This window comes from Myotis yumanensis, unplaced genomic scaffold, assembly GCF_028538775.1.
Source record: "Myotis yumanensis isolate MYYU_CA2020_CCGP unplaced genomic scaffold, mMyoYum1.0.hap1 SCAF_1, whole genome shotgun sequence".
Taxonomy (NCBI): Eukaryota; Metazoa; Chordata; class Mammalia; order Chiroptera; family Vespertilionidae; genus Myotis; species Myotis yumanensis.
Window position 1 is genome coordinate 55,801,735 of NW_027223752.1, and position 72,089 is coordinate 55,873,823.

General features: G+C 43.6%; 1 protein-coding gene across 1 annotated transcript; it reads right to left on the bottom strand.

Annotated features, from left to right (window-relative positions):
* Nucleotides 1-51,228: 51,228 nt before the first annotated feature.
* Nucleotides 51,229-52,206, bottom strand: FOXB1 (forkhead box B1). Its single transcript, XM_070404320.1, has one exon. It carries the CDS (start codon nt 52,204-52,206, stop codon nt 51,229-51,231), a length of 978 nt encoding a protein of 325 aa, XP_070260421.1.
* Between the last annotated feature and the right edge of the window lie 19,883 nt (nt 52,207-72,089).

Sequence of the window (72,089 nt, forward strand, 5' to 3'; positions counted from 1 at the left end):
TCCCTTTTTCTCAAAATTGTATCCTCTCTAAGTCTAACAATGTTGACATTAAGATGCTAGGAGGGGAGACGCTGGAACCAGGCCCCTCTCTAGAGTTAAATGTTATCTGCTTAGGCTAATATTGCAATTGCCACCCACTGACATAATTTGTTTCACAGTCACAGCTTGGCAGCATGAATCAAATGTTGACATTCTAATTTCATGCACACATGGGCGTTTGGCGGAGCAGGCCCGCAGCCTGCGGACCACTCTCTGCACCTGCGTAAATGGAAATCAGGCCACCGGCCTCTCCCAGCCCGCTAGCCACTTGCTCTTCTCTGTGAGAGAACTACTGAGCCCGGCATCCTCCCCTCAGTGTGTGTTAGCTTTTGTCTCCCACTTTGCAGAGTGTCCCAAATGCTCTTTTACTGCTTGTTGGTAATGTGGTTTTATTTTTTCCCCTTTTATTTTATTTTTTAATTTTTCCCCTTTTAATTGAAATTTTGAGAATTTTCTTTAAGATCTCAATTAGCAGGTAATTTTCCTCATTGCTTGCTAAATCAATCACAAATGTCTCTGAGGAGGCACCAAAGAGCGTAAGTAGTAGTGGGAAGAAACACACTGAGGGCCAGAAAGAAGTATTATGCTGGTTTCTCTCTGTTATGGCTGGACTATGGTCCCCCAAATTCCTATGTTGAAGCCCTAACCCCCAGTATGACTGTATGTGAAATAAGGCCTTTAAAGAGGTCATTACGGTTAAGTGAGGTCGTATGGGTGGGGCCCTAATCCAATAGGACTGGCGTTTCCATTTTGAGGGTGGAGAAAGGAGGCAACCATCTGCAGGCCAAGAAGCAAGGCCTCAGGAGAAACCAAACCTGCCAACCCCTTGATTTTGTACCTCTAGCCTCTAGAACAGTGAGAAAAGAAATGCCTGTCATTTAAGCCTCACAGTCTACGATATTTAATGACAGCTCAAGCAAACTAATACAATCTCCCAGTTAAGGGCCAAACTTCCTGTGAGTGCTCTGCTGTTTACTAGGTGGCTTCTAGCCACCTGAGCCCCTGGCTTTTCCACTAGACACTGTCAGGGTGAAGAGGGCTTTAGGGTTACAGCCATCAGGGACTTGAATGAAACCAGCAGAGCATTGCAGAGCAGCTCCTGTTTGACCTTCACTGGGGAAGGATTAATGGCCAGCCCTTCATGTTAGGAGAGGATGCTCTGACCACCTTCAGCTGGACATGGGGGAGCATTGTTTCTCAGTTACAGTGACAGCTTGGCCTAAGCCAATCCCATGCTCACACTTGGTTCTTCTAGGTCAGGAATTAGCAGGGAGTGGGCAGGGGTCAGGGATAGAGGGGTGTTACTGTGTTGGCTGAGGCACAGAGGAGAGAAACTGATTTGTAAAGGATGCACCCCCATCTCAGTCTGTGGCCCAATTGTCTTGCCTTTATCCAGCTTTTATTTTATTGCTTTTCTCAGGACCCATTTTTTCCTACTAATGCAGTGGTTCTCAACCTTTTGGCCCTTTAAATGCAGTTCCTCATGTTGTGACCCAACCATAAAATTATTTTCGTTGCTACTTCATAACTGTAATGTTGCTACTGTTATGAATCATAATGTAAATATCTGATATGCAGGATGGTCTTAGGCGACCCCTGGGATGTTTCCAAAATGAGCCAAAGCCCATCCATGCTCAGTGGGAAATTCTTCCCAGAAATTATTTGTCAATTAATCATGTGGTTATCAAAGACTTTTATCATCCTACTTGCTAGCCATGAGTTGTGTGTGAAAGCACAGAAATCCTCTGAAGATTTTTGTGCCCCTGAAAGAGCTGATGCTCTGGAATCTGAGACCCATGGAAATGTTGAAAACTATAATACTTTTCCCCAAAGAGCAAATCATGTAATCTAGAGAAGGTTTGGGACCCATCGTTTACCTTCCTTGGGCTTCAGTGTCTTCACTTGTAGAACAAGACTGAATATCTCTCCTTGAACTTCAGAGGGCTGGGGCAGGTGGGAGAGAACGTATGTGACAACATAACTGTTCTGTAGTCGCTTGTATATTGGTATAAAGGTAAATGTTATTTACTAAACTGAACTCAGTTTATAGAGGAATAGAGCGATTGTTAACCTCCAGTGGTCGGCAAACTCATTAGTCAACAGAGCCAAATATCAACAGTACAATGATTGAAATTTCTTTTGAGAGCCAAATTTTTTAAACTTAAACTACATAGGTAGGTGCATTTGTTATTAACTTAATTAGGGTGCTCCTAAGGCTTAGGAAGAGCCACACTCAAGGAGCCAAAGAGCCGCATGTGGCTCGAGAGCCGCAGTTTGCCGACCACTGCCCTAGCCCATGGAAATAAAACTTAATGGCTACTAATTAACTGTGTGACCCTGGAGGAGCATGTAATCTTTCTGGGTCAAGGCCACCTTCTCTTTTTAATATGGGGATTGGAGTCTGCATTCTAAAGTTTCTGACATTATATAATTATAGGACAATGAAGTAGCTAAACAAATACTACTCCCAAGAAACCCCCAAAGTAGAAGTAATTGACCGAATTGCTAAGAAAGCATTTTCCCTCATGTTTCTGACATAACAAGGTGTGATATTGCCTTCCTGTTACCAAGACATTTGTGAGTCAGTAAAAACATTCCAGATAATCTATGCATGTGGCAATAACTGAAGTGTTCTGAAAGAATTTGTCATTGATGGATTCTCCCCTCACTACCAACCCAAACTTCTTGTTCCTCAGGCTCAGTTCTTTACAACTATATTCAATATTTCCTGTTGGCATGATGCTGCCCTAGTCATCTTCGTAGAGTATGCCTGTGTGCTCTTTGGAGAATGTCCTATAAGGGCTTATCAGGCTGAACCCAGGAGTCAAGCTGTGATTTAAGGCAACAAGCTTTGTGTTTTCCCTTTCTGATTTAGAATTGTTGACCCCTAAACCCAACAAAGTACCTGACCTCATCAGACCAGGGCCTTCCCATCCCCCTTACACACCATCACTCAAGCCTTCCTGCAGCTTCAATGCCTCCTCTCCTCCCTACAGTTCCGAGGAGGACCAGGTTCAAGACTCCAACTCCTTCTTAAACACTTGTCCTATAGTGTTCAAGAAGTCACTTCTTCTTTTCCATTCAGTCCAACATTCCTTTCTGTAATTTAGCTGCCTCACATGCTTACACGTTTGCTTGAGTGCTGCCCTGACTTGTCTATGAGTCATCTGGATTGTTTCTGTCAGCTGGCATGGGAGGTATCCAACATAAACCCCATGCCTTCCATGTTGTCCATGCTTCCCATGACGTGTGGCTAAGTGCACAGTGATGCTCAATGAGTGTTTATAAAATTATATTGAGAAAATATAAAAATAGTTTTTTAAATTTGTAGCCTAGCTGAATTTCAACAGTGTTTTCTCATTACAGTAGCTGTGGAAGAAGCATGGTGACCAGCAGAAACCTGGAATTTAGAATCAGATAGATCTGTGTCCAAATCCCAGCTCTAATCATTTACTTTGTCAATCACCAAACATTTATTGAGTAACTACTATGTGGGAGAGTTGGGGTCAGATGGTAGGTAATAGATAAATAGGATATAGTCCTTGCACATAGTAATACCGGGTTTACTGTATTACTTAATTTATCTGAGCTTCAATTTCTTAAACTGAAAATGAGAATGGAAACTATTCCACTGGATTATTGTAGTTATTTCAATAATTAGTTTTCTCTTATTTATTAAGGACTTAAGTTGAAAAATTGATTCCTTCATGGTTCTATTTTTTTTTCTTTTTTAAAATGACTCTTTTGTGGGTCCATTTTGTTATAAAATTAGCCATGAATTTGAATCCATTTGTATTTTGAACTTTAGATCACAGGTGGTCACATTAAACTAACAACAAAACAAATCCAAGCATTGATTCTGAGACTGACGCTGCTAATCTCACTTGTCAATTATTAGATTATCTTTGCACCTCATGTTTTATCTTTTTGCATGAGTGCTTTGGGGGCCCAGCCTCAAATATAAATGATTCCTCCTTGATAGGGCTTAAGTTCACACTCAGGTGGGTGATCTGCAGGAAAACAGGTGCTTCCAGAAGAAGCTGAGAGGAAGACAGCGTCTAACCTGGGGTCGAATATAGCCTAGTAGGTGGTGTGATCGGTGAAGCCACAGTTAGCTGTCAGAAAATCCACCTTATCTCTGAATGCTTTGACCCCAACATGTATTTCTCCCTTGAGAGAGATGTGTTGGGCTGTATTAAAAAAGAACCTGGGAGAGAGAGAGAGAGAAAGAGAGAGAGAGAGAGAGAGAGAGAGAGAGACAGAGAGAGATCCTGGCTCCACCTGCCCTTGAAGTACTGTTTCCCATCCATCCACAGCAGGCACCATGGGACCAATTGCTCTGCTATGGAGCCTTCTGCTCATGTCACCAAGTGGCATAGCCAACTTTCTCTGAGATGCTGGTTTGGTGAAGAGACATTTACTTGCCTAAAAAGCCAACCATATTATTGAGTTTTACCCTAAAGATTTGCTGAGGGTGATCTTTGAACTTTGATCCATGGTGTATGCAGTAAGAAGTCAAACTTGTACAAATTGGGCAAAAGGCCTGTCTTGTACTAGTAGAGTGTTTACTAGTAAAAGTGATGCAGTGATTTGGTTCCCCCTTGTGTAAGATGAAGAGGTTGGAGGATTCTTTAACACTAATCCTCAATGACCCTGAGAGTATAACATGAATGAACATTGCTCCAAAGTAGCTAAGGAAGTGGAGAAATTGTTGAATGTCGGAAGATTGTTTTCCTCATATCTATGTGACATGATGTGTAGTGTTGGTTATAATGCCACTGAGACATTTGAAGAAATATAAAAATTCAGGTCCTTACTCATTACTAGGATTCTCTGCCAGGTACCTTACCCTTGGTGTACCAGTCTCACTCTTTCAAAGGGAGATCCAAGGGCTCACCTTTCTATGGCATGTAATCAAATCTCAATAAATATGTGCCAAGTTAAAAGTGAAGGTTAAATACAATAATACATGTAGACTATTTTGTGGTCTATAAATGCTACCTAATTTTTTCATTATCAGCAAACTTCTCATTCTTTTTTTTTTTTCTACGTGGTTCAGCCATCACTTCCTCAGGGAAGCCTTCCTGGATTGTTAATCCTATCAAATATCTACAGTTATGCATGCTGAAGGCACCATATATTTATTGGTTGTAGAATAGGGGTGGGGAACATCCAGCCCTCAGGCCAGATAAGGCCTGTGAAATCATTTGGTCTGGCCCTGCCAAGACATGAGGGGTGAGTTAGTTAAATGTTAGACCAAATATAGCAGGCTAATTTTTAAGTTGATAATTTTGTGTGGCCCTAGAATGATGTTACAAATATCCAAATGGCCCTTGGCAGAAAAAAAGGTTCCCTACCCCTATTGTAGAATGTAACAGCATTGTACTTCTCCTGTTCGGTTTGTTAGATTATTTGATTACTGTCTCTCATCCAACTAGGCTCTAAACTCCACCAGAGAAGGCCACTGTCTCATTCTGCTCACTCCTGTATCCCTAGTGGGCAGCACAGTGCCTGCCACTTTGTGGTCACACAACACATGCTATATTTATTAAAGGAAGTAGGAGAAAGATGAAAGAAGAATAAAAATATAAATATTTTCAATACCCTGAACTATAGTGGCAAGATACCGCCTAGCAGAATTCAGATGGCTTGCCTGGATGACTCAATGAAAGCAATATGTGACCAACATGAAGTTTCTCTATATGCAAAGGAATCTGAGGATACAAAATTGCCTGTTCTTTTTAAAATATATTTTATTGATTTTAGAGAGGAAGGAAGAGGGAGAAATAGAAATATCAATGATGAAAGAGGATCACTGATTGGCTGCCTCCTGCATGCCCCCTACAGGGGATCAAGCCCACAAACCAGGCATGTGCCCTTACCTGGAATCGAACCTGGGACCCTTCAGTGGGCAGGCGGACGCTCTATCCATTGAGCCAGACCAGCTAGGGCAAATTGCCTATTCTTATTTGGGTTGAATTTCTAGCCCTGGATTCTTCCAAAATAGTTTCAGGCTTTTCCCAACCATATTTGTTCTTACAAGTAAGAACAGTATCAAAGCCAAGATTATCGAAAGGAAGCACACACAGTAGGTTTCCACCCTGGGCACCTGGACAATGACCTTAAACAGCTGGGTACTGATTTGGGCTTCAGTGTTTCTTGGCAGCTCAGGCAAAAGGGGAAGCACAGATCAGTAGACATACAGGGTATCCCCAAAAATGTATACACACTTTGAATAATTATTCATTCCCATGGGTTACATCTGAAAAGAAGAAACATTGGACTTAATAATTATTCAAAGTGTATATACATTTTGGGGGGGGGCACCCTATCTAGTTTCTTGGCACCAAACTCCAGCAGAAGTTTCTGAGAGAGTGGCTCACAGTTTCTTCTCTCTAAGGAAGATCTGTCCAGCAGGTGTTAGGATGCCATTACATTCAAGCAAAACTTGTCCCCACTTTGAATTTTGTTTATAGGCAGTCACTTCTCTAGAGAATACTAAACGAATGCCATCCCGAGACGATGGGGCGCCTTGGCTGGGGTTAAATGCCTTGAGCCTCCTTGACTTCTCCGAGCTCCCAAAGCCCTCAGAACTGCCCCCAGTCTTCTGTCTCCCTCCAGGCCTTCCTTCCACCACACTGTGAATACTTGCCTGCTGGTGACATTTGAATATTTCCTGTGACAACAGCATGTAAAATCAGTATTTTATTAAGCAAAAGCAAGTGTGTTTTTCCTCTTTGCTCTGTTATTTATTCATCCACCATCTGGCTAGACCTGAAGAGGAGATCTAGAAGGAAGTGTTCTTCTTCTTTTCACTAATGAGAGTCTGGCAGAGGAGTAGACTACACCGGGGGCTGAATGACAGATGGATCAGGTGGAAGGAAACCAGCCCTCCCTGATGTGGCCGCTGAGCCACCCAAAGGCAACCTGCAGAGTTACCAGGCAGGTACAAAGGTCTACAGTTGGATGATGGGGCTGCCTGCCTCTCTGCCGACTGGTTTGTGGGAAGGTGGTGTTGCATATACCCTTCTTGCCAGAGTGCACAAAGGGGTCTTCTCAGGCTCCCAGGCTGCCAATGGGACTCCATGGGCATCAGGAGTGAAGAAAAGGCAAGAACAAGCCATGACATTAGGCAAGGGGATGGGAGGATTCCAAATTAAATCCAGTTCAATTCCCTTTCCTCTTTTAAAATAATTTTTATCTCAATTGGGTCAAATGCACAGTAAGTAGATTATGAAATGTTATAAATTACTAGGTCAACCGAAACCAAAAGGCTTAATGCCACATTTAAACAACTCGGTGTTGATTTTTAATTCTGTTTCTATTCCGTTAGGAATCTTCTGTGCCTGCAAGTAGGAAAGGGGGAGAGAACAATCTGAGCAGATGTTGCAAGGAGGGAAATGTAATGAGCCTCTTCAGTTCTAGGAAGAAAACAGATCTTTGGTCCTGATAACATTCTTTTAACTTCTCTTGTCCAAGGTCATGTCCAATGCCCACCATGGAAGATTCTAACTAAGTACCATTTCTTACACCCTGGAAAAGGTTCTTTTTACTTAAGGTTATTTGGTCCCCCTTAACTTACCATGTTGAAATGTATTTTTGGAAATGAAGCCTCAGATCATAAGAAAAGTTGTCAAAGGCCTGTAGTCACAGAGCATGTGGCTAATTACGAGGGACTCATCTGTAGAATCCTGCCCGCCTGTTCTTTAAAATCAACTGCTCTCTATGGAACTTGTAGCAGCAAACTGAAAAACACATGTCCTGGGAAAATCCCACCAAGGTGTTCCAGACTCCTCGTGTAAGTCCCTGGCATGTTTTCCAATTTGGGGCTGTCTCCTGCCATTAAGGCTGAAATGTATCTTTAAGACAGAAGATTATGCCCTGGCCGGTGTGGCTCAGTTGGTTGGACATCATCCTGTGCACCAAAAGGTCGCTGGTTAGATCCCCTGTCAGGGCACAGGCCAGGGTTGCAGGCTCATTCCCCAAGACGGGTTGTTCAGGAGGTAGCTGATGGATTCTTTTCTCTCACATTGATGTTTCTCTCTCCCTTTAAAGTCAATTTTTAAAAAACATATTTTTGTAGAAAGACAATATGTTATCATGGCAAAATTTCTCAACTAGAGGCAACTTTGCTGCCTCCCAGGGAACATTCAGCAATATCTGGAGGCATGTTTGGTTATCACAACTAGGAAGAGAGTGCCATGGATACTGCTAAACATTCTACAATGCACAACAAAGAACTGTCCAGCTCAAAGAGAATCTTCCAGTTTGTGGGAACATAAGAACCTCGGTAATCATAAAGAGGCCTTCTCACCCCTAAAAATAGTTCATTGATGTTTTCAGTACCAATTCTCTCTCTTCCCTGAAGGTTCTAGAGCTCCATGGGGACTTCAGGTAGTAAATGCAAATTTTAAATGATTGATTTAAAAAAAGAGAGAGTCTTCCAAAGCATTTGTCTTGCTTTTGTCTTTAATCTTGATATGCCCTGTAGGTTACTCTTATCATAAAGACAGTATGAATGACTGTCTCAGCGCCTTTCCTCATTAATGCTGCTAGAAATTGATGAGTAGCGATCTGAAACTGTGGATTTTTTGGCAAGAATTATAGCCCCTATTTATTTTGGAGGACCCGTGCAGCTTTCTGAGTAAATATATGTAGAAAATCCCCCCAAAATAAACACTACAAGTAATTGCCTGATGTATGAGGTTGACATTTTGGCTTTGTGATTTGCTTTGATATGTAAAAATCTAATTTTCTCCATGGAATGATGCCACTGCAAAATTGTAAGTAAATTAGAATTAGTGGTTTACTTAGAATGTGAGTAATAGCTCCTGTTATGATGTATCAATATTTATTTACAGTTTCTTAAATTGACCCAAATCCACTTGGCAAATGTTAAATACATGGGGTAAATATGGCAGCAGAGAGATGGAGGCTCGAGTTCCCTTCTGAGCTCGTGTGACGAAAGCCTCTTTGAGAATGTATTTGATGATTCAAGTTTTGAGATCTTATGTATACTTTTTTTTTGATTGATAGAAAATAAGTTCATCAGGTCTATAATAAATTCAAAGTTTATCTAATTCTAAAGTTCTTACTGCTTTGCCATCTGATCAGTGAGACTTAGCTGACAAGAGCCCTAAGGAGTACTTCTTTGAACACTGATTGCTATCTCTGGGTATGTTCAATCAGTACATAAGGAACTAGAATATCACAGCAAACAGTGAGAACATTGAAAAAAAATCTACCTCTTAGATGTACATTTGTAATAATAATAAAATAAAGAATCAAATTAGACATAACAACATCTCCAAATAAATAGTTAACAAAAAGTTTCTCATTAATTGTCACCCCAACACAGAAAACAAGGGCCTTTGCATGTTTAGGTTAGTCTGCCTTAAGCTCTTGTTAACATTCCAAAATTAATTTGAAACCTCTAACAGAAGCTGATGTTTTTTGTTTTTTTTAAAATTCACTTTGAGCTCTTATAAAATGGTAATTACAAAGGCCAAATGTCCAGGAATTATATACAATCATTTTCATGGGCTAACTTACAAGTAGAATAAATTATCTTGGATATCAGTGTTTCCTTCCGTTAAATTTATTTTAAAGGTAGTATGTGAATAAGTGTATGAGAATGCTCATCACAGCACTGATTATATGATAAACAAAATATTAGAAATAATTAAATGTTCAAAATTATGAATTAAATACATTCTATCATATCCATATGATAGAATAGTATGCCACCACTAAAAATAATGCTGTAAAACAATACTGATATAAAACAATGATGATGAAAAAACTGACTGGTTACCAATAGCATGCATAATATTGTATCATTTTATATATATATATATATATATATATATATGTAAAATAATAAAAGGGTAATATGCTAATTAGACTGAACATCATTCCGGACCTCATTCCAGATGTCCTTCTGGAAGAAACTGGGGCCAGAGGGAAGCACAGGTCCCAGGTGCCAGAGGGAAGCCGGTGCAGGCAGCCGGAGGAAGGAAGGCCTACTCTTGCATGAATTTTGTGCATTGGGCCTCTAGTGTGTGTGTGTGTGTGTGTGTGTGTGTGTGTGTGTGTGTGTATATATATATATATATATATATATATATATATCCTATCTAATAAAGAGGGAATATGCTAATTGACTGCCCCGCCCTCAAAGATGGCAGCACCCACAGCCAATAAGGAGGGAATATGCTAATTGACTGTCACACCCTCAAAGATGGTGGTGCCCACAGTCACAAGATGGCTGGCAGGGGAGAGCAGTTGTGGGTGATCAGGCCAGCAGGGGAGAGAAATTAGGGGCAACCAGGCCAGCAGGGGAGGGTAGTTGGGGGTGACCAGGCCAGTAGGGGAGGGCAGTTGGGGGCAACTGGGCCGGCAGGAGAGGGCGGTTGGGGGCAATTGGGCTGATAGGGGAAGGCAGTTGGGGGCAATCGGGCTGACAGGGGAGTGGTTAGGGGGTGATCAGGCTGGCAGGCAGAAGTAGTTAGGGGCAATCAGGCAGGCAGGCAGGTGAGCCATTGGGAACCAGTAGTCCCAGATTGTGAGAGGGTGCAGGCTGGGATGAGGGAAAGGCCCCCCCCCCCCAGTGCACAACTTTTGTGCACCGGGCCTCTAATATATAGTCGGCAGTCTCTAAGATGGCCCCCGGTGATCCTCCCATGCTGTGTAGTCATGATCTTATATAACTCCTCCATCCCCACATTGGATAGGGCTGATCAGAGTAACCAATAGGACATGAAGAATTGATGAAGTGTCAAAGTATGCACAGCATTTCAGCTTCTGAATTGCTTCTTGGATCATTCTCTCTGGGGAAGCCAACTGCCATGGCATTGAAAGCACTCTTGATCTATATAAGAGGTCCATGTCACAGAGAATGGAGGCCTCCCACCAACAACCAGCACCAAGCCAGGAGTGTGAGTGCATCATCTTGGAAGCAGATCCTCTGGTTCCAGTCAAGCCTTCAGATGACTGCATCTCAACTGCAACCTCATGAGAAAACCCAAAGGCCCTCATCAAACCCCAAGAAATCGCCCTGGTATCTCTGAAAGAGAAACCAATGTTTCTCTGTTAAACAAAACAGGCAAAGGACCAGCTGGAATTGCTTGGGTTGAGAAGATGGCCATGAGACATGAGGGACCACATGAAGGCTTGCCTGATAAAAATCCTTTCCCCATTTGAGGAATCAAATCTCTAATAAGCCCCAGCAAAAAGGTGCAACATTCATCCTCTAGAAAGGGGACTAGTAAGCCCTTCAGCATCTGTTGCCACATTGGTGTAGACCAGTGGTCGGCAAACTCATTAGTCAACAGAGCCAAATATCAATAGTACAACGACTGAAATTTCTTTTGAGAGCCAAATTTTTTAAACTTAAACTATACAGGTAGGTACATTGTTATTAACTTAATTAGGGTACTCCTAAGGCTTAGGAAGAGCCACACTCAAGGGGCCAAAGAGCTGCATGTGGCTCGCGAGCCGCAGTTTGCTGACCACAGGTGTAGACTCATTTATCGAAAGATTCAGAAAATGTACAGGGAGGTTTCCTGGGAGCCATGGTTTCTGAGGTGCATTCTGAGAGGATTGAGGCAATACTTTATTGTTTGTTGCAACCAAACTTCCCACAGAACTGGGACTGAGAGAGTGTACAGTGTGATTGAAGACTCCCACTGAAGTAACACCAAGATGAAGAACACATTGAAAATGCTGCACATAATAGCGTGACACACAAGCCACCTCCTTTGTGGACTTGACTGATGCAGGATGTAGTCTGAGTTAAAACCATTCATTGAAGAGGAATAGCATCATGGGTAACCTCTTTGGTGTGCCTTAGTCTATTTTACTTTTTAAGCTGCACATGCCCAATTTCTAATTCTGAAGAAGGGTTTCCATGATATAAGCAAAATCCTCAGTTTCTGTGTCATTTTTGTGACACCCTTGACTTTTAAAGTGGAACCAAATTTCATTTGGAAAATGAACCACCCAAGCATGTCTCTGGGAACAAACTGAGCTCTGGGCCCATGGTCTGTTACTCTTACTTCCAGATTTCAGTGCCCTGAGAAGGTTAGTGGCCTGGGCATCTGGGGCTCATGGGGAGTTGGAGTGAGGAGGATGAAGATGGGATGTCTAAGGGAGGAAGAGTAGGCTGTCACACAGTTCACACTGTATCAGTGAGACAGGAGACCCTGATATATAAATTCAAGCTGCCATATTTGGGGGACAGTGGGGATGGGGAGAAATGTGTTGATAACTAAGTGGAAGGGGCCCTGAATACTGGCCACTTTGTTATTTACTGGTCAGAAAGGAATTGTAGTTAGAGGCTGGTAAGTCCTAAATAAGTCTCCCAGTGGCATTCTCTCTAACCTGCCATGGTCTTTACCAGCCTCTGGCTCTAATACAAGGGGCCAGTCAGGGTAGCCACACTTCAAGTGCTCAGTAGCCACACTTCATGTGTCAAATGGCCACCCTATTGGACAGCACAGCTATGGACAGTAAAAGTATGAGAACCAACTAGAGTGCCTAGGATTTTGTTAGGAACTTTCAAAGCCATGACCTCAATTATTTCTCAAAACAGTCCTGTGTGTTGTTATCTACATTTTACACAAAGAAACAGGCTCCTTGAGATTCAGCCATTTGTCCAAAGTCAGACAGTTAATCAGTGGGTGTGGAGAGTGGCCACAGACTTTGGACAGGTTCAAGCCTTGGACCGATGAGAGGGCACGGTCCTCTTGTGGCAAAGCCACATACAAGTCCCAGCTTGGAGGGCAAAGCACTCCCAGCACAATTATAGCCAAAGGCTATGGTTGTAAGCTTGACCTTATAGTCTGACCCTGTAGACCTAGGTAGCTGAGGGATGTGGGTTGCAGGAGGTGCAGCAAGTGCTGCCCAAACAAAGCTTGATAGAGTTCAGAGAATTGCAACAACAGGAAAGAAGTAGATTTGAAACTCGCAAGAACATTGTAAACATCTTGAACACTCCCTTGTTTTGCTTTGTGTGATCTGACTATAAAATAAAGATTCAGCTTACAGGCTGTGTTACTGTGTCCTCATCCAGGCTCAGTGATCCACCTGGCCCCAACTATATTCTCCTGTCTGTTTTCTTTAATCCTTCACTGCCCCTCCTCAGGTTCACCACTGGCCGTGCTGGACGTGTTCAGTGAGGGAGCTGGAAGAACAATGTTAGTCTGAACCCAAAGTGCACGTGTATGTTACAATGACATGGCCATTGCTCCGTGTAGTGATATATATTATAGAGCAGGAAAACAGGAGACTGTGGCCTTATTTCCCTACCACCTTTTAAAGTTTACAGCCTCTAATTGTTTTAATGACTTTGTATGAGTGAAAGTTGGAACATTCATTTATTCAAGAAGTATTTATAGTGTCCTATGGGCCACGCACTAGTTTAGTAAATAAAACACAAAGTTGCTGCCTTCGTGGAGTTTACAATCTTATGCAAAAGGGGCAAAAAATTAAACAACAGCAACAAATAACCTACCTTCAGTGAGAGAGTTTTTTTCAAAGTTAAACTTTTTTTTCAATTACAATTTACTTTCAAAATTATTTTGTATTGGTTTCAGGTGTACAGCATAGTAGTTGGACAATCATATATTCAAAATGGATTAAAGACTTAACTGAAAGACTGGAAACCATAAAACTCCTAGAAGAAAACTTAGGCAGTAAAATCTCCGACATTTCTCTTAGCATTATTTTTTTCTGATATATCTCCTTGGGCAAGGCAAATGAAAGAAAAAATAAACAAATGGGACTACATCAAACCAAAAAGTTTTTGCACAGCAAAGGAAACCATCCACAAAACAAAAAGACAACCTACTAAATGGGAGACTATATTTGCCAATGATACATCTGATAAGGGGTTAATATCCAAAATTTATAAAGAACTCAACACCAAAAAAAACCTAATCCAATTAAAAATGGGCAGAGGACATACAGGTGGCCAATAGGCATATGAAAAGATACTCAATGGCACTAATTGTCAGAGAAATACACATTAAATCCACAATGAGATATCATCTCAGACCTGTCAAAGTTAAACCTTGAGAAAGGGCTTACAGTGAAGTTTTCAAGGTGATGGTAGTTTGTGGAACTTAGAAGGGGATAAAGTATTTCTGCCTACAGTAATTTTGCCAAGGGTGGCCATGCAAATAGTTGCTTAGTAGAAGCTTTTGTTATTGAATGTGAAGTCATTCCCTTCAGTTCTGGGTAAGGATGTTCATCTCTGTGCATTATTATCCTTAGAGCTAACATGGTCCAGTCTCCCAGCAGAAGTGGGCAACAGGACCAAGAGGCACACGGTAAAACTAAAAGGCAATTCCTTTCAGAGCCAGAATATCAGACCGATTAGGGCACATTTTTTGTTCCTTCTAGGGAAGCATACTTAGATCACCCTCTAAGGTACAGATTTGATCAGTAAAATCATGATCTTACAATGTATCCTAAGTATGGCTTACTTTCAGGCTACTGCAAAGGCTACAAGAAGCACAATTTTCTTTGAATGGTGTAGTCAACTGTACAACACCATTCTACCTGTGGTGTAGGATGCAGCTGAGGAGCACTGGGGCTGGGTCTTCAAGGGTAAAGATTTATGCAAAGGAAAGGATTTCTCTCTTAAACACAGGCATAGGGAAAAATAATTCTTAGAGAGTAGAATCCAACCAGATCATACAAATGAAACCTAAAATTCAGAGAGGTGAAGTGATTAATTCAAGGTCACACAGCATATTCATTTGGTGAGACTAGGACCTTTACATTTTCTTTCCACCTATTGAGTTGTGGGTAAGGAGAGGAAGAAGTGTGGAAGAGGGAAGAAGAATCAGAGGAATCTAAAGATTGTGTGTAAAGTAAGGCTAGGACTTAAAAACCTGCTTCTGTTCTTTCTACTCTGACATTAGGCAGGTTTCTTAACTTTGCTGAGCTTCAGAAACTCGGTTGTGAAATAGGATGACACATACTCCTAGGGCTCATGTGAAGATTTGTAAGACGATGCATGTGAAAACGCCTCAACCTCTCAAAAATAAGACCTTTCCTTTACTCATATCTCAAACACCACTTCCTTTTATTGGTCTCTAAACCATCTATTTCAAACATCTGGCTCCCTAGGCTCCGGTCATAAGTGTTCTGGATTAGTGGGTCAAACTCTGCTACCCTCCACCTGCTGGCCCCAGCTTCCCTTGGGACTCTTTGTCTTCCAAGACTTTCCCAATTCTCCCCAAGAGCCCCCTGCTCTAGCCTCTTCCCTGTCACCTCTCAGTATCTGGCCCATCCTAGTTGGAGTTCCATCTCACAATAGGAAGCCTTTTCAAGTATTTGGATAGTGTGACAGGCTTCAAAGTGCTTTTACTGACATTCTGGCCTTTGATCCTCACAACAGCCCTGCAGGGGACACAGGGCTGTTATCATCCAAGTTTTACCACAAAGTAACCCAATGTGCATAGAGGCTAAGTAATTTGCCCAAGGCCACAAACCGGAGAACCACTTGGTTTGTAAGAAGGAACATAGGCTTTGGGGTCAGGAAGTCCTAGGTTCCAGTCTCAGCTTTCTCTCTCCTTAGTGGTGTGGCCTTGACTAAATTATAGTTTTTCTGAGCCTTGTTTCCCCCTCTGTAAAATGGGGTTGGTTGCCTATTTTATATATGCAATACTTAGTACAGACAGAAAGTATTCAGCAAGCAAGACCAGAATCCAGTGTACCTCCCTCTCTGTCTACACTGTTGCTCAACACTGCTCCAACAGTAAGCTCTTCCATCTCTCAACTGTGGGAGCATTCATTGTCTTTCTTAGAAACTAACTCTGGATGACAAGTAGCAAATAGGATTTCACTCAGGTCACAAAATAGAAGAGCTGAAAAAGGACTTCCTGGGGAGGAACATGACAGTCCCAGGGATCTCAGTAACCCTCAGGGTGGATCATTGGAGGATTCAGTGCCAACTCTCCTCCTTCCCCATGTGTGTCTCTCCACTCAGGTCTGAATTTACAGAAGAGAAGATCTTTAACTTACCTTGGGTCATGCATGTATCCACCATGTGGGCAGGGTGGTTGGCAACCCTGATAAGATAGGGAATGGAGGAAAGGCGGTTCCACAAGGAGGAATGCTCTCCAGTAGAGGAAGTCCATTACATAGTCCTCAAGTAACTCTGAAATCAATTGTTGTGTGTGATGATTTATATCCACTGTGTTTCTGTTGTAACATCCAAATAGACCATTAGTCCTGGCGGGGGCGGGGGGGGGGGGCGGGGGATAGAGCTGAGGAGTACCGGGGTGGGAGTGGGGAAACACCTCTGTCTTATGCTCAGACTCATTATGGAAGCCCACAGACTGGCCTGGTGCCTTGCACATATTGGTGTTCAATAAATATCAGGTGAATGATAGATTTTGTTGATTATATTACAGTCTTTCCAATCCAAAAAAAATTAATTTAGCTCTTTCCTGACTTATCCCAGTTCCTAAACCTCAGAACCCCTACCTACATGCAGCTACCAATGCAGCAATCGCTTAATAACAATTCACCTAATTAGCTTGCTCACATGAACCAATAGATTCCTCAGGCCTAGCCACTTCCCATCACAATGACTAGGTCAGGTGTCAGGTGTCTTGCCAAAGGACTTGATTAATACATCATTATAATTGAAGCTGAATACAATTAATTGCATCATTTTGAACTCTTCAAGTTTAATTCCACAAAAATTACATCACAGAATTGGGACATGATGAAAGTATCTCTAACAAAAGGAATAAACAATGCCCTGACTGGTTTGGCTCAGTGGATAGAGCATCAGCCTGCGGACTGAAGGGTCCCAGGTTCGATTCCGGTCAAGGGCATGTACCTTGGTTGTGGGCACATCCCCAGTAGGGAGTGTGCAGGAGGTAGCTGGTCGATGTTTCTCTCATCGATGTTTCTAACTCTCTATCTAACTCCCTTCCTCTCTCTAAAAAAATAAAAATAAAAATAAATAAAACTAAAAAAAAAGGAATAAACAAAACTTGTATAAGTACTGGTTTATATTTGTGACATGTTATGCACATACCAGGCATGGACGCTTGCCATTCCTGCCAATAAAAATTCACAGAGCTCAAATACATATATGAAATTCTAAACTCATGGCCCATTATTGAAAATAAAACAGACACCCTTATCCTAGTCAAGCCTAATGTTTAGATAATGTTAGTGACACCTTCCTTTTTTAAAAAATATAGTTTTATTGATTTCAGAGAGGAAGGGAGAGGGAGAGAGAAATGTCAATGATGAAAGAGAATCATTGATTGGCTGCCTCCTGCAGGCCCCCCACTTGGGATCAAGCCTGCAACCCGCCACCTGGACATGTGCCCTTGACCGGAATCGAACCTGGGACCTTTCAGTTCGCAGGCTGATGCTCTATCCACTGAGCCAAACCTGCTAGGGCAGTGACACCCTCTTTAACTCTGTCCCGATTTTGTTCTCTTCTGTAGACACCGATCGGCTCATACAATATTTGGGGGGTTTCGTTTTGTTTGTTTGCTTTTGGTCTTATTTTCTGACCCTCTACAGTTCCCTGAAATTTGGTCCTTCAAATGGTTATTGACTTGCTAGAGGACATGTCAGAAAATAGCTGATGAATAAAAATAGTGCTGCCTGCCTTTGACAAAACTTTTACCCAATTGAGCAGGCAGGGTTTTCATGAAGAAAATCTGAGAAATTAATTAATTAACTGAATTTCACCCCTTTAACCTTAACTAGTGAGCAAACCTGAGCTAAATAAACATCTGACCATTCAATCTCTTCCACTTAAGGTTAACTTGAGTTTATTATTCAGGCTACTGCCCTTGTGTATTAGGCAATGCATAAATTATGCATACTAATTACCCTGGATGGGGCACCACCTTAATGAATTCTTTTAATTAAACTGCAACACAGTGGTTTTGCACAGGATGGTCTATATTTCATCCTTAAATTACGTTAACCTTCATCTTTGTCTGGGCTGCTCACATGTCCAACTGAAGAAGGTCTGAGTTTAATTCATCTAAGTATATACATTCAGAAACCCCCAACCCTGGACTATCATAGGAAAATTTGAAAAATGTTTCTCTTCTGCTTTGAGGTTAAGAAATTAGATGTCTCGGTGAAAAGTTATGATTCTGCTGGGGATACTAAGGTGGGGAAAAAAAGGCAAAACAAAGCAAAAAATTGAGAGCAGTCTTTAAAATGAAAATAATAGATATTAACAGTGTTCTTAGCAATATGTGCTGCTAAGCATGGGGCACTCTTTGTGATCAGGCTTTGTGATCTTTTTATTGCATAGTTACAGTAAATAGTCTGTTTCAGGAGTCTAATTTTCAGAGATACAGTCAGTTTTCTATTCTCTGGAACTATTTGTGGATGGAGCAGTAGAGAAAATTAAAACCCACGTTTATTTTCATCATGAATATTAATCTTCTCTTGTCTTCACTGAGCTCCTGCTTGTAGGTAGTGAAATGGACAGCTCTGGGTTTTACCTCCCTAATATATGAGCGGGGAGTGTGAACAGAGTGGGGAGAAAATCAAACAGCTAAAGGACTGCCTAGATGCCAGGAACCTTGATAATCCCCAACTCAGTCAACACATACTGAGCACCTGCTGTATTCCTAGCACTATGCCAGGTGCCAGAATGTCATGGTGACTGAAAAATGCTCTATTTGTTTTGTTTTTAAAGAAAAAGGAACATTTGCATATATAGAGATATATAGATAGGTAGATAGAAAGATAAATAGATAGATGATAGATAGATGATAGATAAATGTGATATATATATATATATATATATCATATTTCCTGATTTCAAAATACAGGGCTGGCAAAGTAGGTTTAATTATGGTATTATTTACTTGTATTACAACTGTAGAGCTACTTTTGCATACATATATATATATATTACACACACACACACACACAAATCTGGGAAGATGCACAAGAAACTGTTGAGAGGTTTGTTTCTGGGAAGTACTAGAAATCTGAATTGGGAGGAAATGGTACTTATTATTCTGTATCTTGTTCTCCTTCTTCTCCTTCTCCTGTCATGAGCATGTGATATCTTTTAATTAAAAAAATTAAAAACAATAAAACTATCTAGAGAGTTCATAGTCCACTGGGAAAGACAAACATATCCCAATGCAATGTGGCAAGTACTGTGTTAGGTGAGCATACAGACCATTCTGGAAACACAAAAGAGGGCTCATCCAACTCTGTGGAGTCAGGGAAGGCTCAGAGGAGGAGGTGGCAAATCAAGTTGGGTCTTGAGGCACAAGTGTGCGAGTGTGTCAGGCTTCAAACATCAGCTCTCAGTAATGGGAAAGAGATAGTAGCCTGAGGTGATCCTTCCATTGACCCTACGATTGCTCTCTTAGGGATCTTGTTAGTAGACATGCTCTTACAGGACTTTCCTGATGACATATGGATACAGTGTTCGAATCCTTCCCATTTCTGACAAGATGATTGAGAGTGATCGTTTTAAATGATCCCAAAGAAAAGTTACTCACTCGGGAAAGAATTGGATATGCCTGAAATTCTAAGATTAGAATTACTCCAACATCTCTGTAAATTTTTCATCAAGCCCCGATTTAAATGGAAATGTGTACAAAGGCAACTGACCTGTAGGATTCAACTGGTCTTCATGTTGATGAGAAAGATAAAGGAACCAGGCATGCCTTGCATTGCGCGTTGCTTTTTTGCAGTGCACAGGTGTTGCGTTCTTTACAAACTGAAGGCAAGACCCTCCACCAGCAAAGATGACAACTCGCTTTCTTGTGGTCCTCTGGAACTGAACCCGCAAAATCTCCAAGTATGGTCTTCAGGAACCCGCCTGAATGGGATTGTTTTTTTTATTAGCAAAGCCTAGCTCTTAATATCATATCATACTTTTAGAAATGGAACTCCCCCTCTTTTCTGACCTCACCTTATAGTTTAGGGGAAAGATTGGGAAAATGAAGACCATAATGATCTCAAATTCAGTATTTTACCATTGGTGGAGTTTCTTGGAGCACCCAGTTCCCTTATTCCAAGCCCATTAAGGAGCCCTGGTATAGACTGGGCTGTTCTAAGCCTCGAAACCAGAGCAACAAATCCTAGAAAGGCACTTGGCAGAACTTGGCAGGGTGCTCAGAGCCTCTTAGGAACTCCATTTGCATGTGCAATGGCAGGGGAAGAGGCTAGCAGATTTATCTCAACACCACCCTGACGCTGGTATGATCAATACCTTTCAATTATTTACTGAGCCGCAACAACGTGCCAGATGTAGGGGATACAAAGATGAATGTCACTTTTCCTGCTCTCCAATAGCTCACAGGGAAAAAGAGTCACAGACAAACCACTGTAATACAGTAGCATGTGCTTCTCGAGCCGGATGAGCTAAGCACAGAGCAGGAAAGCAGGACTTTTCCTGGCGGAGAGCCTGAAGCAACCCTATCTATCCTGCAAATACACCTTTGAAATGGGAGGTAGCCCAAAATGCTTAACTTCTATTTCCCACCTTAGGCCAAAGAAGCAGAAGAAAGAGAGGATGGATGAAATGCATGGGTAGAATATAATTTGAAAGCAGAGAGTTCTATAATTGGGAGATGGCTAAACCCTAAAGGAGATTTTTCTCTTCCCTGACCCTCTCAGCAAATTTAGAAAGCCCCACAGCTTGTTAAACAATCTATGACAAAAACTAGGGTCCATAGTCCTATTTTTTTAATTTTTAGAGAGAGAGAGGAAGAGGAAGAGGGAGGGGGAGAGAGAGAAGCATCAACGTGAGAGCAAAACATGGATCTGCTGCCTCCTGCGTGCTCCTCACTGGGTATTGAACATGCAACCCAGGCATATACCCTAACTGGGAATCGAACCAGCAACTTTTCGGTGCATGGGACGATGCCCAACCAACTGAGCCACACCGGCCTGGGCCAGAGTGATTTTTTTAATGATGGCATTGGTGACTCTGGAGTCAGACAACACAGTTTCCCTTGGATGTGCTGTGTGACCTTGAACAAGTCACTTAGCCACTCTAACTCAGCTTGCTCATCTTAAAACTTGGATAATAATAGGAACTACATCACAGGGTTGTTCATGGTGACTAAGTGAGATTGTACATGTAAAGTGCTTAGCAAAGTGATGGGCCTCTAGTAAGTAATCAGCAAGTGTTAGCGATATTATCATTAGTATGGTAAGGTGAGGGCATCTTGGACCCCCTAAGCAAGAGGACATTACTGCTAAATTATCAAAATGAACCTAAGACTCTTGCAAAGCTGGCAGAATATAAGAATGTAAGTAATCATAATGCTATAATCACATGGGCATGTGAAGCTGCAGAATACATACACATTCACATGTTTATTTTCGTTTATAAACCAAATTACTGTTACAGATGACTCATTCAAAAGGCCTGAGATGAATTCTTAGTCACCTGAATACGACTTTTATTATCATTAAAAGATCAATGAAAGGAGAGTGTTCGTCCTTTCTGACCCTGTGGATGCCTCAGAAACGACTTGTCCAACACACAGGGTGAGTGCATGCTTGCTCTCCCACATGCCCTGGAGAAGTGGGTGTATCCCAGATAGCAAGAGCACTGGGGGAAAGGCCCTTGAACCCAGCCAGGATGGCTCAGACGTGACCAGCCACCTGGGCCACCCATCCCCCAGGGGGACTTCACAGCTCAGCTTTGATCCCTTAGTGTTTCTCATGACTTCCCTGGGCAGCGTTCTCTGCCCTAGGCTTCCCACATGCAGTGTCTTTCGCTGTCCTCTAGGGAACATATGCTGGGACATACCATCTGGCCCTTCTGCATCTCCCCAGCGGCTGTGATAGAAAAACCTGCCTGTTTGGCAACTACAAGTGCCACAGTCCCTTTAGTCTTTTTCTTGGTCTGAGCGTTTTCTCAGCATCAAAAGCTGTAATTAGGAAGAACTAACCCAAGCACATGGATTCAGGGCTGCCTATGGCCATGAGGAGAGCGTCCCCTTGGAACAGGAGCTGCTCTGGACAGGCCCAGCCTGAGGCTCCTGGGCAAATGGAGTGTGTGCGCCAATGGCCCTGGCTTGCCAGTTTGTAGCGGTCACAGTGGCACGTGGGCCTAAAGCTCAAACTCTGTGAATGAAGCGTGGCGTGTTGGTCATGCTCCCTGACATCCAGAGCTTGGCTGAGGGGAAAGGAGGCAGCTTGCTGATGAGAACACATGTGTCTGTGGGCTCTACATGAGGAGAAAATCCCAGAACTGCTCAAATCCTGGGGTCAGTATCATCTGTGCTGCTTCTCTTGGAACAGAGGAAGAATTGCCAGTTGCTGAATGACAGTTATTTCCAGAAGGTATGAAGGGAGAGGCCAAAATCAAGCTCCAGAGAGATGAAACTAGAAGATAAAATTTGAAAGTGTGAAATACTATTCAGTTACATACAATGGAATACTAAGCAGCTAAATGAAAGGATGGGGATAGTCTTTGTGTACTGATATGGAAGGAACTTCAGGATGTAGTAAGCAAAAAATAAAAATTAACTGGAAAATATCAGTGTATAGACTCGTACCATTTGGGGATGAGGCTGGTGCATCTCTGTTTGCATATGTGTAAGAGTGTCTGGTGGGATATATGAGACACTAACAACAATGGTTATCTCTTTTGGGGGTAGCAAGAAGAACCTCAGCTGATGGGGGTGGCATGTGAAGAAATTCTATTATATACATTTATTTAATGTAACATTTAAATGTATGACTCCTTCAAAAATTTAAATAAATTTAAATGTGTTGGAAAGTTTTGAAAGTGACATTATAAAACCTATTGACAAGCCAGTGGATATGGTGTGCTGGTACATTTATAAATACACTAGAGGCCCAGTGCACGAATTCGCTCACGGGTGGGATCCCTTGGCCTGGTAGGCGATCAGGGCTGATGGTGGTGGCTGACAACCAGGGGGAGGGACCGACCACAGGAGGTTGGCCGGCCATGGGAGGTTGGCTGTGGGAGTGCACTGACCACCAGGGGGCAGCCCCTGAGTTGAGCATCTGCCCCCTGGTGGTCAGTGCACATCATAGCAATGAGTCGACCAGTCATTCGGTCACTTAGGCTTTTATACATGTAGATTTTTATTAGTTTGCTTTTATGCACATCTTTCCACATGAATAAAGCTATTTGATTTACAACAGTATTTTCCATGATGGGATAACTTACACAGTGCATATTTTACACTGAGCATTTTTCTATCGAGGAGAAAAAAAATAAGTGTCAGTTGTACTAATTAATTAATTCAGGATTTGAATATGGTTATGTGTTAATAACTAGGAAGAAGCATTAATCCTTTGTCCTTTTTCCTGTGATTCTGCTAAGATTTGTTGACCAGGTATAACGCATGGTTGACAATTTGCTACACAGTCCATAGTTTTCATTGCATGAAACTGGATTTGTGTGGTATAATTCATGTTATATCCAGACAGGAGTAGGTTTGGTTCAGAAACTTTTCTGGAAGATTCTTTACTTAGCTGGCTTGTCCAGAAAGAATATCAATTGGTTCCTACAGGTTCAAGTTTTTTATTTTCTAATGGTACTTCAGGGGCTTTAGGAAGATGACCAAGATGCCTGCTTAGAATAAGCTATATACTATTTACAAACTAGTAAAGCCAAGGATATGTATGTTCCTCATTGTCCTTTCTCCCAAAAATACACAGATCCGACCATAATGCTTCTTACAATAAATTTGTTTTCACTTCTCTAAACGCTTATGGAAATCATTGTTATAGTGGCTTTACACTGTGTAAACTTAGCTACATTGAAACTAATTTTCCCAGGAGTTTTTTCCTATAAGGTTCCAGGTTAGGATTCACCTCAACAGAAATCTTCATGAGATATGGAAGGCAGAAGTAAAGTGGTTTCAGCCTTTAGCTATAGACTGTGAATGTTGGTTTAGGGTACCAGGCATTGTACACACTTGATAGGCTCTCACTGACCTGCCAGCTCACCTTGTGGGTGTGGGTTGTATCTGGGCCCACACTCCTGTGACTCCCCCCACGTTTCCTCCCTCAGCTTTTTCAGGTCTTGGACTAGGTATGTGTGCAGCTCTGTGGCAAACTGTACCAGCTCTTTCCTTCATATCATCCTCATCAGTGAGGATGGAGGCCTGGAGAGACTGTTCAAGTATAACTTCCTGGGTTCCTGTTTGTCCTTGTTCTCCTGCACTTCAATGTTAAGTCTTCTTTCCTAGCTGAGTGTGCCAAATTCAGACCCAACACCGGAGAGAGAGACCACAGCCTTGCATAGATTTCTCCACCTGTCCTCACATTTGCATGAAATATCATTAATGAATGAATTAATTAAAGTTCTATAATTAATGCTGTATCCTATATCTCTTACAGTGGTTCTGCTTTTCTGATTGTGCTCTGACTAACGCATTACCCCAAAATGTCCAGAGACATGTCTTTGTGTTGCCATTGCTAACAGCACAGCAAACCTAGGCATTAGTGTCTCCATTTTGCAAGTAAGAAAGCTGACGTTGGAAAGAAAAGTCAGCCACAGAGTTGAGAATCTAACTCCAACACTCACAACTTCCCACCATACTATATTGCCATGGCTCCCAAAGTAATAGGGGAGCATAGTGTAAAAGAATAGTGTCTTAATAACTGAAAAACCAGCCTTCCAAATAGACTAGAGAGAGCATTTCCAGCTCCTAACTCAGAGCACTGGGGCTTTAAATGACACTTACATTGTGATACAAGATAACGCATCTAGAAGAAAAATGCTTTGGGCATCCTGGACTTGAGAAGATGGGTGACATTAGCATCATGAGTTTCTTAACTCTTCTGAATGAGTACAAGGATCAGAGTTGGCCACATGGTGTTTGACATAATGAGCTGAGGAATTTGGATTCATTCTATATAGTGCCAAAAGTCTCCTAGAACAATATTCATAAATATCCCCAAGGACTGAGAATACTAAGAAATGTTTTTCAATGTGGATTTTTGAATGCTTTCTGCTGGTTCCAGCTCTCCTTAGAAACACTGATACAAAGGTAATACCTACACTCTCCGCTGGGTTATTCTAAAATTTTCTATCATCCAAAATTGCTAGAAAATGTGATTTTCAAATCTAAATTAAGATTGGCTATGGAAAATGAAAGTCATTGCCAACTAGAAAATATAGAGCAAAAAGAAAAATTCTCTCTTTTATGTATTCATTGAAATGTAGCAGGAAAAGAGTTAGGAAAGAGAGCAGGTCATCTTGGGAATGGGAGATTTCTGGAAAGCCCTGGGCTAGTTCATATCTTGGGACACGGGAGATTCTGAATCAACACAGCAGAGAATTTAATAGAATTTAAAGAATTCTATTAAGTTCACTATAGTGTTGAGAAAATTGTCTTAGTCTGCTCGGGCTGCTATAGCACATACCACAGCTTAAACAACAGACAATTATTTTCCCACCGTTCTGGAGACTAGAAGTCCATGATCAAGGTGCCAGCCAATTCCATTTCTGGTGAGAGCTCTCCTCCTGGCCTGTGGACAGCCAACTTCTGGTTGTGTGCTCACCTGACCTTTCCTTGGCACATGTGTCTACATGGAGAAAAAGAGAGCAAGCTCTCTGATGTCTTTTTGTAAGGATACTAATTCTTTGGGGCCAGGTCCCCACTCTTAAACTGCCTCATTTAACTTGACTTCCTTAGAGGCTCTATCTCCTAATACATCCACAATGGGGCTAGGACTTCAACATATGTGTTTAGGGAGGACACACATTTTCAGTCCTTAACAAGAGTGAACGTCTATAGAGAGTGATCCAAACTACAGCCTAGCATTCTGTATTTTCCTTGTAAAGCTTATCTAGGTAAAAGGTTCTATTTTTATTAAAGACCATGAGTAAACAAGAGTAACTGAGAAGACCTTGGGGTTTCATCTTTGTGCTTGAACTTCATCCATTTTGTCTTTCACATCAGCATCTCAAATTTCCCCAACATGTTCAGGTTGTAACCCCTCTGATTAAGGAAATAAGGCTTGCCTTATCTTAACAGGCAATTAGTTTTTACAATTAAATAGAGTCATGATTAATGATCTTGCTAATTGTTCTTCCCTGGTGTGCACATTAACACAAGCAGTATGCTCGAAATTCTGAGGAACATTCATTCTTTGAGCCTACTATGCTCCATTGTTGTAGATCCAAAGCGGACAGGGACTCAAACCCTGCCCTCCAGAATCCAGTACAAACGATGTGTGAAGAGACATATTACCACAAGGAAACATCTTGTCAGTTTTCCTGATGTCTGGCACAGCAGCAACATAATGTACACCTTGGCCAATTAATTGCCAATAACCCCAGCAGGCCAGCAACTAAGAAAACAGCACCATGGACGTGCAGTAGAGATTCTGAATCATTGGTGGTATGACAGTTTTCTAGAATGTTTTCAAGGCAGGGGAATGTGTTTAAACTTTGGTACAACTACCGAGAAGCCAGAATTTCATTCTAAAAGAAGCTAGGACAGTATTTTCAATTGTCCAGTTAATTGGTTTTGTGTAAAGAGATCCTACCCATTCTGTTTTTTTAAAAATATGTTTTATTGATTTCAGAGAGGAAGGGAGAGGGAGAGTGAGATAGAAACATCAATGATGAGAGAGAATCATTGATCGGCTGCCTCCTGCACACCCCACACTGGGGATCAAGCTCACAACCCAGGCATGTGCTCTTGATTGGAATCGAACCTGGGACCCTTCAGTCTGCAGGCCAACACTCTATCCACTGAGCCAAACCTGCCAGGGCCCTACCCATTCTTTAGGAGTCAATTCCTCTGTGAAGCCTCTTTCAGTTCTGACAGCTGGAAGTGATGGTCCCCTCAGAACGCTCCAGGATTCTACTCCACTTAGCGCCATTTATCATGTACTGCTTCCTGATATAATTCCATTCTTATCTATGGACAGTTTTGCATTCTAAAAGTCAAATGTCAGAACTGTAGGATGTTAGTCTAGAAAGTTCTCAGAAAGATCTTTGGATTCGGCTTCTCCCATTTACAGATAAGAAAACTGAGTCCCAGTAAAAGAACAGTCACTGAGAAATTAAGCCTCTCTGAGATGGTGACATTTAACCACAGACTTATTAGGGGTAGAGGGAGTCGGTGCAATATCTCAGGAGGGCACACACCTGGTGTGTAGGCAGAAGGCCTCAGAGCCAGGAGGCTATTGTAGCTGGCGCAAGAGGAAGAGTAGAAGGAGACCTGTTCCAGTGGTGGGGATGGGGTCAAATCCTGTAGGGCATGTTGGCTTACAGGCATTTACTCTGAGGGAAATGGTAGCCATTGGAAGAGTTTGTTTTTGTGTGTGCGTGTGTGTGTTGGGGATGTTGTGTGTTATTGCTTTTTTTGGTCAGCTTTAATGAAGTATAATTTACTTAGAGTAAAATTCACTGATTTTAAGTGTACATTTTAATGACGTGTCAAATGTATATAGTTGAGTAAAGAAAACCATAATCAAGGTATAGAACAGCTTCATTATCCCCAGAAGTTCCCTCACATCCTTTGGAGTCAATCTCTGTCTCTACTCCCAGCCCTCGGCAACCACTGATCCGATTTCCATTCCTGTATTTTTGCTTTTTCCAGAAATTCATATAAGTGGAATCGTACAGCATGTAACCTTCGTATCTGGCTTCTTTTAGAACAATGCTTTTGAGACTCATCCAAGTTGTTGTATATATCAGTAGTTCATTTTTTTTTATTGTGGAGTGTTCCATTGTATTGATGTACTCATTTGTTTATCCATCTCACAGTTGAAAAATATTTGGATTATTTCTGGGGTTATTATAAAGAAAGCTGCTATAAACACTTGTGTATAAGGTTATGCAGAGTTTTTATTTTTCCTGGGTAAATTCCCTAGCAGTGGAATTTCTGGATCATGTAGGAAGTATAACTTTATAAACAATAACCAAACTATTTTCCAAGGTGAATGTCCATTTTGTATTCCCATCAACAATATATGAGATGGGAATCCTGCATCCTCATCAACACTCGGTATTGTTGGGTTTAAAATTTTAGTTATTCTAATAGGTGGTTTTTAATTGGCATTTTCCTAATGAGTGATGTTTTTGAGCACATATTTCACAAGAGCTTGCTGCCATATCTCTTATTTGATGTCTGTGCAAATCTTTGTTATTTTTAGTCATTTTACTATTGAGTTGAAAAAGTTCTTTATGTATGTTTAATACAAGTCCTTTATCAAATATATGTTTTGTCTTTTCATTTTCCAATTCCAGTGTATCTTTTTTTCTTTTATGGTTTGTGCTCTTATGTCCCCTTTAAGAAATCCTTATCTAATCCAAGGTCACAAAGATTTTCTCCTAAAAGGTTTATACTTTTAGGCTTTACATTTAGGTCTATGACCCAATTTCAGTCAAGTTTCCTGAATGGTGTACGATAAAGGTTGAGTTTTTCCCCATGTAAGTGTTCATTTGTTCTAGCATGAGTTGTAGAAAAGATTAGTCTTTATCCATTGACTTACGTAGGCACCTGTGTTGAAAATCAATTGACCAGATATATTTGTGAATCTATTTCTGGTCTATATCTACCTTTATGCCAATACCACAAAGTCTTAATGTTGTTTAATGGTAGGTCTTGAAATCAGGGAGTGTAGGTCTTCCAACTCAGTTATCCTTTTTTAAAACTGGTTTATCCATTCTAGGTCTTTCACATTTCTATATGGGTTTTATAACTAGATTTTCGATTTCTACAAAAACCCTTTAGAGGGTTGTGAATAAAAGACTTACATGATCTGACTTGCATATGAAAAGGATTACTCTGGTTGCTGTGACTTGCTCAACATCAAAGCCAAGTCTGAACTACCCATTTTACAAGGATATTTCAAATCCATTGGACAAAGTAAAAAATAAACAAGCATCAACACATTAATAACTATTAGGATGTTAAATGCATTCGGACCAGGTTCAGCAAATAAAACTTCTTCATGATTGCCTTTGGTAAATTATTTGACCCTGAAGAGATCTAACTGAGCCCTCCAAAAATGCCTCCCAAAAGTGGAAGACGTAGAAACCAGGATATGGTCCCATGCCCTCTCTCCTTGCCTGGCAGCTGTGTGACTGCAATGGTAACAGTAGTTTTGAAATCAGACTGTTTGGATTTCTCTTGCTATTTTTATAGAATCTTGGTTTTTCCAGAGTTGTATTGGTTTTTAAATGGCAGGAAAATAAATGCTATTCTAATTCATAAGTCAGCAGCAGAATTTTGTAGCTTCCCAGATAATCCTGATGCCCTTTGAGCCTTCATTCCTGCTAACCAGGCAGCGTTTCCTATCTGTGTGTAATGAGAGTGTTCCATATGCAAATAAAACAACATCCCCTCAACACTACCATTAACATTTTTCCCTGATAATATCGCTCATTGATATTGATTCTTCCTTTTCTAAAATCTGACAGTTTCCATCTTTGTTGGTAGAGCGGATCAAACTACAAGTCATTTGGAAGAGCTGCATAGTGTTGCAGGAAAGTCAAAGTTGTCGTTTGATTACTAACTGGATGACTTTAGGCAAATCGCAAAAGCAGAGCTTCATCTTTTCCAATAAAATGCAGCTATCACCATTAACCACCCTTTACCACAAGACTTGTGCGAATCCAGTGTGACAGTGTACATAACAAAAACCTAAGGACTGTGGGGGCACAGTATAGAAATGTTGGGCACTAAAATTGCAAACAATAGACAGTGTTGATTCTGTGGACCCACTTGCATATTTTTAAATGTATTGAACTAAGGACAGTGTTTATTGGGTAGCTACAACAGACTTGGGATGACACAATTACTGTGGGGTAGAAAACAAGTGTAGGTGCCATGCTTACCTCCTCAAAGAGACTGTTACTTAAGCAGGGAGAAAAGTCTTGCATATAAAATAACAAGAGACTTATATTAATCACTCATATTTGGAAATGCTTTTCAAGTTGCTGATTTTCTTCACATGCTTTTTCTCATCTCATTCTTACAAACAACTATGTATAGGGATGATATGTTTGTCTTCATTTTACAGATGAGGAAACCTAACCCCAGAAAGCTCAGGTGATTTCTCCAAAGTTATAAAGCTCATCAACAGTGGAGTTGGGACTCAAATCCAGATTATTTTCTGACTCCTAGTCTGGAAAATCTGTTCGGATGGTTCTCCAACTTGATGTGATGAGATGCAAATGACTGCATCTTAGACCTGGGTCTAAGACTCTGATCTTTAAACAAATAGCTCAGGTGACTCTCTTGCAGGCAGACTGCCCTTGGCTCGGCACATTGACTCTCTGGCAGAGACTGGGAAAAGCAGAAGCAGAGGCTACCACATGCCTGCACACCGGCATGCGCGGGGAGGTGTTTCTGAGCACAAGCAGTGGATCCAGGCTGCCTGCATTTAAATCCTGCTTTCACTGCTTCTAGCTGGACAAATTCTGTCTCCACTTTGTGCCTCAGTTCTCCACCTATGAAATGGGGGTAATACCAGTGCATACTCACAGGCTTGTGGTGAAGATTAAATAAGTTATTAATTGTAAAGCAAGCAGAACAGTACTGGCATATAACATGCTTTGTTTCTGTGTGAAGGGGAATGTGGCCCATAGGAACACTGCCATGCCAAGGACAGTGGGGGACTGAGATGCAGTGGCCTCCTCCCTCACTGTCAACAACTCCCATTCCTTCATCTCATGCCCTCTCTTTTGATCTTGCTGTTGTTGGCAGCCCTAGGCATCAATTACCTGGGAGGCAGTCTACAGTTATCTCGGCTTGCAAAGTACCTGGAAGGTTCCAAGGGGCCCTCCAGCCTTAGACTTTGTTCCTTTATCCCATTTAAATCTACTTTCTCTGCTGAAGGAAATAAACCAACACAGTAAAGCTTGCTGATAGCCACTCCATCTGTATTATGGCACACAATGATGGCTGGAAGTTAAAGGTTTGATATATAGGTCTATTTTTTTATTGCCAGTCCCTGCCCCTGAAGAAAGTATTAAAATTTCCAGATGAGTAACCAAACAATAAATAGATGAGACAGTTGCTGTGAATATCTGATTTTTTGCATAATAATGAGATATTGCTGGATAATGCACTCTGCCATCCCCAGTTTGTCTAAATTATCATTTTGATTGGTCAAATGCATAAGAAAGATATACCAATAAAGTCATGTCAAGTGCTCCATTGTAAATTGATGCAGGATGGAGATTTCTGCAGGTCTGTGGTGAGGAGGGGGCAGGGAGAACCAGTTCTTCAGGAAGTAACTTTGGGTGGATGTTTCTTCAGCAAAATCCTAATCAATGCCCTGGCCAGGTGGCTCAGCTGGTTGGAGCGTCTTCCCATACACCAAAAGGCTGTGGGTTCCTTTCCTGGTCAGGGCACATACCTGGGTTGTGGGTTCCATCCTGCCTCCCTGCCCCCCTCCTTGTCGGGGTGCATACCGGAGGCAACTGATCAATGTTGCTCTCTCTCCCTCTCTCTCTAAAATCAAAAAACATTTCCTTGGGTGAGGATTAAAAAGAAATCCTAACCAGAGGCATCTGAAATCCTCGTTTCTCCAAGGCCAGATGCATAAACATGAGGTAAACACTTGTATCTTCTAAGGCCTTGTGTGTTGTTTTTGGAATTGAAAAGAAGAACCAAATTTAGAAAAGAAGGGTTGTTCTAGGACATCGAGGTTTGCTTTGTGTGGAACATTTTCCCCTTGGTTTTGCATCCCTGAGCTATAACTTCAGAGTGTTAACAGAACTTTTGAAACAGAAAGACCTGTCATTGGGGAATGTGATATCAATACATCCCAATAGCTCTTTTGCCACTTTAAAAAACAAAAAAAGGAAGAATTTGATCCGTTCTAAATTGGGGTAGAAACTAAAATTGCCTGAAGTACTCTGACTCACAACTACTCTTTCTTCTTGCTTATGTAACACTTGGTTTAATGTTTGGTAATTTATCCTGGATTTTTGTTGTTGTTGTTAATCCTCACCTGAGGATATTTTCTCCACCAATTCCCAGACAGAGAGAAACATCGATGTGAGAGAGACACATGGATTGGTTGCCTCCCACAGGCACCCAGACTGGGGCCAGGGATTGAGCCTACAACGGAGGCAGGAGCTCCTTGCCGGGAGCCGGTCCATCCTTGCTGCTTGACACAGTCGCTGCAGGGAAGAAACATCTGCACAGCATATGTTTCAAGGGACCTGGCGTATATGGCATACTGTTCTTAATATGTTTGCTCCCTTTAGCGCTATGTGTTTTAACCAAGGTCACCTCTCCGAGAAAGGTTGTTTTCCCAGGTGGGGATTTTTCCCTGAAGTTAGGGAGGGGATACAACCCCTTAACTAAGTGCCAGGCGAGTAGTTAATCACTTTAACTACAAACAATCACGTTTAAGCTACATAATCTTTACTCCCTGGAATGGAGATAAGAAACGCCCTAACCTTTGCAATAGAAATTGACAGGATTAAAATTAACTGGTATAAATACAGATGTAACAAGACAACAAGACAGAGAACCTAGAGAGAGAACCAAGAGACAGGACTTGGCTGGAGATCCTAGACAGAACCTAGAGACAGAACCTAGCGAGAGAACATGGCAAAAGATCCTGGACAGAACATGGCTACAGATCTTGGCTGGAGAACCTAGACAGAACATGGCGACTGAACCTGGCTAGAACCTGGCTAAAGAACCTGGTGACTGAACCTGGCTGGAGAACCTGGAGAACCTGGCTGAAGAACCTAGCGAGAGAACATGGCACCAGAACTTGGTTGGAGATCCTGACCAGAACTTCGCTGGAGATCCTGGAGGGAGAACCTCGCTATGCTGATGAACTGAAACCAGTTTCCATGTCATTCATTCTTCGCCGACTCTGTCCACACCTTTGGGAATCCCTGGACCCGCTGGGGTTGGACCCCAGCAGCTCCTGACCAGAATCAAACCAGGGACCCCCTCAGTCCACGGGCTGATGCTTTATCCACTGAGCCAAAATGGCCAGGGCATGAATTTTATTTTTAAACTTTTCCTATTGCTGGGTTGAACTGGTATTTTCATCCTTTATTCTGATTTAAGTTTTCTGTGGCCTGGTCTATGAACTCCATGAGGTGAGGAACTACATCTTGGCATGACTTATAAGCTATGGGGGATTTGCACATAGTAGGTTCTCAAACAGAACACAGGCCTAGCACTCAGATAGTCTAGGATTGCTAAACACATATCATCTTTTGAAATTTTCAAAACAATAACCAAACATAGGATAATGCAGAAACTATTACAAATAAATATGGCAGTCATTTATCAAGCACCAACCATGGGCTATGCACCATACAGACATTATTAGCTCATTGACTGTGTACACCTTGGTGAAGAGGAAACTCTTGCTCCTATTTTGCAGGGAAAGAAACTGAGGCTCTAAAATGCTTGTTAGTTGGGCCAACATGACACAGTCAGCAGGTGAACTTGCATCCATCCCACTCTAAGATTCCTTTCTGTAAGCCACACATTCTTCCTGTTATCATGATTAGATTACATTACTCTATCCTCTTTTGTCGCTCAGATTTCTGGTCAGCAACCGAGCTGATGGGCTTCCTGACAGTGAGTCACCTCAGCCATGAGGATTGGGGATGGCCATCTTCAGAAATCCCACATATCTAAGGGGCTATTAGCAAAGTTGAGCCAGAGAACCTTCTTAGACTGATGGAGCTGAACTTTCCTGGAAGTCAGAGGCTGCACACAGTCTTATGGAAGGATATTCTGCTTAAATGAAAAAATGCATGGAAGGAAAACTGGGATTTTCTTTAAAACAAACAAACAAAAAAGATAATAAACCTGTAAAGAAATCCCTAGGTGCATATAATTTGGACATGTCTCAAAAATCTGTAGATTATATAATGAGATGAGTTTGGTATTGAAAGGAAACGATTGCAATCTCAAGGGAAGAATCTTTTGTTAGATTGATTTGCTATAATTCATTTGTTATTAATTAATGACACTTTGAGAATCATTTGAGGAAAAAGATACAAAATATCACCTAGACCAGGAATAATGTCTTTCCTGTATTAGTCTCGTTACCATTGGAGATACTCGTTATTCTGACAGAGACTATTTATAGCTCATTGCTTTAAGCTCCCTGTATTGTATCTGTATGCACCTCCCCACCCCCACTCTTCTCTCCTCACCCAAAGAGTTTCTTGAAGGCATAGAGTACTATTTTCCAAGACTGAGCAAAATATGTGACCAGAGAAGGTAAATATAAATGTGGTATAATAAAAAAGAAATATGTGGTTTTTGCCCCTGCTTCCTGGCACAGAGCTCCTAAAACCCTTGGAATTCATTGTCTTTAAAGTGCTAATGAGATGACTCATGGGGGGAACCCCTAGATAGCTTCTCGATGGAGGCTTGTCACCAGAAAAACCAACTAAGTGGTTACGGTATTAGAACTTTCAGTCCCACCTCTGGAGAGGGGAGAGGGGCTGGAGATTGAATTCAGTCACCAATGTTTAATGATTTAATTAACCAGGCCAATGTAATAAGACTTCCATTACAACCTCTGAATGGAAGGGATTTAGGGAGCTTCCAGATTGGTGCTGAGGAGGTGGCATTACCAGAGAAGGCATGGAAACGCTGTGCCCACTCCCCACCTCCAAATACCTTGCCCCTTGCCCTATGCATTTCTTCACTTAGCTGTTCCTGAGTTGTGTCCTTTATATTAAACCGGAGTGTTGTTCTACCAAATTATTGAACATGAAGGGGTTGTTGTGGGAACCGCTGAATTTGCAATCAGCTGAGCAAGCAAAAGTGCAGGTAGCCTGGGGACACCATTTGCAGCTGGTGCTGAAGTGGGGGCAGTCTTGTGGGACTGAACCCTCTATCTCTGCATGGGGTCTACACTAGCTCTGGGGAGCTAGTCTCAGAATTAAATTGAATTGTAGGACACTCATTTAGTATTGGAGAATCAAAGAATTGGTTGTCCTTTGGAAAGGACACACCATTTGGTATCAGGAAAACATGATGTTTTAGGAAGGAAGAAAGGAAGGAAGGAAGGAAGGAAGGAAGGAAGGAAGGAAGGAAGGAAGGGAGGGAGGGAGGGAGGGAGGGAGGGAGGGAGGGAGGAAGGAAGGAAAGAAAGAATTTTTGTTACCTAGTGCATTTTAGTCACAATAAATGAAAACGTGATTCACACTGACTTCAATAGTAAAGGGAGCTAACTGGTTCATTATATTTCAGGTCCAGGGCAGGACTGGCATCAGGCAGTGCTCTTTAGAGTAGCTCATTAATGTCCAATAGACTGTTCTTCCTGCCAGGCGCACTGCATCTTATGGTGGTTTTCCTGGGGTCCCCAAGATGGCAATCAGCAACTCCCAGCCACTTCTCATCAATTCTGGCTGGACAGACTGTCTTTGTGGAAGCATTTCTGTCAGAATTCTGAAAACCACTCTGATTGGACCAACTGAAGTCACATGCACATTTCTGACTAATCACTGTGCCTGGGGACGCCCTGATTGGCTTAGTATAGGTTATTTGGTAGCAGCAGCTTTCTTATCACTTATGCACTCCCAAACTGAAACTAGAGGTTTTAGAAAGGGAAGAATAGATCCTGGAAAGGCAACCAGCTAATCTCCATTCTAAGATTTGGAATGTTGCTTTACATGACATAACAAGTAATATAGCTATTTGTTTACTACCTAATGCAAAATATTTTAATCAGCTAATCTCTGGCAGATATTATATTTAGGAGAGGTCTGGTTAGTTTACCATAAACTATGTAGTATATCACATATTAGATCAAACCAATCGTGTGTTTGGTGGTACTTTGTACTAGTGAATGATACAGCCTGAGCCTGTTGTTTACTATCACATATATATTGATCTGTGTGAGCAAATGAAGAAATATAAGCACATATTAAGAGTGTGACAGACTTTCAATGTTTGATACAAAGCTCTGTAACTAGCTTTGAATACATTTAATAGCCCCCAAATTCACAATCAAATGGATTATTACTTGATGAAAATCTAGACTTCATCTTGACCTTTTGCCAAATTTATGGTTCATTACCACCCAATAAACATAGGTATGATAGCAAAAATTTCACAGATCAATTGGCACTCCATGTTTTTAGCTCTGGGGTTGGCAAACTTTTTCTTAAAGGGCCAGATAACAAATATTTTAGGCTTTGTGAGCCATATGGTCTGTGTTGCAACTTAATTCTGCTATAGTACAAAAAGCAGTCACAGACAATATATAAATGACTGAATATAGCTGTATTCCAATAAAACTATATATTTACATATATATATGCACCAAAATTGAAATTTCATATAATTGTCATGTGTCATGAAACATTCTTAATCTTTTTCAAGTATTTAAATGATAGAAATGGTAAAAAAAAAAAAAAAAAAAAAAAAAACCACCAACTTTTTTATAGTTCATAGGCTGTACAAAAATAAGTGGCAAGCTGGTTTTGGCTCATGGACTATAATTTGCCAACCCCCATTTTAGCTCAGTGCTGCAAAACTATGAGATTTATGAAAATGGCATTACCTAAACCAATAAGTTGCATATTCACCATAAAATGTCATTCTACTTTGCATATAGGTTATGTAAGTTTAATCATTATTTTTTTTGTCCCTTTCACTAAACTTTGGATACCATTGAATGATTCAAAGTTTCTAGAATTCACACTTTTACTTTTAAACTTATAAAGATTTAAACTTTTTGAAGAATCATGGAAGTGATTTCAGGCTGTGGGACAGCTTCAAGATTAGGCTGCATCTTTATTGGAGCTGTTGCAGGCTTAGAGCTCTTACCCAAACTCAGCATTTCCCTCTCAAGGTCACTTGCTCTCCACTAGCCCTATTTCCATCAATAAAGCCTCATTGCTAGTTGACCAGGATTGAATCTTCAGAGTCATTATATTGTGAGAATGCTATAGGAATCCTACTCAGTGTGAGGGATTCTATGTTGTGGACCTGCCTCCGGGGTCCTGGGAATGGGACATGACCCTTAGCTGGCCATATCTCCTCAGCTACAGTGATTAATTTAGAAATGGGCTGGTGACCCAAAGAGAAACAATCATGCTTCTTCCTAGAACTTTTGTTAGAACTATCGGATTGAATTGGATTTCTCTTACTTGTGACCTAAAGAATCCTGACTAACTGAATTGCCATTTAATTCTTTTGAGTCTTACTTCTCCTTCCCAGCACCTCCCACTCCCACTATCTAGTTTGTCACTATGTCCTCTAAATTATTGGCTATGTCTTTTGAACCCATCCCTTTCTCTCTATTCTTAATTATTTCACCATCACCTCCTTCTATTTCTCACAGTAGCCTCATGGTATCCTATCCAATAAATATTTTTTAAAATATATTTTTATTGATTTTAGAGAGAAAGTGAGAGGGAGAGAGAGATAGAAACATCAATGGTGAGAGAGAATCATTGATTGGCTGTCTCCTGCATGTCCCACACCAGGGATTGAACCCGAAACCCAGGCATGTGGCCTGACCAGGAATCGAATCGTGACCTCCTGGTTCATAGGTCAATGCTCAACCACCGTACCACACTGGCCTAGCCAATAAATATTTTTTGAAGCTATATGTTACAATGGCAGGAGAATAGATTGGCAAGAACACTGGATGTAGAGTCAGGTAGAACCTGGGTTTGAATCTTATTCAGCCCCTTACCAGAAAATGAAACTCCTTCAGGTAATAGTTTCTCAGTTTGTATAATAAGCAATACCTCATAGGTTGATGTGAGGATTAAAGGTGAATAACGTACATGAATCAGAGAGTAAAATACACAGTCAGCGCCTTAGAAACAAGACTTCCTATTGGGTGAAAGGAACTATAAAAGACCTGTCTGGCATTCAGCTCTCCTTTCCATGGGCCTTGCTCCCATTCCACCCACCTTGCTCATCACTTCCTATCAACTGTGTAGCCTCATTATTCATAAATTTCCTAAGACCTTCACTAGCCACACAGACTCTTCACTCTGGTCCCCAAAACCTACCATCTTCTCTCTCCACCAAGCAACCTCTTCACTGTCTGACAGATACACCAGCTGAAGTTCTTATGCTAATAAACTTGAGTTTGAGCTGTTTGCCTTCACTCAATCCTAAACCCCAAATCCTCTCTAGGCCTGCTATTCCTCCTCTTCACCCTTCTCCTTCTCAGATCTTGCATAAAACATGTTCTGCCATCTAGGTATGTTCTCCATGTGTGCCCTCCCCTCCTCTTCCTGGAGAGTAGGGCTTGTTGGGCATATTTGCTTAACCATTTCCCTGCTGCTCAACTCCTAGCACATGCCTAGTGGTGTGCTCATGCCCAGTGTTCCATAAGCAAGAAATACAGACTTTCAGAGCTAATGAATTAAGTGACCCAGGATCATAAACACACTATTACTCAGGATTCAGTCTGGAAGACATAAATCAGACTAGATATTTAAAATACAATAAATTTGCTACAGGGAGTCAGTTACATGGGTGTTTGTAGGCTTAGAGCACAAAAAAGGAACACTGAGAAAATACCAAAATAGTAACTCAGGAAGCAGCTACCACTCCTGGGACCACAGAACAGAAGGGGAGAAGATGCAGATGGCAGAGCCTAGCAGTGTAGAGAAAGGGCCTCATAGAGCTGAGACACAGACCTGAGGAGGGGATGCTGCCCTGCTGATACCGGTGCCCTGGAAGGCCAGAGAGGGACCTTGAGGAACTGGTGCTCAGAACTCAACTGGCACAACTCAGGCGGCCTGGTGAGGCTCGCTCTGGAGGTGCTGAAAGAAGGTGAAGGTTGGAGCCAAAGCCACTGTGGGAGGGAAGCTGACAGAAAGAGCAAAACCAGGAGGGAGGTTCCTTCTCTCCTCCTCTCTCCTTCCAACATTCCTTTGGGACTTCCGGTTTGCAGGAACTTACAGGAAGCCAGCTGGCAAAAGAGTTTAGCACATAAAAATTTTGGAACAAAGTATGGAGGACTGATTTTGGAGCTGATAAAGGACAGGTCAATAACCAGCTCAACATTTCTAATACAACTAACATTTTGAGGAAGACAATAAGGCTCCAAGAGCTTCAGTGATTTGTTCTGCATTTCCTCTTTAAATCGTTGAGTCCATGGTCTTAATCTACCCCTTAGGAATGGTGCTGTTATTTTTATTTTATGAGGAGATAGTACCCAAACTTGCTAAATTGTGAGAATATGTGTCTACTTCTCCTTTCTCTTTTGGCCATTTTACGCTGATTAATGGCATGTAGTATATGCCATGTAGGACCACATATGTTGTTCTGAACAATTAGAAAAAAGTTTACTGCTTTGCCACGTTTATTGGTTCTAAGTCAGGATATTTTTTATAAGGTTCAGGGAGGGTATGTGAATCAGCCTTCACAACAGCATACAAATTTCCAGTTACCACCAAGCTGTTGGGGGCAAGGGCACCTCAACATCACTCTGAAAAACATAACAAACTCTAGCAGAACACTTCTACTCCAAAGTGGTAGCAGGTTTTCTTTTCTTTTTCTGTAAGAAAGTTGGTAAATGAAGGTAAAACAAGAATATCTCCTAACCATATTATTTGTATCTAAAAGAATCTTCTCCAAGTCTCCCCTTTCCTGTACCATCTGTCAAACCCCAAGGAGCATGGACTTTCATGGACATCAATCCCAGAGGACTGGCAATTGACTGGCTTTGCCATGCATGGATGGACATTCTGAAATTTAATAGAACTGGATAAGGGAGGAAGGGGCAAAAAAGCACCCTGAGCTTTGAAGTTGGATCCATCAAGATGAGGTGGGCTGCAGTGACTCCAAAGACTGAGCATGGACATTTGATTAGTGGCCTTAGGACCTCTTGTAGGGGGGCTTATGTGCAGTGCAGAGAGGCCAAAACACAACCACCAAACCAGGTTGAAGTGATCAAGAACCTTGGGTGAACTACACTGGCATTCTTGGCAAGCATAGCTATGTTAGGAAAAGACTGAGACTCCAAACGCACGGCAAACCCAAGTATAAAAACATACAATTTCCTCAGGGGTCACAACTGAGGCCTGTGGTCAAAAAAAGGCTAGAACTGGACAGGAAATGCAAAGATACACGACCTTCTTAAGATGCACAATATGAGAGTACCTAAGCATACTTGTAGAAAGTACCACTAAAGAAATTTGAGCATTAAAAGAAAACACCAAATATCGACTCCTTCAATATTTGGTTCCATCATCAACAACAAAAATTCTATTTACTGAGATAGAAAGTTACATGAATCTTATCCTTCCTTCCCCTCTCTGTTCCCTCTTTTCTTTTTTTCTTCTTTCTCAAGTCACATTGAAAGTGCAAAAATGGTACTTTCCCCCCTTCTCATTCATTTTATTATCTGACTGTGAGGGAATAAAAAGACACATAGGTCAGAAATTTTCTTTTAACTACAGGAACACATCCCTGCTTAGATTTCATCTCAGCTATCCTCATTCCCAAAAGATTTGAGTTAATCATAAATGGATCCAGGCTGGTAGGCTGTACTTTGAGGTCCATCTTTATTTTCCAAAGGTGAGGGGGTGGGGAGTATTCCATTGTGCCTTTTTGGGTATCTGATCTGATGAGATTAAAGATAAAAAATTCCTGTGATCATAGAGGGATATTTTGGGTTCTATTGAAGTGGTTTTCCCTGCTTCCCATCCACGTAAGTTAAATAGAAGATAGTTTGGGAATAAATTGCAAGTTAGTAATGTAGTGAATCATAATTCATCAAAAAGCTGGAAAGGGTAAGAGAAGTAAAAAAAAGAATTCTCCGTGAAAATTATCCTGTGTCTGAGATAGTTGGCTTAAAACCCTCTCTGTCTGCAGACCTGAATGAACTTGTTATATAGCCCCTGAATCTGGAAAATCATGTGAGCTGCTGCCTTTAGTAACAAGTGTCTTTATATTAAACCAACTTGTATTAGGGTCCATTGGGCATTGATACCACTTACTAGCCAGGTTAGCTTGAGCCAATTAGTTAAATGCCCTGTGCCTCAATATCCCTATCCATAAAATGAGCATAAGCACCACTTATAAGCTTGTTGTTAGGATTAAATGAGTAAATATTTGTAAAGAACTTAGGACAGTACCTGGTACCTGGTAAATGCTGTGTCGGTCTTTATTAAATATTTAAAAGTGGCAGAGAAGTAGCTTGTGCCATTGATTGGTGGGGAAAAGAAGACTAAGTGTGCCCCAATTTTGTACACTCACAACCTATATAATCTTATTAACCAATGTCACCCCAATACACTTAATTAAAATGTTTTTTAAAAGTGCCCCGATTTTTGTTAACCGCCCCTATGTGACCAGCTATCACATTGTTTGTGCGCATGACTTTTCAGCAATCTTAATAACATTTTGTCAATATCGTATCTTAAGATCTATGAAAAGGCCCACTTTGGGAGAACATGCAGGAAAAGAAGCAACAATTCCCCTTGCCATAGCAACCCTTATTCAGACAGTGACCATTTGAGGGTTAGAAAATAGCATGAAAAATAGACCTTCGCTCTTCGAGTCTGCAATCTGTCCTGAAGAACTTAAAACTAAATTCTTTTCAGACAGGACGATGTCTTACAGGTATTTTTACTTTGCTACTCCCCTGTCCTAGCCGGTAATAGTAAGTGAAGTTTGCAAGACACTTCAAAGCACTTTCACCTACTCTGCTCCACTTGATCGCCCAGACAAGCCTTTGAGGGCACCCTTGTTCTCCTAAGAGAGACAGGTAACTGAGCGCTAAGGAGACTTGCTCAGAACCATTTAGGTAAAATGTGATAAAACTAGAACTCAAATTCAGGTCTTCCGATGAAAACGTTTTCTTGAAAAATCTTGTTTGGCAGGTCAAATTGGGTTGAATCAGACCGGGTTGAACTGGCTCGCACTGAATTACAAGGACATGTGGTCAGAAATCATAGGGGACCCTTTTAAAGGACCACGCTAACAGAAGCATCACATCTTCATCCAGCTTCTCCTCTTCCTCGCAGCCTTCCCTTTCCTCTGCTCTTACCGTGTATCTCTCCTCGGTTTTGTGAGCCAAGCTGAGGGTAGGAATGATCAGCTCCAGGGCAGCGGGGTAGTTTGGGGAATATGAAAAAGTAAGCGTGAATAAATTCCTTTAGACCTTTTTGCATTTCCCACCCAAAGCCATTAATTCCAAATCAGAAGAATGAGTTCAGCCACAGTCACTAGTGATGGCACTTATCCTGCTTGTTTGCATTCCTGGGTGTCCTCCGACCCATAAGCCCTCCATCAGTGCCTGTGTCCCCGTGTCGTGCCTCACACAGTGTTAAGCTACTTTATTAAAAACAAGTAAGATCTCAAGAGAGGGGAAATCTGACATGGAAGTGTCACATAAGAAAGCCAAGATGAAGTGCTACAACAAGGTGACAAAATCTGAAGCTCCAGTTCTTTGCCATCCCTCCACCCCCCAACCCCCACCCCCCAACTCATCTCCCACCTTGAGAATTAGCCACCGAAGGGCAGCTGAAGAAATGACATAGTCAACACCTCCTGTGGGTCTGGACCCTCTAGGCCAGTGATGGCGAACCTTTTGAGCTCGGCGTGTCAGCATTTTGAAAAACCCTAACTTAACTCTGGTGCCGTGTCACGTATAGAAATTTTTGATATTTGCAACCATAGTAAAACAAAGACTTATATTTTTGATATTTATTTTATACATTTAAATGCCATTTAACAAAGAAAAATCAACCAAAAAAATGAGTTTGTGTGTCACCTCTGACACGCGTGTCATAGGTTCGCCATCACTGCTCTAGGCTTATCTATCTGAAAAACTGTTTTCAGTTTCAGGGAAGGTATTAGAGACTTAAGAAATGGTTCGGGTGGAGGGTGGATCCCTTTCTCTTTAGACCTGGGTCTGAGCAGTGACCATTCCCTATAGTTACACAAACTACCCAGGACCCCCACTTAAAAGGTGCAGCTGGTCATGCTGTGTAAACTGGATGAAAGTGATGTGAGCCGACATGGTCAGATAAAAGTCTTCATTCTGACAACTGGCGGATACTCAGGTGCTCAGACTTTGCCTGTTGTATGAAACCATTCTTGGCTCTAATGCCTCTCCACGGAGCTGCTCTAGTGACCTTTCATCAATATATTTGTGATTTTTGACATTTAGTGCCATTTGTCTGGCATTGGAGGTGGGACTGAACTTACGTTTTACTTTCAGAACCTGACTTTGGTGTTGTTAAATTATTTGGATATATCAGTAAGATTATATATCAGTAAGGAATATATCAGTAAGGTTCACCAAGTGAGTAAAATAAAGGAATTGGTTTACCTAGAATCTCTCAGGGCCTTCCCAACTCTAACATTCAGTGTCTTTACAATTCTACGTTGAGGTACTATTGCTCTGGAACCCTAGGTAGAGGGCAGACAGCAGTGGAAATGTAAGGACCAACGTTAAAATCCTAAATTAAACTACATCATTGAATGTGCAGGGAGCTGTTAGGGAATTTCACATGCCAGCGCCAATGTATTTTACATCCTTGGAAACAGTATTTAGTTAGGTATAAAAGATGTTCACTGCAACAATCTTTGTATTAGCAAACACAAAACTAAAACAAATAGACAAACCTAAAATCATTCAAATGCCCCAAGCAGGCATTTAGTTTTCCACTCAGTTGGCATACTATATACAACTGTTCAAATCGATGGTAATGAAAACTATGTATTGCCATGTTATGAAAACATGGGAATTGCTTAAACAATGCTGGAGAAAAACAAGATATACAATTGTATGTATAATGATTGTAATTGTGGAAAATCTTAAAAGGAGAAATGGATTCTTTTTAAAATACACAGAAAAATATAGAAAAAATTCTATAGTATAGTTGTATATTTACAGTAAAGACTGAATTTCTAAATGAAATAAAACAGAATAAAACCTATTTTAAATTTAGAAATCAATATACATCTCTCCATAAATCCCACCATATCTCACTGCAGTAAAATTCAAGTAATTATTTTATATGATTTATTCAGCATCTGTCATTTTAAGAATTGGATAATGTTTGGCTACACAGCAAAGGATAATGAGCAACATAATTAATCAAATTGCTGTTGATATTTCTATGTCAAAGTTAATCATTTCATTTTCTTCTTTGATGGGAGGGGCTCTCCTCCTCTTAAAACCAGTAGCATCCACAAGTAAATTTAAATGTATTTCACGTGTTTAGTTGTACAAAACTTGGTATCACAGCTGAAAACTACAGGCAATGCCTCATTTGCTGGCGCCGGGACAAAGGCAGGCAGCTTCTACCTGAGCTAAATTAACACACTGTTTTCAGAACCGCTCTTCATTCAGTCAGTTGCTCTTCTGTGCTGAGGACAAGGATCCCGTACTTACATGACTTGTACTAATGTGACAGTCACCAGATTTCATCCCTGCCTGTTCTCCCACCCTCCCACCAACACACACTTGTTGGCATCTCCCAGGCAGTCACAGGAAGAGTTCATTCAGTCCGACGACCCCATTGAACATGGACATTTTGGATAGTCAGTCACTTGTCAGTTTTTCTGATTTGAAATCATGGCCAGAATCTTGACAAAGACCATTATTTCAGCTTTTGTTTGGGGGTTTTTGTTTGTTAGTTTATTTGTTTTTGTTTTGTTTTGTAGCAGACATTAAATATCATGGCACTCAGGGTAATGGGGAACTTTTCCCTACTCATTTTATTGTCATGAACAGACCCTCAGTCTTTCAAACATATGTAAATAAATAAAAGATGTGTTGGTATTTCCAAGTGAGCCAGACATTTGCAGCTGTTTCACTCACTGCAGCAGGTCTAGAGGGGAGTTTTCCTGTTGTGTGAAACCATCGATGGCTGTAATGTCTCTCCAAGGAGCTGCTCTAATTAATGCAAAGCACTCTGCTTACTACTTAATAAATACTTAGCTTCCTCTAAGTGGCACCACATTAAGATCCTTTATTGAACATTTTCTCTATGTGCTACTATGTGCTGGAATCATCAGACCAATACGTTGGATTTCAGGAAGGAGGGGGAGAGAAATCTACAGCAAAAGCAGACTTTGGGGATAATTATTTCTGCAAACCAACACCTCTTTCTGTACTTTATATCTGAGTAAACCCAGTCAACAGGGAACACTCTGGGGAAGAAATTAATTGAGTAATTAAAAATATACAGGCTGCAAAACCTGCATCAGAACCACAAAGTCTCCAGACAACAGATACTTAAAGAATGGTTTTTATCTGTGAACTCACTCTGTTTTAATGAACACTCCTTCAAAATCTTGCAACCAATTTGACAATGGTTATTTGCCAACATAGGCCAAAGGAGGCTGCCTCCAAAGAAGAACCCTTTGTCCGTATGTTCTTGAAAATGTTCTGGAAGGAAAATCTTCCAAGGAAGTTTTTATTTAGCCAACTACAATTTTCCTTGGATAATTTCTGATTAGCCCATTATCAATTTGGGTGAGTTGGATAGCTGTGGGCATTAAAACAACCAACTCTTTCTTTAATAACCTTTTTTTTTGTCTCCATAGGTTTGAGTCACTAGCCCAGACACCATCCCCTGAATTAAATGAAGAATAGTGCCAAATAGGAACTTATAAACCTTAAGGCTAAACTGAAAAGTGTTCAAAGTTTTGATGTACCTGCAGAAAGTACTAGGCAAAATGTTACAATAGACTAGAAAACCCATTGGGTATTTTCACCTTCTGATCAGATGTCACTTAGACTTCAAGTTTGAGAAAAACTGGTTCATTCCTCTACAATCACACCTCAAACGCCGAGAAGTCTACCTTTTTATTTCTACCGGCTCTGTCCCTAGAAGTGGCTCTAATGGTCACTGTAAATCTTCTAAGATGTTGACACATAAAAGTCTATGAAGTTCACCAACACAAAAATGTCAACCATCGAAGACGAGGCTCACAAAATTATCTTAATCACCACTGACATCTGTGGCTTGCCCCCCCCGCCCCCCCCCCCCCCGCCCGCCCTCCCGCCCCGCCAAGAATGGGAAGTCGCTTGGAAATTCTAACCATAGTATCTCCTCTCTAGATTTTTGCATAAAAAAATCACCATCACAGTGAGCTCAGAAAGTGGTGGTGGTGGTGGTCGTGTGTGTGTGTGTGTGTGTGTGTGTGTGTGTGTGTGTGTGTGGAGAGAGAGAGAGAGAGAGAGAGAGAGAGGATATCAAGCAGGTGAGGTTGAAAGCTCCGCTTTCAAGTGTGTTGTGACACCAATGACCAGATATTAGTTGAAAGAAGAAAACTGGATGACCCAGATGCAATTTCGATCTTTGAAAACAAGCTGTTTATATAATCCATGCCAAGCAAGGAGGTGAGAGACTTGGAGATGTGTGTGACATAATGATGTTTATATTGATGTAGATAAAGATTTGTTTAAACCGAAGTTATTAACTCAGCCCTAAGTGTTAGTCCATCACCCAGAGCTCCTTGGGAATCCGGAGGCCCACACTGCCACCCCCGCTCACTGTCTTCCCCTCCCCCACTTTTCAGAAGCCAGAGGATGCCCGCTGCATCTTGCACTGTAGTGCAAACGGATCCCCGCAAAGGGAGTGGAAGATAAAATGAATTTAAATTCCAAAGGGGTTCCAGTGCCGGTTTCCTAGTCCCCGAGTCAGCAATGTGTTTGTGAAAATTCAGCCTTTTTGTTTCCCAGTAAAAAGGAGCTAAATCTACATCGGTGGCCCAGTCTCGGGTTGCTATTCTTTGCATTTTCTATTCGAGTGAATGAGAGTGAATGAAGTGGCCGGGACCCTCCATTTGATCTACTCAATTGCATAAAGTGACAGAATTCTAATATATTTGTTTAATGCTCTTCAATGGGCTTTCACTTTTTTTGCTTGCAAATGAAGCATCTGTGGGCCAAGTTTCATCCCCCTTTAACACGGGGACATATTTCATAACTCAGGCCGTGGTTTGAAGTGATCTTGAGAGGAGTTTTAGACTCAAAAAGTGGAAAATAAAGAAACAGATGTGAAGTTATTGTAGATTCCTAGAGTGGGCTCTGGGGCTATTGTGCCCCCACGGCGGGCGGTCCCGGGGCTGTGCCTTTCATGCTGTAATTGAAACATATTAATTAGATAATTTGTTGTTAGTTTAAAAGAAACAAATGCATCCCCTTTGAGGCTTCACAGCCGGTGGGGTGGGTTGTTTTTGTTTTGCTTTTTGTTTTGTTTGGGTGTCTCTGTGCATATGTGGCATTTAGGAAGAAAAAAAAAATGACATTTATGTTAAGAATTTGAGAACAGACCCAGATCCTTTCCGTTTCTTAAATGGATACCTTGTAACGGGGAGTTGCCATTTGTGAAAGTAAAGCTCTTCCCTCCCCTCCCCACCTTGCATGATCTAATGGAAAACCTTCTGTTTGCAGCACTTCATTAGATTCCTGGTGTCCCCCCCCCCCCCCTGCCCCCACCAGCAGCTTCACCCCTCTCCAGCACCTGGCCACATTTATGCTTCCAAACACTCAATGTTCCTGTCTCTTTCAAAGGCATTGAACTCGCTGCTGTAATATTTAAGCCATTCTGAGGATCATTCACTAGCACCTTCTGCTAGTCTTACACCTTTCCAAACCCCAACCCAGGCAACGGGACTAATGAGAACTTCTGTAGCTTCTTGCTTGAGAAAGGGCACAAAATTCATCCATTGTGTAGGCATTTCCCCCAAACCACAGAGAAAGCCGTTAAAAAAAACTCAATTGAGTGCAAAAGTAACAGAATAGCCAAGTTTCCAAAGTCAAACACCTACATTAAAATAAAATAAAAAAAAACTATCCTGCCCAAATTTACAAAATAGAAAATAGTATAACTTAACTTGATTCTCAAGATAAGACCCGGAGCATACATCTCACTGTATGGGGGTGCCTCTCCCAGTGTTATTTTGAAGCTGTGTGTATTGACTTTGGACTTGAGCCAGGTGAAAAGATTTAACATGACAAAGAGAGCCATTGAAGGTATCATGGTTATAAACTTCCTTATTTGCGGGGCACTTCAGCTAAACAGGGTGTAAGTCTCAAAGCTAAGGATAGAGTTGGGGTAGAGGCATGTGTTTTGGGGCTGCCTTTGGATTTCTCATCAAGGTCAACATATCATCAATGGATTTTTTTACTTTACTCATTCAACTCCATCTGAGAGGAGATGCTTGCGATTGTGAAAAAAGCGCTCACAATGCCCAAGTTATTTCATTCTTTGCAATACACCATGACGAACTTACCAGCTGAAAAGGACATTTTCAAGTACTGAGTTGAAATCACTCCTTTGCTAAAACTCAGAAATAAGATCTGCATCTTCTTTATTTCCATTTATTAAATGTATGTATGTACATACAACTTAACTCTGAACCCTATTGGCTAGTTTAGGAAGAATATTTTTATCTAACTAGCTAAGTTGATCATTTGTAAAATGTTTGAGGCCCATGTCTATATGGTTCCTTCATTCCCATTTTGAATTCAGTGTTAGTAAAATCGATGAAATTATAATATCCCAGAGGAGGCCTTAATTTTATTTCGTAGGAAATGATGAAACTGTATTCAATTTTTTAAAAAAAAAATGTAGATGACTTATTGTTGAGAACAAAGTTTCAAGAATTTCCTAGCCCAGGATGGACAAGTTTTCCAGGCTTTCTTTAGCTGATCTTGTTGATATAATTGTGACTTGGGCTTGATGAATGAGTTTGGTTGTCCCCTGTCTGACGAGCTTTAGTAGCTTCATGCATTTTAATCAGTCCAATGATTCATTTATTTTTTTTTTCTTGGCTGTGTGTGGGATCCTTCCTTTAAAAAAAATGGTCACAACAGGATTAATTACCCTTCGCATTAATCCTAAATTTTTTTTCAGATAGCCCTCTAAATACCTAAGGGTTGCAGGTGCCAAGGATTTTCCTTCTAGAGCAGGATTTCTATGTGGGTTTCCCTGTGTTGCACAGTCTCTTGTTTAATCATTTTACATAGCAAAGTGTTAATCACCATTTAAGTTTGTCTTTGTCTTGCAACTTCATTAGTTGAATACACCCCTCACTCTGGAAATATTGTGAGCCCTTCAATAAAGTTTCAATGGTCCTTGAGCCATAAATACTTGGCACATTTTAATTCTCTGCAAATATCTGAGGAAAAGCAAATACGTAGAGTGGAGCATTTTGAGTAACTTCATTTACCTCTTTAAAATAAGTGCACCAAACATTATTTTCTCACAGGAAGGAGTAAAAAGCTGTTCAATTCAAAGTGAACAGCTTTCAACATGCAAGGTGGACTTTCAGGTAACTTCTGAAAAAGAAAATTTCAACAACTGCCATAATTTAAAGGAGCAAGGCAATGACTACTCACTCCAAAATAAGATGTGTCGGGATATAAGCATTGTGTAGGCAAGTCTGGTTTTGTATCTCCATCTACCTGATTTCTACATCAGCCTTGCAGTTATATAAGTGCTGGTTATGTTGTGTAAAATGTATATTTTAAGAGACAAAAATATATATAAAGTACTGTTTTTTTCAATGCAGTCTTTCTCTCAGCACTACACCTGTGCACCTAATCTACGCTGGAAATAGACTGCTCCCTCTCTCCCTCTGCAGCCATATCTTCAAGAGTCCATCCGAATAACTGTTCTCCCAATCTGCAAATGCCTGAGAACTTCGCCTGTTTTAAAAATAAGATCTGGACAAGACAAACTACTCAGACAATGCGCTGCAGAAAGCACGCTTAGGGAAGCACTACCTCTGTCTTTTGTAAAGTGACTGCAGAGACTTCAGAACCACACAAAACTAAAATTTGAGTTTACATATTTTAATGAGAAAATATTATTTGGACTAGGTTCATAATTTAATGTAGACACCTTCTTTTAAAATTCTCTGTCTTAAAACAGGCATGCTGGGAACAAGAACATCAATATTTAAAATGTCATGCTAATTCTCTACAAGGAGGGAGAAAAATGAAAGATAAAATTGTACAGCTCTGATGACACTACAACTCTTTTTTTAAAAAAACTTAAGCAGATCACACCAGAACAACAGTTCATTTTCTCAGCAAATTACCTAAGACTCTAAAGGAATATAGTAAACAAAAGTGCATTTTACACAGTGTATAATCATTCCTATTCACAAGCATTTACACCTCCTTGCAGCCCTTAGCTTCTTGGAAAACTTGTAGCAAACAGAAGGACTTGTCCCTGGGAGATCTATCCGGTGGCATTTCCTCCAAGTTACCAGTCAGCTTATCTCAGTTCTTCTAGGGTTGCCCTTGATGCTTTCTTAGTTTGGGCTTACTTCATTTTCTTTTTTTCCCCCCTTCCCAACAATAAAATAAATAGCTATAAAGGTATCTAAGTAACCGGAAAGTTAACATCCCAATTAACTTTCCCCTCCCCCTCTCCCCTCCCCTAAACCTAGCCAGAAATAAAGAGTAAACATTCACATTACAACAGGTACTTGTAAAATGGGCTTTGCCCCCTCGCCGGCCAAGCAATACAGATTCAAGTTCACTGTTTACATTTTACCGGGCGCTTTGTAAACAATACAAGGTTACATTTAGTTTTGTTTTGCTTGTGTTCAAGACAAGCCTCTCCTCCCCAGCTCGGCAGCCTCTCCCCCTAACTCCCAACGCCCAGAGCCTCCGGCAGGACACAAAACCCAAAGCAAAAAATTCTGCGGAAGCCGAGGAGGCAGGCCCGCTACCCCGGGAAGCTGCGGTCCGCCCAGCCCCTGCCGGATGGGCGGAGGCAAGCGGGGTAGGAAGATTAGCGGTCTCTCTTCGTAGCAGATTTCCAAGACTTGAACAGAGAGATCCGGCCCTCGGATGGGAGGCGGCGGCCCTCAGGGGAGATGTGTTCGAGGACACCTCCAAGCCGGTTTCTCTGGTCTTGGAACAAACTGTGCGGAGGCTCGAGCCCCGCCAGTGCGGGCGGAGGGAAGACGCGCTCCTCTCGGCGAAGGCGGGAGGCAGGATTTCCCCTGCCTCTTACACGGGAGGGTTTCCAGGGCCCCGGGGATGGGACGGCGGGGCTCAGGTGCCCCTGCCTTCCCCTCTTGTGAGGACGAGAACAACTCCCACGCGCCTCCAGGCCCCTCCGCAAGTTTGTGTTTTGTCTCCGGGTCCAAAACAAAGTTCTCGCGGGGGAGAGACGGTTGGCTGAAAGTGAATTGACACGGTAGGGCGGCGGTCCCGGGTCCGGGAGGGCAGGACGAGGAGCCGGGGACGGCGAGTGCGCTAGCGGGGCGGAGAGCCCGAGGGGGCGCCGGCGCCGCGGGGTCAGTGCACCGCCACCGAGTGCAAGGCCGAGGCGGGGCTGGTGAGCGTCTCGCTGGGCGTGGCGGGGCTGCTTTGGCTGGTGGCTGTCTGCGAGGACGTGGGGCTGAGGGAGGGGGGCGAGTTCGAGAGCAAGGTGGGGATGGGCGCGGGCAGCGCGGGCAGCGCGGGCACCGCGGCCGGCGTGGGCTTGATGGGCACGGGGATGGCGGGCAGCGTCTGGCCCGCCGCGTGGCACAGCGGTTTCAGCGGCACGCCGTAGGCGCCGTACTCGCCGCTGGCCATGGAGATGGGGGTGGCCGGGTCGATCATGCCGGCGGAACCGTACACGTGCGGCCAGCCGGCGCCCAGCGAGCTGCCCATGGTAGTCAACTGGTTGGGGAGCGGGTAGGCGGCGGGGACGGGCTGCATGGCGGAGAAGGCCAGCCCCCCGGGCATCTTGTACTCGCGCGCGATGATGTTCTCGATGGCGAAGGGGTGCTTGAAGCCCGAGGGCTGCGCCACGCCGCCCAGGTTGTAGGCGGCGGCGGGCATCTGCGGCAGGTGCGTGCCGGAGGCCGCCAGCGCGCTCAGGCGCAGCTTGGCCTGCTGCTGCAGGTACTGCGCCGCGTCGGCCGGCTTGCTGGGCGTCAGGTGGTCCGACTTCAGGACCTTGAAGCGCTTGCGGCGCCGCAGGAAGCTGCCGTTCTCGAACATGTCCCCGCAGCTGGGGTGCAGCGCCCAGAAGCTGCCCTTGCCCGGCTGGTCGGGCCGCCGCGGGATCTTGATGAAGCAGTCGTTGAAGGAGAGGTTGTGGCGCAGGCTGTTCTGCCAGCGCTGCGTGTTCTCCCGGTAGTAGGGGAAGCGGTCCATGATGAACTTGTAGATCTCGCTCAGCGGCAGCATCTTCTCGGGCGAGCTCTGGATGGCCATGGCGGTCAGCGAGATGTACGAGTAGGGCGGCTTCTGGTCGCTGTACGTGTTGCGGCCGGGACGAGGCATCTTCTTGTTGGCCCCCTTCTTCCTCTGGGTCCGCGCGGGCCTGCGGCTGCTCAGACCTGGGAAGGGGGAGAGAGAAGGAAAGGGGGCATGGATGCCCGGACACCCCGAGGTCAGCCAGGCCGCGTCCAGGCTCCGGGTGCGGAGGGTCGGGGCTGCGGCGCTGGACCAGCCCGCGCCCGCGCTCCTTAGCCAGCAACTTTGCTTGCAGAGTGGCGCGCAGCCGGGGAAGCGGGGAGGGGGGAGCCTCGGAGGCGCGAGCGGCTCGAGAGGAGCACGGAAATAAGCCGGACCTGGAGCAGGGACCGGGGCGGGGATGCAACCAAGAGCAGCTCACCTTAAAGTTGCTCCAAGTTGAGCGTGCGCATCCGGGATGGCGCTGCTGCTGCTCGCCGCGTCCCTCCCGGCCCGAAGCCCGGGCGCAGAGTCCCGTCTCGGCCAGGCTCCGCAAAGCTCTGAGCTCCGCAGCTGAGCCCGGCAGCGCCCCGCGCCACCTGGTCCTGGTCCGCAGGGCTTCTGGCTGTGGGCTCCGCTGGCGGCAGAGCTTGGCCGCGGAGTCTCAGCGAGGACGGTGGCGGCGGCCGCAGCCTCGGGCTCCGGAGGGCGCTGCTGTGGGCTCCGCGGCTCCGCTGAGCTAGGTGGCTGCCTCCATGTCCTCCCTCAAACCATCTGATAGTTTTAAGCGGTGACAGGAGCAGAAAAGACCCCTGTAGCGGCGCTTCATTAATGTGCCACTTCTTAGCTATCATATGACAATCGCCTTGGGAGGAGGAGGAAGAGGAGGGGGAGCGGGGGCTGCGGAGGGAGGGGATTGAGCTCGAGGGGGAGAGCCTGGCCAGCTCCGGTTTCTTTCACACCTATTTACATGGACACCTTGGCCAATGGTAATCACTTCCAGCTCCAGCCTGGGAAGAGCCTGGACCACCGGCGGGGAGCGGGACGCGCTGGCCAAGGTGCTCCGTGTGAAGGTATGAGGAGGCGGCTGCAGCGGAGCCGGGACTCAGGCGACCACTCACGATCACAGACCGAGCTGCCGCGCGGATGATGTTTGACATGGAAATTGCTTGGCTGGGGTGTTCTGTTTCCTCCGCATTGTATCGGGTTTGTATTGTTAGCTAACTTCAGGCGCGGCTTCCCCCTGAAGCTGACCCTTTTCCTGCGCTTGGCATTACCCGGGGTGGGTTGCATGGGTTATGATAATGAAAATACGCCCCCCGCACCACCACCCCCCACAATCCTCCAAGAGGCAGGTCGAAGTTTGATTTAACCTTCCTAGGCTGCTGCCTTAGCTCTGCACAGTGTGTGTGTAGCTTTAAGTGGTGGGTTTAAAGAACACTTAGAAAAACATAGTGGGGCAGCTCCATAAGAGCCCGTTTGGAACCTAACTGTATTGACACACACACACAAATTTTTTTTTTTTTTTTTAGGTTAAAATAGTGTATCTGGGCGAAGAGGCTAGGTCTTCACTCTAAAAGTTCTCCGGGATTTGATTAGACACGGGATGAAGGCTCCAGGGCTGTTGGGACAGGCGGTGTGCAGACCTGGGAGGGCCCGCGTGTGTTTGACACACTTTGTCACCAGATGAACTGCAGTCTCTTGCTTTTTCCCAGGTGGTTTGAAATGTTGGTAGTTAGGTGTTGCCTGGAAGTTTGCATTTTACAGCTGGAACTTTCCCCCCTCCCCCCTGATTTTTGCATAAAGAGAACTTATTTATGGTTTGGAGAGGCTGACAAAAGCTGCCTGAGGCCCTGCTGAAACAGCAGTACCGTCTAGGCTCGCAAAGACCAGAGAGTTTAACTTCCTTTTGAGAGAGGAGAGGGTGGGGTATGCCTTGGGTCACCCGGTCTGGTGCAGGCTGACAGGCTCCCTACTGTTCAGATTCATCTTGGGAGGGTCAATGAGCTGTTATTATTATTGTTATTATTATTGCCGCCGTTGTTGTCGCCATCATTGTCAGATTGCTATGAAATAGTGAGTGGACCCACTGGCTTGCAGGAAGTCTAAGAGTAGATTCTACGAGTTCCCACTGGTGTCTGCATATGCTTCCACCTGTATGGTTTTTAAGAGATTTATTTTATCATGTTCTTAAAAACTCAGTACCTGCAGCCCACACTGAATCATCTTCAGTGCGGAAATGTGAGAATGTTTCTTTTTCTTTTTCGGAAGAGGAGGAGGAGGAGGAAGGAGAGTTCTGGGTGTGAAGTTTTGATACTGTCAGTGATATTAGCACGATCAGTGGAGCTATTATATGGGGGTTATTATATATAATTTTTTATATATGTGTGTATATATATATATATATATTATATATATTCTTCCAGCTTGCGTGCGCGCACACACACAAGCACATACAAACACACCTACATTAACCACAGTCTCAGAGTTGGTCAATAACTCACCAAAACGTAACTTAAACACGATGAATTTAGGAGATTAAACAATTTCATTAATATTGAAATGGCTCTCCTGTCTGGGCTGCCTCGCTTGAGATGCAAGCACACGTTTTTCAATATTAACAGAAGTGCTTGAAGGAAAGAATAATGTCACCTTCTTAATTCGGAAGAAATAACCAGGAGGAGGAGGTGGGTGGGAGGGGTGAGGGAGGGATGCTGACCTGTCTCTGGGGGCAGATCAACCCTCTGCTGCTGAACCCGCTGGACCGGGAACCTCTGCCGAGCTTTGGCTGGAGGCGGCCGAGCTTGGCAGAGCTGTGCGCTTCAGCTCCTTAGGAGGTGCGGCCTTTGGGGGGTTACTAGGTTCGGCCCAGTTGGACTTGAGGGTCCAAGGATGGGAGGAGCTGGGGAGCGCAAGAGCCCGAGGGACCTCTGGCAAGGAGCAGTGGTGAGGGGTGAGGCTTGTGTTTCCCAGACGGAAAGGCGTTGGCCCACAGTTTTCCTTCTTCAAAGGCAGCTGGTCTCAGAGTTACAACACAGAAGGTACTCCTGTGGGCGAGGCAGGAGCGCTCCTGGGAAGGAGTGGTGCCAGGATCAGAGTCCTCTTAGTAAATATGTGAATACTGATATATAGAATATAGAAAAATACTGAGTGATATGGATTCGGGATATGGAACGATAGGAGTGAAAGATCTCTGTTCCCCAGTGACAGCCAGGAAGATTTGCTCTACCGGTGGGTGGGTGTGTATCCGACCTTGAGCGCGAGCGTGCTCACACACACACACACACACATACACACACCCCACATTGAGGGTGGGGGATGGGGAGAGAAATGTTTTCTTGTTTTAACAATTGGCATTTTGTTGCCTTGCAAAGGGCCTTTGTATGGCTGTCGAAATCATTGCTTGGAGTAAATAGAAGATTAACTAAATTCTGAGGGGAAACCTTTGGGTTAAAAAAAAAAAAGCCAAGTTGGAATAAATCTTTGTCTATCTCCCCAGGAAAGTTGTCCCCACCAAGTCTGCAACATGCAAGGTTACAAGTAGGAATCCGTGCCTGAGGGATCTTCAAAGTTTGGCCAGGGTGGGGTTGGGAGGTGAAGCCCATTGCCTATGCCCAGTGTTAATGAAGGAAATCGAACCTAACAGCAATAGTTGGAGGTGTTGTGAGCTGCACATTTAAAACTAGCCCTTTATACAAAGTGTGTCTTGGTTCCTACTGAAGATCTACAAAGCCGGGGGGGGGGGGGGGGGGGGGGGGCTTGCATGCTATTTACGGCCTTTTAAGACTGCTATTATGAAGAAGAGGGGGGAAGGAGCACTTTAAGAAATCTTGAAAAGTGCATCAGAGTCTATTGTACAGAACCCAAAACAAACAGAAGCTTTGGGGAGGGGGCACCGACCCGGAGGCTTAGGGAGCTGTTGGGAAAACTGTATAAAATACACATAAGTCAATTATACCCATGTGCAAACCAAATGGAAATCTCTCGCGCGCAATAGCCATTCATCGCCTCCGCTGTGCCCACCGCCGACCACCTTTCTGCTTGGAGAGTTTGCAATAGCCTCTTTTCCCACAAGCTGGACCACACACGGCTATAGATTTCGTAATAATTTATGCTAATTTCCCTCCATAAATCCACAATTCGCTTCAGTGGCACCCGGGCTGCCGAGGGAATAAAAAGGAGACAGAGAGGTGACAAATACAATATTGATTTTGATTCCTTCTGTTGTCAAGCAGGTGTGTGTGCGCGCGCGAACGGCAGGGCTGGCGTCTGGGGGCGGGAGCTCTAGGAGAGGAAACCTTCCCGCGCCCGGCCGGCCCCTCCATCCACACTCCAGAAAGTAACGCGCCCTGGTTTGTTAATATTTACCAAACACCGGCGGCCTGGGGCGGAGGGAAAGTATCCAGTAGCTTCCGAAGGTTTCCTAGGCGCCAAAAACAATACCCGCCTTTCCCACTTGGAAAGCGAACTCTGCGCTGCCTGGAGCGCTCGGGCTAAGCCTTCCTCTGCCCACTTCTCCTCCTCCTTTCTCCCTCAAGTCCTGCCTCCCCGCTGCTGAAGCATCTCCCCACCCCAGTCTGAGTCTCTGCTCCCTCTCCTCCTTCCGTCCCCTTCCCTACTGCACCCTTGTTCCTCACTTTTCTTCGCATCACTTTCTCCCCCTCCCCTCCACTTTCTCCATCTTCTCTACCAAATGGACTGTGCAATGTGCTAGGAGGGTGAGGGAGGGAGAACGTCGAGGCTGGCACAGCATCGCTTTCAGGTTGTAGGGTCTCCTCCAGCCCGCCCCACCTTGCCAGGCCGCCTCCCACCCTCGCCCGAGTTCTCCCCTCTGGCTGGGAACCCGCGCTTAGGCACCGCGCTGCTTTGTCCCAGCCAAATCTGCATTTGGGTGGCGTGAAACGACTTAGCTTTCCTTTCAAAAGGATTTTGTTCCCCGGGTATGTGGCACTAAAACAAACTCCCTCAACCTGTCAGCGACCGGTTTTTGAAAATTGCCCTTCGGAGTATTCTGCAGGCTGTTTGTGCACCTCGGCCACCAGCACCCGGCATGGCCCAGCTTGGCTCTAACGTCCTGGATCTGGGGACCAGAGGGAACCTGCTCCGTTTGGGGGGGGGGGGGCGGGGGCACCGGACCCAACAGTCTTTCGGATTCATGGGCCTCGGAGACCCGCAGCCAGTTGGGCACTGCATCAGGGAAAACCTATAGGCCAAGATCCTCCCACCACGGCCAGCCCTCGAGTTTGAAGCCCCACTGCCTGGCCCCTTCCACCGACTCTGGCGGGAAATCAAACTGCCCCAGGAAGAGGCAGGGGAGGGGCCGCACTTTGCGCTCTGGCAGCAAGAGCCAACTGTGGGTGAAAGGACGCTGCTCCCACCTCCCTCCCACCTCTTCGCCCGCGCCCCCAACAGCGCCCCCCCCCCCCCACACACACACCAGTACTCTTGGAAGGAGCACATTTACTTTTGGAGCCACGTTTGGTGACTGGGTTACATGAGGATTGGACCTTAACTCCTAACAGGGGGGTTGAAAAGAAACTTTTGAGGAGTATATTGCCTATACTCCTCAGTCCACCCTCCCCAGTCAATCGTGCTGGGTTCTAAGAAAGGCAAGGATCTCTACCCCTGCTTCCTCTTCACTCCCATCCTTACTGGAGGGGGTGGGGGTGGGGGTTGGTCAGATTCAGAGGTGCGCCACCCCCCCCCCCCCAGCCCCTGCCGCCTGGTAAGGCCTCTGGCTGTGGCACCTGAAGTTAAAAATTTGTATTTTCCTTGAGGTTGGGAGAAAGGGAGCAGCCACACCCCACACCTTTTAGAAGTATTTCCTAAGCAGCCCCTACAATTTGGAAAGGAGGGAAGACAGAGTTTTCCCTCCACATCAAGCACAAAACAAACAGCCAGGTCCCAATAGACCTCCATCCCCAAGAAGTGCAACTCCCCACCCACAGTGAGCAGGCAGTTTCATTGCCTGTGAAAACAGTTCTTGCCCTGCTCACCATAATGCCCCTCTTTAGAATCAGTTTGCTAAATACCATTTGGTCTTTGCTTGCTGCGGTTTGCTCTGAGATTTCCAGGCTTTAAAGCCTTAGTTTCCAAATCCTATCCCTCCTTTGCACAGACAATTGCATGGCTTTAAATGGAGCATTAGCAAACCTACAAATGCATTTGAAAAGTTATTTGCCAAAGATTGGTGGAAGGATTTTTGTTGTTGCTTAACCCTCCCCATAAGTTTTGCTCTGAACTTTGTGAAATAGAAGCAGCAATTCAAATCTATTATTATTACTGGAGGAAATATTGCTAAAGCCACCTTGGTATTGAAGGGATTAACTTGCTTTTCTCCCAGCCCCTAACTCTGGGGTTAAGACAGCAGTAGATCAACTGTATAATGTGTGCACTGTTCGCTCATTTGTACAAGCAGAACAAAGGTTGGACTAAGCCAAATTGCATTGCACTTGTGAACCGAGTCCCGATGTGAAGTATCTTTTACAGCCGGGGGAATGAGAACAATTTCGTGTATGTCTAAAAGGGAATAACAAAGCCACTTTCTTGAGCATCTCAAAGTGAAGTAGCGAGGCGTGACATTCCCAGGGTGAGGAGGGACAAAAGCAGGGTCAGGGGGATGAAAAAGAGAATCAAACAGCCACTTTCACATGTCTGCCCTCAACTGCTGCACCTCTCCATAATAGGAAACAAATGTTGTAAAAGGGGGGACTGCTCCCATTCATTCAAAATAGCAAATGATAGCTAAACAACATTGTCAAAACTGAATCAACTTCGGTGCAGTACCACCCAGAAAAAGGTATTGTGTTTTGTTTAATAGCGGGGTGGAGCAAGGGGTCTTTTTTGGGGGGGAGGGGGAGAAAAATCACCCTATGCTTTTCATATTAATTTTCTTTGTCAGGAATTACTTGTTTGCTCAGATCTTGGGGGTGGGGGAACCAGTACTTCTGTTTAGGCACCCACTCTTAAAATGTGGTTTTGGAGGGATTTGGGGAAAGCAGAAACAGGAAGGTGAATTTTAGCTTTATAAAGTGTTTGAAGGCTTCCAATAAGTGGGAAAAAATGTTTTAACCTCCTTTGAATGTCTTATCCAGAAGAAAAAAATAAGACAACGATTGCAATAGAATATTAAGGTAAATCCTGCACCGTAGGTCTCAATGTCCTTTGCTCATAAGCTTGAATAAAATCGATTCTGGGGGAACTGCAGATATCTGAAATGAAGAATAGTTTGCATCCATAATATTTGTTGGTGCGTTCTCCCGGCGTCATTTGTTTCCAAACCAAATAACCTGTAGGTCTCCAGCCTTGAAACCCTGAGCCTCTGCGGTGTGTGTTCAGGCTGACAAGGAGGAGAGCCTAACCCGGTGGACGTGTACACTATGTGTTCTCTCAGTGGCAGAAGCGGGTTTCCCTGAAGACCACAGCAGCCTTTAGAGATAATAATTCGTGTGTTCCTGGGAAGGTTAAAAACTATTTGATTCATATTCTCTCTCTCTCTCTCTCTCTCTCTCTCTCTCTCTCTCTCTCTCCTCTCTGAGCTTTTAGTTTTTTTGTCTCTATGCGCCCCCCGCTGAGCTGCCACCCACAAAGCCGGTTTGAAAAAGGAGGAAAGAAAGAAAGCGGCTGATCCTCACCGGCCTCCCCCAGCTAAGAATGGCTGGGAGGCGGGGCTGGCGGCGCTGCCCCCGCTCCCTCCCGGGAAAGCGAGGTCTCTCCGCTCAGGCGGGACTCACCTATGACTAGGGCTTCGCCTCGCGGGTCCCCAAGCCGGGTGCCGACCCCAAGCGGAGTGCCAGCCCCCCGCGCGCGCCCACCTTCTCAGCACCACCCCTGCCTTGGGCGCGCAGTGTGCTCACTGGTGGGTCACTGTCTACTGACAAGCTTTAGGGGGAAACCAGGTTGCCCTGAGGGCCCCCGACGCCCCAGAAATAGATCCACCGCCTTCTGCCTTCCTCTGTTTCTCTCTTCTTCCCTCTCTTCTCTCCCTCTCTACCCTCATCCCTTCTTTCTCAGATTCTTGCTTCCATTTCTGGTGTATGAACATCAATCAGATTGTAGGTCCTTTTGCGAACAAACTTAGCTGCCCTCCCAGCAGTGCAGAATGTCCTGATGGGCCCTGCCTGCCCAAATGAAGGGAGAGAGGGAGGGAGGGAGGGAGGGAGGGAGGAAGGGGAGGAAGGGAAGGAAGGAAGGAGGGAAGGAAGGAAGGTAGAGAGGGAAGGAGGGACAGAGGGACAGAGGGAGGGAAGAAGGGAGGGAAAAAGGAAGGGAGGAAGGAAGGGGGGAGGGAGGGAGGGAGGGAGGGAGGGAGGGAAGGAGGGGAGAAAACAGGAAACTAAAACCTCTCCACCTTCCACCCCATCACCCCCAACCCTGGGCGCAGTGGTGGCCGGGGATAAGCCGGGCTCTGGATGGGGACAGATCCTCCTTCACGTGGCCGTTCCTGGCGCCCGTGCAGTTTGAGAGACTTCGGCACTTACTGTGGTGGACGTCACTCACCGTCCCCCTTCCCGGCCCCAACACCTGCGGCCCTAGTAAGCAACCCCTCACTCCCCCTCATTATTTTATTCAATATCGTGTTAGGTAAGACTGGGAAGTGTATCTGTACAAATTATATATTTAAAATAAATGTTAACTCTGCGTTGCCTTTCCTCCCTTAAGGTGTTTCCTCCTCTCTATCTTTCGGGTCAATGCAGAGCCGCGGAGCCGTCAGGAATTCCAAAAGGGCTGGCCCCCGCGGCGACTTCCTTGGGAGTGACGGCCTTTGCATGACGGCTTGGTCCGGGGCGTTGGTGGCTTCCCCGCTCAGGTCGGCTGCCCGGTCTCCCCGCGACCGCAGGAGCCAAAACCTCTCACCTTTCCCTTCCTCCCTGCCCCACCCCCACCCCCACCCCCCGCAGGTCGGCTTCCTAGTCTCTAACTGGCGCCCCGAGGCCTGGAGCTTGGGGAGACTCCTGATCCTTTGCGTTCCGTCCCTTCACCCTCTTTTCACCTGCTTTTCTTTCATTGAAAAAGAAATCTACACACAAAGAGGGTAGAGTAGATTAAGCACACAGTGAGTCCCATCTTCCCTATTTCACGCCTTGTACCCCTTTCCGATCAGACCAGGGACCCGCGGGCACCGGTAGCCGCTCCGGGTCTGCTCGGCGCGGGTCCGAGACCTGTTGATGCCACGGCGCCGCGCCGCTCCGCGTCGGAGTCGGTTATGTAAACTGCTTGTGTGTTTCACATTATCCTCTCGCTGTCTGCGGGCAATGTAGATTTTCTAAAGATCTAATGAATAAACAACCAGCAACTGCTGGCGGTGTCATTTACATTGTTAATGCCTACATGTGTATAATAAATATGCATTTGTATGTCTTCAAATAAACTCTTTTTAGTTTCTAACCTGTGGTGATTTTTTTTTTTCCAAAAGAAGGAAGGGTTGGGGTGGGGGGCAGGGAACCTCGTCTTCCCAGAAAACGAGTTTATTTCACCTGCGTGGATCAGGTGAAGATGGCGCTGCCGCGGAGCCCAGGGGTCGGGTCCGCAGGCGGAGGGTCCGTCCCAGCCGCCGAGGAAAGCCGGGCTCCACCAGCCCCCACCCCCGCGCTGGCCTCGCCAGGGAAGGGAGAAGGCGCCCAGGAACTTACTTAGCGGCACGGTCGGAGGGGCAGCGGCGCTTCCCGTGGGAGCGGGAGCTGGGAGACGCGGGGGAGCGTCCACGGGTCCGGGTGTCCCCCCCCACCCCCCATGCCTCCGCTATCTATCGCCTTCCCCCAAACAGAAGCGCCAGCGACTTCGCTCAGATCGCAGCTTGGGTTGGGACAGTTGGGCTGCTGTGGCTCTGACAACCTCTGGGACAAGTTACCGAGGGAATTTCTGCACCGGCGACGTTAGTCCCCGCGCATCTGTAGGCAGCATTTCGGACCCGCCTGGGGGGCCGCGGGGAGGGAAGAGAGGCGAGGACGCTGGGGTCCCAGACTCTGACCCAACGGCCACCTCCTCCGGGAGGGCAGCCGCGAGGAGGGCGGCGGAGACGCGGATGCTCCGGGGAGAAACGGCCGCCCGCGCCGCGGGCTTTGCACCCAGCGGAGCTGCTGTTTTCAGAAGCCGAGCACCCTCCCTGCAAGGCCCGCGCCGCGCGTTTCAGGCCCGGCGCCGACGCTGGCGATCTCTCCCTTCCGACCAACCAGGTGCCACTCTCCTAGCGCGCTGGAAGGCAAACGTCTCATCCGCCCCGTCCTGGGTCTGGAATACATTATTTTAATGAAGTCTATGGCGACCGACTCTCCTCTGAGATCTATTCCACGGTGCAATTAGGAACGTATCGGTGCCAGCTCATATGAATATGCAGGAGCGTGTCAATTAATTAGCAGACAGAGGAATCTCATTACGGTGCTCAGAACCCTGTTAGAGTTCAGCGGAATTAAGGGGGTATTTGGCAATGCGCCGGATTAGTGAATATTTTACTGTGCACTCATTTAACTTCATTATCATAGCACTTACACTACTCTCTGATTTTATTAATTAAATTGCTCATTAATCTGTCCAAAAAGGATGAAAGTTTTAATGCGCCACCCAATAAGTTGGAAAGTAAACTTTCGCGCGCTTGGTACTCGCTCCCGGCCTGAATGGCGTGGAGGCGGCGTTCCCCGCTCCCTCCATCCCGCCGCTTCCGGAGCCCAGAGCTCCAGCTCCCCGCACGCCCGGAGCACAGGGACGTCTTGGGGGCGGGGGGAGGGGGGGTCAGGGTAGAAAGGCGGGAGGGCTTCGGCCTCAGCTCAACCCTTTCGCTTTTTGCCTCCTGGGACTGGCCTGGCAATGAGTCGACTTTCAGGACTCCAAAAAATAAAAACCTCTCACTCTTTCTCGCCAGTGCGATTTACTGGGTGTGGAGCGATTTGTCCAGGGACAGGGAAAGTGTCCCTGGGGTTACCTTCTGCGCGCTTAACGCGCTTCGCCTCCAGACCCTAAGGCTCATTCCCGCCCCACTCCCCCCCCACCTCACCCCCAGGCGTGAGCAAAATGCACTTGGTGGGGGTCAGCGTCTGCAACGCCCCCTAACGGCCGGCTGAGCGCAGCGCCCACGCCCCCGGCCACTGGAGAACTCGGCGTGAGCACACAGTCCTAGACCAGAGCCACCCCTCAGGCATCATCCAGGTTTGCGAACGGAAGCTCACGACCACCTGCACCTCCCCCACCCTATCCCGAAAGGTTAGAAAGACAAATATTAAAATTACTCGCACAAAGGGAACTGCTAAAGCGATCCCAAATTAATATGCATGCAAAATTAATTAGTTGCTTTTCGTGACATCAAAATAAGTACCTGGGAAACAGAACACCTTCTGGGCATTGGGAACATATGCTGGAATTAGAGTTAATTGACTAATTACATAAATTAGGCATTACTTTTGCAACACATCAAGTATAAAAGATATCTCAATTAATTGTGCATAAATTACCAGGTGAAATGGGTCGGTGGTCCGGCCAGGATCCGGGTCTTCCGACCTCTCTGCACTTTTTTAGAGCCCCAAAGCCAAGCGGCGTAGCGCTCGACCCACTGGCAGGCGAGGAGAGAGGGAGACCTGCCTGAGAGTCCGCGCTGGAGTAGGCTGATGACCCCGGGCAATCGTTAATGCGAAGGAAACTCCCCCACTCATTAAAATCAATTATGTGCAGTTAGATTGATCAGCTTTTGTCAGAAAGGAGCGAAACAGTCCCCTTTACCAATGCTAACCCCCCACTCCCCTCGTCCACCTTAGCTGATTCTGTGGTCACCTGGGGGCCCTCGCTGAGCAGGTCCCGCTGTTCAGGTCCTCAGTCTCCCTCGATAAGGAGATTGACGTCAGCTCTGGACCACTTTCCATTGACCTGGACTCAGCCCGGCGGTTTTGGATGTCAGGCATCTCTTGGTGGTCTACATCCTCTGAGCTTGCCACTACTCACCCAGGAATTCAACTTCCAGGGAGTGAGGCCAAGTGATTTGAGTCTTTTTGGTTTTGAAGTGGGTGTAAATCAACCTCCGGGATGTAAAATCTAGTGAATAACCCACCCATTCTCTAGAGGATGGTTTGTCAGAGCCCCCAGCGCCCCACCCCCATATATGGTTTCTCTGCTCTCTTATGGATGCAAAAACAAAATAGATATAGCATGCGTTTGGGAGGGGTGGAGGAACTCCCTTCTCCAAGGGGAGCTCCAGAGACCACACTATTAATCCTCCCTCAGCAAACCACCAAACATAGCATTTGTTTTGCCTTTCAAACAGTCTGTTGTTGGCAAAATGTTAATGATCTTGGCAGTGACTTTCCCCTATGTTCTCTACACATTTTAAGCGAAAGAGAAAAGCGTCCCAAAGTAAAAGGGTTATTTGGGCAGTGGACAAAGTCATGCCACTTCCAAACCCTAGTGAAATCTCAAAAACTCATATGCATTCCTTACATAAATGACCACCGATTGCAACGCCGTTTGGTTCTATTGATCTAGTGTAGAGATTTTCACCTGGTGTGTCACAGCACACTGGTGTGCTGCAACAATTTTTAAAGCATGCAATACCTGGCCATTTAGTCAGGGCCACTGACCTCTTTTTCCTTAGGTTGTCAAATAAAAAAATGACACAAGCCAACACAACAATAGCCATCTGGTGTGAATGAATCAAAATTACACCTATTTTTGTCAGATCAGCAAAAGGTATGATAGCAATTAGTTTAGAATTACTAGTATTTAGAATTTGAGTAATTAGTGTATGTGTGCTGTGAGATAAAAAAAAAAAAAAGGCTGAAAATCGCGGATCTAGGGGAATGTTACTAATGGAGCGACAGATTTCTCAGCAACTCCTGGAGGTGTCATCATGTGCCTGGTGGTTTGTAAAGTATCTGAAGTCACAGACCTGTGTCCCCACCCCCAGGATTCCCAAGTTGTAATCATTTTCTTCTGTTTTACAAAAGCAAACATAGAGAATGGAAGGAAATCCTGAGGAACCCTCTATCCTCTGATTATCTACATCTTCATCAGGGTGTCTGGTGACGTTTGTTAGAATATAATCCTGACTGCTGATGGACTGGAGAAACCGATGAATTCCTAAGTTACTGAGACAAACATTCATTTTGATGTAGAGGTTTCCTGCAGGAGCCAGATGCTGAAGGTACTTGAGGGAGATGTTGACAAGTGGGTAATTGTCAGCAGAACTAAAACAGACACTTTGTTTACAGTTGAGCATGATTAATTGAGAGTAAATGAAACAGCACTTTATAAAATCACCATCCAAGTTCAAAAAGGCTGTATGTCTCTAGGAATATAAGAAGTGGACTTATTGTACAAGGTCTAGTTTTGCCAGACGCTTGAAGCAGCAGCTGGCAGCAGTGTGAATGGGAAGTAGATATGCTTTATTGCTTTACTGGCTGTAAAAGAAATCGGGGGGGGGGGGGGGGGGCAAATTTACAGAGTTGGATTAGAAACATCTTCTCCTAATTAACTGAGTTTTAAATTTCTCTTATTAAAATGTTATTCCTCCCTCTCTTTTCATTCTACCTTTAAAATATGAAACTCACTTAATGGGAAATAATTTTCAAAATGAGCCACATGTAATAAACCCAAACTGATGCCATTAAATGCCACTGTGATTCTTCAGTTTGCAAGAGAGCATTTCTGTTTCCTGTGGTTCTGATAAATTGCAGAGGCCAGACTCTTGCAAACATCTTATGATTGTCCAACACAATAAATTTTAATGAAACAGGAAAAATGGCTTTCTTTCAAAGTACAGTGTGACTTGTATACACAATGTTTTGGGGTTTTTTGTTTTGTTTTCTTTTGGGCCTCTATCCTGCTAGACCAGAGGTGACCATGCCAACACCTTCCTAATAAATTCCAATAATCATGTCTGTGCAGAGTAATGCTGCAGACATACCGATCAATTCCCTTGGGTGGATATCTTGGATGGATGGACTTACAGTAGTTGATAATAAGTGGACAGTCTTTGCATTGTAATATAATGCCCAATGAAGATCAAAACAATGAGTTTAAGGCAGTTAGAAATAATTTTGGGTCATTAACATTCAATCAAATTAGTACTGTTGTCCAATTGTAGGCATGGATAGAGAAACACATGCCAGGCAAATACGATGCAAACCAGAACTTGGTTTGAGCTGTTAGGAAAGAGCTCTCTCTTGAGACTTCTTGCAATTAAGAACTGTCTCTAGGAGCTTCTGAGACAAAAGCAAAAGCAGAATTTATGGAATAGAAGGAGAGAGAGAGAGGGAGGGAGAGGAAGAGGGAAAGAGCGGGGGTGGGGGGAAGAGAGGAGGAGGAGGAGGAGGAGGAGGAGGAGGAGGAGGAGGAGGAGGAGGAGGAGGAGATGAAGAGAGAAATGGAAGCATCTTCCTAGTGAGCCACAGACTTTATGTGAACCAAAACGCTTTCTTTTCCCTTGAACTGGTTTGAGCTAAGTTCTGAAAGGATCATATTCAAGAGACCCAGAGCCAATTTCATGCTGAAAATAATGCCTATCCCTTCTGTTTCTCCTCATCAGGAGCAACTCAAATTGATGCGGAACTCATGAAGGGTGAATTGGGTAGTTCTTGGGTTTTGGTCCCAAGGAATTTCCTTTCCTGGTGGGCACTATATATTGGTTTGATGATTGCACACTTTTAGGGATACTTATCAAGGCTTCTAGAGTCTGCCAGTTTTAGGAGGAGGAGCTAAAGTAATATCTCCATCATCATATCCCTAAGCCCTTAAAAATCTTAGAAGTCAAGCAGCCAGCCCCCCCTCCCTCCTTCCCTTCCTCCCCCCTCCTTCCCCCTCCCTCTTTTCCTTCCTCCCTCCTTTCCTTCCTTCTTTCCCTCCCTCCCTCTCTCCGTCCCTCCTTCCTTTCATTCTCTTTCTCCCTCCTTCCTTTTCTTCCTCCATAGCATTTCTGAGGACTAATTCTGGCCTAGGCCATTAAATAGCAAAGCAGGGCTCTGGTACATTTATTTCAGGAGTTGAATATCAATTGGGGAAAGAAAATACATAGTCAAGAATAGTCACCAAAATCTCGGAGTGGGGTTCTTCCTTATTGGAAGCTCTTCATGATTTTTGTCTTAAAAAAAGCAAAACTCTATCCTCTCATTTGACCCTCAAAAATAACCCATTGGGGTTGGAATCTGTGAATAAAAATGGCTACCAGCCATTGAGTGCTCTGTTAGGCCAGCAGTTCTGAAAGTGTCGTTCTTGGGCTCTGGAGTTATCTGAGAACCTTACATGGGTTCCATGAGGTTCAAATGACCTTCATAATAATACCAAGGCATTATTTAACTTTTTCACTCTTATTCTTTCACTGGTGTACAATGGAATTTGCAGAAGCATCATGACATGTGATTTTTTAAACACATTGAATACTTTCCCTAGCTGGTTTGGCTCCATCGATAGAGCATCGGCCTGAGGACAAAGGGTCCTGGGTTCAGTTCAGGTCAAGTGCAGGTACCTTGGTTGCAGGCTCCTCCCCGGCTCGTGCAGGAGGTAACCAATCGATGTGTTCCTCTCACATCGATGTCTCTCTCTGTCTTTTCCTTTCCCTTCCACTCTCTCTAAAAATCAATGGAAAAATATCCTCAGATGAGGGTTAACAACAAACACATATTGAATACAGAAACAGCAATGAGAATCCAGTTGTCTTCTATTAAGCTAGACATTAAACAGATTTGCAAAAATGTAAACAAAACACTGGTACTCTTCTAATAAATATTGTTCTAGAGAATATAGTTTTTATGTGAATGAGTTATTCATGTTGACATGTAATGGATTTATTATTTTAATGGATAAATATTTAAATTTTCCTCAGTTTTAGTTTCCAATACTATCATAAATATCTATAGATATGACTCCAATGAACAAAGCATTTGGGGTAGGCTCTGCTATCACCCTTGTTTTAGAGATGAGGAAACAAAGATTGGGAGAGAGTTTGGGAAGCTCCAAGGTTCCACAGACAGTAGGTTGGGAGCTCGAGGCTCTCTGCTTCCAAAATTTGACATTTGACTTCTTTTACAGTTGAAATTGAAGTGTTTCTATTCATGGTTGAAAATGCTGCAACTCAGAGATGATGTGATTTGCCTAAGCTCATGCAATTGGTAACTGAGCTAAGGCTTTAGCAGGTTCTTCCCACTAGAGCTCGTGCCACTGTGCCCCTCTTCAGTGGTGTGCTAGGAAGCTGGCTGTTGATGGAGAAAAGCATTCATTTTTAGTAGAATTCACCAGTGAAGCCATTTGGGCCTGGAGTTTTCTTAGTGGGAAAGTTGTTACTTACTAGTAAACTTCAAATTTGAAAATAGATATCATGCTATTTAGGTTATCTATATCTTCCTGTCTAAAGTATTCCCTCCTAGTTTCCTCAAAAAATTAAAAATGGAACTCCCATTTGACCCAGTAACCCTCTTTCTAGGAATATATCCCAAGAAATCAGAAACACCAATCAGAAAGGACATATGCACCCCTATGTTCATAGGAGCACAATTTACAATAGCTAAGATTTGGAAACAGCCTAAGTGCCCATGAGCAGATGAGTGGATTAGAAAACTGTGGTACATCTACACAATGGAATACTATGGGGCTGTAAAAGAGAAAGAACTCATACCATTCGCAACAGCATGGATGGACATGGCGAGCATTATGCTAAGCGAAATAAGCCAGTCAGAGAAAGATAAATATCACATGATCTCACTCATTTGTGGAATATAATGAACAACATAAACTGATGAACAAAAATAGATCCAGAGACAGAGAAGCATTGAACAGACCATTAAACTTCAGAGGGAAGGCAGTGGAGGGGGAGGGGTAAGAGATCAACCAAAGGACTTGTATGCATGCATATAAGCATAACCAATGGACACAGACACTAGGGGGGTGAGGGCATGTGCTGGGGGGTGGGGGTGGCCAGGGAGAGGTCAATGGGGGGAAAAGGAGACATATATAATACTATATGTAATACTTTAAACAATAAAGAATTTTTTAAAATGAAGTAATTCCATCCAAATTAATTTGTTGCTCAAGTTGGTCATAACATTAGTATTTTAGTATTCTCTTGTTTTTCCCCCCCTCTTAATCAGTCTGGTTAGAGGTTTATCAATTTTATTTATTATTTTTTAAGAACCAGCTTTTTAGTTTCATTGATCTGATTTAAACTCCCTGCTCTGCTACTTACCAACAGAGTAATCATGGGCAAGTAACTTCATATGATTTTCCTATGTCTTCAATTCCTAATTGTTGCTTCTACAGTGTAAAATCTATTGTTATTTCTATCCAGTACATTTTTATTTCTGATATTATGTTTTTCATGTCTAGAAGTTTCATTTGGGTCTTTCCTTTGGCTCATCTGTGCTAATTAATCATCGTTGTCCTTCCTGGATGTATTCTTATTGAAGGAGTTTTCTCCTGGTTATGGTTCATATTTTTTTTGCATGCCAGATAATTTTTGATACATGCCAGTCATTGTGAATTTTAAGTTGTTGAGTGCTGAAGGCATTTGAAAGAGTGTTGGACAATATTAAGTTATTTGAATCAATCTGATCCTTCTGAGTCTTGATTTTAAGCTTTATTGTGGCAGGTTTAGAGCAGCCTTTACTCCAGGGCTAGTTCAGTCCTACTCCTCAGGTATGACCTTTTAGAGAACTCTGTGATGCTCTATGCTTTACAAGGTCTCTCCATTTTACTCCTAATTTTGTGTGAGCCCCAGTAATTGTTCTGCTTACTGCTTTTCAGTGGGTTCTCCCTGCCACCCCCCCCCCCCCCCCGGCCGCATGGATAGATCTATACTCAGCTAGACTCCAAGAACTCGGCAGATCTCTATAATCTAGTCTGCAAAGTCTAGACACCTACTCCTTCCCAAACTCCAGTGTGTGTCACCTTAGCCAGTGATTACTACTGGACTTTGGTTAGATTATTTCTCCTTGTCCTGTGGACTAGAAACTACTTCTAGGCAGTAAGCTGGGATGACCATGGGATGTCCCTCATGTGTTTTTCATTGCTCAGGGACCACAGTCCTCCTCTGCCTGAAATGGTTTGTAAATGTATTTTGCATCCGATATCTAGTTTTTTGGAGTGGGAAGGTAATTGTTCATGGGCAAAGCAGAAGTCTGACTATGAATAAAGTTTGTTGTGAAAAAATATTATTTACTAAGCAGAATATCCCCTCTTCTAGGAAGTTAATGTAAAGGTTTTGTATTTTTTCCATTTTAAAATGTCACGTCTCTCTAAAACAAACTGCAAATCTCTCATTTTCAACATTCTTGAACTAAAAGGGAGAATACCAGTGCTTTATATTTTATAGGTTCTCACTTTTTAAATATCAGACTTTATACGCACACAGATATTATAAGGAAACACATGGTATTAGGATGCTTGAGATTATCTTTACTAGAAAATGCACTACCTTTCTGCTCATTTTAAAAAAATCCTTACCTGAGGATATGTTTTTATTGATTTTAGAGAGAGAAGAGGGGGAGAAAGAGAGTGAGGGAGGGAGTGAGGGAGGGAGAGAGAAAGAGAGAGAGAGAGACATTAATGTGAGACAAAAACATAGATCAGCTGTCTCCTGTATACTCCCCAACCGGGGATGGAACCCAAAACTTAGGTATGTGCCCTGACAATGAATCAAAACCACAACCTTTTGGTGTAAGGGATGATGCTCTAACCAAGTGAGCCACCGGAGCCACCTGGCTAGGGCCTTTTCCATTCATTTAAACTCTTATTAAATTATTATTTTTCTTCCTAGTTACCAACTGGGCTTTAAGAATTGCACAAATGGCCCAGCCCGAGTGGTTCAGTGGTTGAGTGTCAACCTATGAACTAGGAGGTCACGGTTCAATTCCCAGTCAGGGCACATGCCCGGTTTTGGGCTTGATCCCCAGTGTGTGGGGCGTGCAGGAGGCAGCTGATCAATGATTCTCTCTCATCATTGATATTTCTCTTTCTCTCTACCTCTTCCTTCCTCTCTGAAATCAATAAAAATGTATTTTTTTAAAAAAAAATTGCACAAATGATAATTTATATGGCATTCCTTGTATCTGAGAACTTAAATTTTTTTAAAAATGGTAAACCATCAGTGACTTCATATAAAGTGTGGATGAGTCCATTATCAATACCAAAATTTAGTACCAAATGAGGATAAACAATATCTATATATGGCTGGTATAAGAATGTACACTTCCCACTTCAATAAAGAGCATTCAGCACCTCTTAGGAATAAAATTCTACTCTTTTGAAAGCTCTGTGAAAAGGTTGTGAACATTTGAGATTTTCTTTTCTTGAATTAGTCTAATCCTTTGTAATAGGTTGAGTTCCTGTGTTTAGCAGGGCTTTTGAAGACTAACTTAAGAGGCAGGAGTTTGAGGGATGAGAAATATATTAAATCAAATGTTCCTTCCTCTTATGTATTAAGTACTTAGCAAAGTAATTACTTTCATTCTCATTTGCCAGAGAGAAAAACTTTTTCTTGTATATTTTACTATCCCTTAATAGACATAAGGCTTCCTAAGCTATCTATCATATTTTGGTCAGATTATCTTTACCTTTAAAGACAGGTACATTTGGAGATCTCATAACTTGGTAATTCCTCTATTATGTCATATTTTATTTCCTGATAATTAAGCATCGTATCATCAGAAGTGATAATGACCATGATTATGAAATTGAAAAACATGGACAGGAATGGGTTGGTTATATTCCTTATAATACAGTATTGGGTCTTTATTCTTACATGTGAAAAAAACTCTTTGTTTTTTTTTGTTTGTTTGTTTTTTAATATATTTTATTGATTTTCCACAGAGAGGAAGGGAGAGAGATAGAGAGCTAGAAACATCGATGAGAGAGAAACATCGATCAGCTGCCTCCTGCACATCTCCCACTGGGGATGTGCCCGCAACCCAGGTACATGCCCTTGACCGGAATCGAACCTGGGACCCTTCAGTCCGCAGGCCAATGCTCTATCCACTGAGCCAAACTGGTTTCGGCGAAAAAAACTGTTTGAATTTTGCTGACTG

Bases quoted from the DNA above. Each gene is read 5' to 3' on its own strand.
- FOXB1 (XM_070404320.1), bottom strand. From the start codon at position 52,206: ATGCCTCGTCCCGGCCGCAACACGTACAGCGACCAGAAGCCGCCCTAC.